The 70000-nt window shown below is 44.7% G+C and overlaps 1 protein-coding gene across 2 annotated transcripts; it reads left to right on the top strand.

Annotated features, from left to right (window-relative positions):
• Positions 1-52596: 52596 nt before the first annotated feature.
• LOC310823805 (uncharacterized protein) lies at positions 52597-56145 on the top strand. 2 transcript variants are annotated; one of them, XM_083696673.1, is made up of 6 exons: positions 52597-52903; positions 53126-53555; positions 53767-54195; positions 54448-54570; positions 54838-54987; positions 55081-56145. In XM_083696673.1, the coding sequence occupies exons 2-6, from the start codon at positions 53163-53165 to the stop codon at positions 55174-55176; spliced, it is 1191 nt and encodes a 396-aa protein (XP_083552799.1). In that variant the 5' UTR covers positions 52597-52903; positions 53126-53162; the 3' UTR covers positions 55177-56145. The 2 variants fall into 2 exon arrangements, with proteins under 2 accessions (XP_083552799.1, XP_083552798.1); XM_083696672.1 differs by having other exon boundaries at positions 54448-54759.
• The last annotated feature ends 13855 nt before the right edge of the window (positions 56146-70000 follow it).

Genomic DNA, 70000 nt, shown 5'->3' with positions numbered 1-70000 from the left:
GGTTATGAGAAACCCTCCAATCGGGTAAAACACTTATGGACCTGCACAGATACTGTCTTTTTAAGGAAACATGACATGTCCACAGGTTCCACTGAGATTTGAACTCAGATCGCAGGATTCAGAGTCCTGAGTGCTAACCATTACACCATGGAACCCTTGGCTGGAAGAATGTGATCAACTGAGCTCACCTATGAGGTCAAGGTAATCCGAAAGAATCCCTTCGGTCAGACAAGGTATTTTTTTTTCTCTTTTTAATTCTCAAAACAATATCTTTTTGAAATGTGTGGAATTTCAGGGTAAACAGCTCCTCGTTAGTATAGTGGTGAGTATCCCGCCTGTCACGCGGACACATCCCCCAGCCTGAGGCTCCATTGCGGGGGAGGGGCATCCATTAGTAGGTGGCTCGTTGGTCTAGGGGTATGATTCTCGCTTAGGGTGCGAGAGGTCCTGGGTTCAAATCCCGGACGAGCCCTCTGATTTAGCCTTTCACCAGCTCGGACGACTCCATCAAAGTGTCTTGGGTCGCCGCTTCAGCAGATGGGTCACCTTGCCAGCGTTGCGTACGCAACGATGATATGACCATCCACGACCACCACATTCATGTGCCCTCCAGGACTCACCATTTCAACATTTTGCAGGGTCTTTGTTGTCATTTTTATTTCATGGGCTGGATTACTCAGTAAAAAAGGAGGGGGGTGGGGGGGGGGGCAAAAAATGTTACAACAATGCAAACACAGTGGAAGTAAACTCCCTGCTTTTTGCCGACAGGGTGGACACATCCCCCAACCTGAGGCTCCATTGCGGGGGAGGGGCATCCATTAGCAGGTGGCTCGTTGGTCTAGGGGGCTGAATCAGAGCCCTCTGATTCAGCCTTTCACCAGCTCGGACGACTCCATCAAAGTGTCTTAGGTCGCCGCTTCAGCAGATGGGTCACCTTCCCTATGTTGCGTACGAGAATGAAATAGTCCTTTTTTTATGCAGACAGTGCGGACACTTCCCACAACCTGAGGCTCCGTTGCGGTGGAGGGGCAAGGTGTTGTCAGACGGTTCGTTGGTCTAGTGGTATGATTCTCGCTTTGAGTGTGAGAGGTCCTGGTTTGAAATCCCGGACACGCCCTTTGACGAAACCTTTCACAAGCTGGGTCCGCCAAATGAAAGTCCTTTGGCTCAAAGGTTCAACAAATGTTTCCCCAGGTAGCAGCAAAATTCCACTGTTAAAAAGCCTTTCCTCACGTCCTGACTTTAATTATCCGGTGGAAAGGGCTAGCGGGCCAACAGGAGCGTAGGACGAGGTGGCCGAGTGGTTAAGGCGATGGACTGCTAATCCATTGTGCTCTGCACGCGTGGGTTCGAATCCCATCCTCGTCGCACAGCCATGGTTCTTTGTCAGCTTGGACGACCTTGGGTTTGAGTCCCACCAGAGTCGCTTGATTCTGTTTGCTTCTTAATACAGGTGACCTCTAGCAGGGTTTATTTTGAAACAGCCTTCTCGTCTTCTTTCCTTTTGCTGCCGTTGTTCTAAAAAAATGTTTTGCCATTGAGAGGCAACTTCTGCAGGTCTCTGTGGCGCAATTGGTTAGCGCGTTTGGCTGTTAACCGGAAGGCTGGTGGTTCGAGCCCACCCAGGGACGTCCTGATTTTGATAGACTCTTCCCACTGTCAAATCGTCTCTAGTGTGCCAGGATGGGCTTCCTCCATCGAATCTCATTTGGCTTCGCAAGTTTACTGACAAATGGGTTGTGAAGAGTCTTTGCAGGCGCTGTGGCTTAGTTGGTCAAAGTGCCTGTCTAGTAAACAGGAGATCCTGGGTTCGAATCCCAGCGGTGCCTCAGATTTCTGCTTGCACTCACAGCAAAATCCATCTTCAAGCCCTGCTTTATTATTATTTTTAACAGTTTTAGACTTTTTGGTTACAGGGGAGAGATTACATTTCTACTTTCACTCAGGCTCTGTGGCGCAATGGATAGCGCATTGGAATTCTAGGCTTCTCAGTGGTAGGGATTCAAAGGTTGTGGGTTCGAGTCCCACCAGAGTCGCTTGATTCTGTTTTCTTCTTAATACAGTGGAACCTCGAGATACGAATGCCCCAATCTACGAATGTTTTGAGTTACGATTTGAAATTTCGTAAAATTTGTGCTCTGAGATACGGTTGAAAATTTGAGATACGAATCCTTTTTTTTCACGAGAAGTGGCAGCCGCGCGCGAGAACTGGCAGCCGCCTGCACACGAACCCTTTTTTATTTTTTTTATTTGAGATACGAATGTATTGACTTACGAAGGAAGTCTCGGAACGGATTAAATTCGTATCTCGAGGTTCCACTGTACAGATGACCTCTGGCAGGGTTTATTTTGAAACAGCCTTATCGTCTTCTTTCCTTTTGCTGCCGTTCTTCTAAAAAAATGTTTTGCCATTGAGAGGCAACTTCTGCAGGTCTCTGTGTCGCAATTGGTTAGCGCGTTCGGCTGTTAACCGGAAGGCTGGTGTTTCGAGCCCACCCAGGGACGTCCTGGTTTTGATAGACTCTCCCCACTGTCAAATCGTCTCTGGTTTGCCAGGATGGGCTTCCCCATCGAATCTGATTTGGATTTGCAAGTTTACTGACAAATGGGTTGTGAAGACTCTGTGCAAGCGCTGTGGCTTAGTTGGTCAAAGTGCCTGTCTAATAAACAGGAGATCCTGGGTTCGAATCCCAGCGGTGCCTTCCATTTCTTCTTGCACTCACAGCAAAATCCATCTTCAAGCTCTGCTTTATTATTATTTTTAACAGTTTTAGCGCTTATAGCACATTGGACTTCTAGGCTTCTCAGTGGTCGGGAAGCAAAGGTTGTGGGTTCAAGTCCCACCAGAGTGGAGTTGTTCTTGTGGCAATGAATACCTTGTCATGGTTATGAGAAACCCTCCAATCAGGCAAAACACTTTTGGACCTGCACAGATACTGTTCTTTTAAAGAAACATGATATGTCCACAGGTTCCACTGAGATTTGAACTCAGATCACAGGATTCAGAGTTCTGAGGGCTAACCATTAGACCATGGAACCCTTGGCTAGAAGAAAGTGATCCACTGAGCTCACCTATGAAGTCAAGGTAATCCGAAAGAATCCCTTCGGTCAGTCAAGGTATTTTTTTTTCTCTTTTTAATTCTCAAAACAATATCTTTTTGAAATGTGTGGAATTTCAGGGTAAACAGCTCCTCGTTAGTATAGTGGTGAGTATCCCCGCCTGTCACGCGGGAGACCGGGGTTCGATTCCCCGACGGGGAGGATGGCTTTTATTCCTAGCATCTCATGGCCTGAAGAAGTATTTCTCTTACCTGCACAATGTCTCTTGCATTCCTTTCACTTCAGAGCACAAAAACAACAAACGTGTCTTTGTCGGGTTGAATCTCTATGTTTTTTGGCAGTGTTTTTAAGAATCAAGCTGTTGCCAGAGGTTCCACCGAGATTTGAACTCGGATCACTGGATTCAAAGTCCAAAGTGCTAACCATTACACCATGGAACCTTGCTCAACCATTACAGAATGGAATCCTTCACTGGATGGAGTTGGTCCTGTGGCGATGGATATCTTGTCAAGGTTATGAGAAACCCTCCAATCGGGTAAAACACTTATGGACCTGCACAGATACTGTCTTTTTAAGGAAACAAGGAAACAATTTTAAAGAAACATGATGTGTCCACAGGTTCCACTGAGATTTGAACTCAGATCACAGGATTCAGAGTTCTGAGGGCTAACCATTAGACCATGGAACCCTTGGTTTGAAGAATGTGATCCACTGAGCTCACCTTTGAAGTCAAGGTAATCCGAAAGAATCCCTTCGGTCAGTCAAGGTATTTTTTTTTCTCTTTTTAATTCTCAAAACAATATCTTTTTGAAATGTGTGGAATTTCAGGGTAAACAGCTCCTCGTTAGTATAGTGGTGAGTATCCCCGCCTGTCACGCGGGAGACCGGGGTTCGATTCCCAGACGGGGAGAATGGCTTTTATTCCTAGAATCTCATGGCCTGAAGAAGTATTTCTCTTACCTGCACAATGTCTCTTGCATTCCTATCACTTCAGAGCACAAAAACAACAAACGTGTCTTTGTCGGGTTGATTCTCTATGTTTTTTGGCAGTGTTTTTAAGAAACAGGCTGTTGCCAGAGGTTCCACCAAAATTTGAACTCAGATCACTGGGTTCAAAGTCCAAAGTGCTAACCATTACACCATGGAACCTTGCTCAACCATTACAGAATGGAATCCTTCACTGGATGGAGTTGGTCCTGTGGCGATGGATATCTTGTCAAGGTTATGAGAAACCCTCCAATCGGGTAAAACACTTATGGACCTGCACAGATACTGTCTTTTTAAGGAAACATGACATGTCCACAGGTTCCACTGAGATTTGAACTCAGATCGCAGGATTCAGAGTCCTGAGTGCTAACCATTACACCATGGAACCCTTGGCTGGAAGAATGTGATCAACTGAGCTCACCTATGAAGTCAAGGTAATCCGAAAGAATCCCTTCGGTCAGACAAGGTATTTTTTTTTCTCTTTTTAATTCTCAAAACAATATCTTTTTGAAATGTGTGGAATTTCAGGGTAAACAGCTCCTCGTTAGTATAGTGGTGAGTATCCCGCCTGTCACGCGGACACATCCCCCAGCCTGAGGCTCCATTGCGGGGGAGGGGCATCCATTAGTAGGTGGCTCGTTGGTCTAGGGGTATGATTCTCGCTTAGGTTGCGAGAGGTCCTGGGTTCAAATCCCGGACGAGCCCTCTGATTTAGCCTTTCACCAGCTCGGACGACTCCATCAAAGTGTCTTGGGTCGCCGCTTCAGCAGATGGGTCACCTTGCCAGCGTTAGGTACGCGAATGAGATTGACCTTTTTTTATGCAGACAGTGCGGACACTTCCCTAACCTGAGGCTCCGTTGCGGTGGACGGGCAAGGATCGGTTCAGATCTCATTCTTGTCGCACAGCCATGCTTCTTTGCCAGCTTGGACGACCGTAGGCGTGGAAACAGAGGAGGTGGAGAAACAATGTAAAGCGTGCGGCACATGCTTCGGAGACCACATTCAGACGGACCTCGTACAACAGCTTCTTTCATTTAGCCTTTCACCAGCAGGTACATTTTGTCCGTGAAATACACCAACAAATTAAACAGATATAAGCTATGTTGAAAATGCAACGACATTGAGCATACCATTTGGTTACAGATTGAGAAATGTCCAGTGCAGATACGCGGCCAGACATTGCTGTTTGGTGGGCCAGAGCTGTGTCTGTGGATTTCACTCCCAGAAGGTAATGAAGGGACATCAGATGTAACTATTGGTCATGCTGAAAAAGGATCCCATTATCAGTAGTATTGATAATTGATACAGTTGTATCTGTATGTCTTCAGCAGCCAGCCAGTGTTCCCCTGGCACCCATATCTGCCTCAGTGCCTGCTGCTGCCATGATCCAGGGTCCAGCTCCATCTCGTGCCATGGCCCCTGCAGAGACCACAGCCTCAGTCCCTGCCAAGCCTGTGCAGAGTCTTCTGTGGCCTACATTGACTGTGTGAATGGTAAATATTTCCATAACATTTTGCCAAACGTTATCCATCTATTTTATCGAAGCACTGTTTTGTCATCATTTTATTCTGACCAATTTCACTTGCCATTCTTCTCTTCAGTTTCATCAACCCCGATTTGGAGGGGCTTCTGGTGCTGCAGCCAAACCAAACCTTGTGACTAGGAAGCCTGTTGAGGTATTACATGGATTTGTTCGTCTTAATATCTCTGTGTTATTAGTGTAACTCGTGTGTGACTAATGTGGCTTATGCCCACAATCACATAGATACATGCACAATCACAATATACTCTCCTGGTGTACTCTACCTTTCCTCTCCCTCACAGTCTCTGTCCAGCCCTGCAACTACCCCTGCTGGTAATGCCAATAGATTAGATTAGATTAGATTAGATTAGACTCAACTTTATTGTCATTGTGCAGAGTACAAGTACAGAGACAACGAAATGCAGTTAGCGTCTAACCAGAAGTGCAAAAAAGCAGAAAAGTGCAGTGTGAACAGTATATACAGGTAGTGCAGTATAATAGTGCAGTATAGTATAAGTAGTGCAGTGTAAGCAGTATATGAATTAGCAGTAGCATTATAGCAGAATAAATAGGATGCAGTATGAACAGTGTAAGCAGCATATGAGCTGTATAGGCAATGCAGTCTAGGTATACGTATTAACAGTAACATTAGAGTAAATAGCAGAATAAATATGGAATGCCGTATGAACAGTATAAATAGGTATGTACAGTATGTACAGATATGTGCAGTGTATTAATAGTAGTATTAAAGAAAAATATAAGGATATGTGCATTATGAACAGTATAGACAGATTATGAACAGTATAGACAGATATGTACAGAAGAGCAGTGGTATGGAGTAAGAGCAGTTTGTAATTGCAATTGTCCGGGGGGGGGGGGGGGGAGTGCAGTGGTTGGTAGGTTATCACCTAGGTGCAGAGTTCGAGTTCAGTAGGGTGACAGCCGCAGGGAAGAAGCTACCTCTGAACCTGCTGGTTCGGGTGCGGAGAGACCTGTAGCGCCTCCCAGAGGGGAGTGGGGTGAACAGTCTATGATTGGGGTGAGAAATGTCCTTGACGATGCTGCGTGTCTTACGCAAGCATCGTTTGCCCTGGACAGCCTCAATGGAGGGGAGTGAGGAACCGGTGATGCGTTGGGCAGTTTTCACCACCCTCTGCAGTGCTTTCCGGTCAGATGCAGAGCAGTTGCCATACCATACTGTGACACAGTTGGTGAGGATGCTCTCGATGGTGCAGCGGTAGAAGTTCACCAGGATCTGAGGAGACAGATGGACCTTCTTTAGTCTCCTCAGGAAGAAGAGACGCTGGTGAGCCTTCTTGATCAGGGTAGAGGTGTTGAGGGTCCAGGAGAGATCCTCAGAGATGTGGACACCCAGAAACTTGAAGCTGGTGACTCGCTCCACCTCAGTCCCGTTGATGAGGATGGGGGTGTGTGTGCCAGCTTTTGACTTCCTGAAGTCCACAATGAGCTCTTTGGTCTTCCTGGTGTTGAGAGCCAGGTTGTTGTCGTTGCACCACACTGTTAGGTGCTGGACCTCCTCCCTGTAGGCAGGAGTGCTACGGCCTCCATGAGGACCCCTTCCCCTGTACCCAAGTCCCTGTCCAGCCCTGCTACGGCCTCCATGAGGACCCCTTCCCCTGTACCCAAGTCCTTGTCCAGCCCTGCTACGGCCGTCTATGAGGACCCCTTCCCCTGTTGAACAAGATTCAAAGTGTTTATTATCATATGCACAGTAGAAAACACGTTTCCCTTTACAATGAAATTCTTGCTTTACTGTCCGCAGAATGCCAACCAATGTAAAATGTACAATATTAAAAAATATACAATATATACTAAACAAAATGTACAAGATAACAAAATTTAAGGCAGCATGTGATAATAAAAAAGCAACAATAATAATAATAAAACAGTGCAAATGTAAACAGTGCAATTATGCATGTGCAGACTGAAGTCGGGTTCAGTTATGAGGTAGTACAGTTATAAGAGGTAGTCAATGATTATAATCTCCTATGCGTTGTTTAGGAGTCTGATGGCAGTGGGAAAGAAGGAATTTTTTTGTCTGGTGGTCCTGCATTTAACACTTCTGTACCTCCGGCCTGAGGGTAGAAGTGTGAACAGTCCGTGTTGGGGGTGGGTGGGGTCCTTGAGGATGGATGGCTCTCCTGTGGACTCGTCGGTGGTAGATGCTCTGCAGAGAGGGCAGTGGAGTCCTGGTGATTTTCTCAGCGGTCTTCACCACTCTCTGCAGGCGTCTGCGGTCCATAGCAGTAGTGCTGCTGTACCACACAGTGATACAGCTGGTTAGGATGCTCTCAACAATGCAGCTGTACAAGTTGCTGAGGATCTTGGGCGACATGCCAAACTTCCTCAGCCTCCTCAGAAAGTAAAGCCGCTTGTTGGGCCTTCTTAACCAGCTGTGTGGTGTTAAGTGTCCAGGTGAGGTCCTCGCTGATGTGGACGCCCAGGTATTTGAAGCTGCTCACCCTCTCTACTTCGAGTTCCCGGATGTACAGTGGCCGATGAGGTCCCCTCTTCTTCCTCATGTCCACTATCATCTCCTTGGTCTTGTCCGTATTGAGGGTGAGGTTGTTGTCCTCACACCATGCTACCAGACTGGCCACCTCCCTCCTGTAAGCCGATTCGTCCCCGCCAGTGATGCATCCTATCACTGCGGTGTCGTCCGCAAACTTTAGGATGATGTTGTCCTTGTGGGAGGCGACACAGTCAAGGGGTGAACAGGGTGTAGAGGATGGGGCTGAGGACGCATCCCTGTGGAGTGCCAACATTTGTAATAATGCTGGCTGAAGTCCTATTACCAATCTGACTGGGGCCTGCCAGTCAAAAAGTCTAGGAGCCAGTCACAGAGGGTGGGGTGCAGGCCAAGTGTGGACATTTTGTGGATGAGTCTGTGGGGGATGACCGTATTAAAAGCGGAGCTGTAGTCTATAAAGAGCATCCTGATGTAGGAGTCTGTTTTCCAGGTGGGAGAGGGAATACTGGAGGACAGCAGCGATAGCGTCTGAGGTGGACCTGTTGGGCCGGTAGGCATACTGCAGGGGGTCTAGGGTGTCCGGTATGCTGCTCTTAATGTGTGCCAATACCACTCTCTCAAAACACTTCATGATGATTGGAGTGAGTGCTACTGGCCTGTAATCATTCAGGCAGGCAGGTGTTTGTGTGTCTATTTGTGTCTGTTTCTGTGTGTGTGTGTGTGTGTGTGTGTGTGTGTGTGTGTGTGTGTGTGTGTGTGTGTGTTAAATAACTCTGATATGATGATGCATGTGTAATTCACTGAGTTTGGCTTCTTTTTTTCTTTTTTAAAGATGAGTCCGATGTGGGTGTTTTCCCTACTACTGGTCCTGCTGCCCCTTCTGGTCCTCTCCTTGGTCCTGCTGCCCCTCCTGGTCCTCTCCTTGGTCCTGCTGCCCCTCCTGGTCCTCTCTATTGTCCTGCTGCCCCTGCCTTTCTCGGTCAGGCGCCCGATTCATTCTGGCTGCCGGCAGAGATGAAGAAGACCATTCCACAGCAAGACCAGCGATGATTGCATCCACCCTGTGGGAGAACCAGAGGCTGCGGCCAAACTCGAAACTCTGGTACGAGCCACTCTAACCAGGCCCCAACACCAGAGCACTTTTTCACCCACAGGCTCCTGGCGTGGATGCCCTACCATCTATGGTAGGTCAGGGTGTGCTGTCCAGTGTGTAGGAGGCAGCTCACAGGTTTTTTGTGTTTATTTCAATAAAAAAAAATCTATTTTCAAATATAAATCTTTTATCTGAGTTTTATTCAATCAATTTGACACATTGCTAATAGCGAGTGATGCAGTCCATAAGAGAAAGAAACAGAGGTCTGATCATTTCAGATGCATAAACAAAGATACACACGCAACTTGAATAGAGCAACAGACCTGTAGGCCCATAGCACAGTCATTAAACATCATTAAAACAACAGCAAGTGTGCTTAAACTTCTGTTTGTTATGTCACAAGAAGCAAGATATTGGCTCTTGAATTTACACAAAACAACACTTTGGGAGACTTTGCCTGTTTTTATTTCTGGCGCTGGTGGGATTCAAACCGGTGACCTTCCGATCCACTCTTCCCCCCCATTCAAAAAAGGCAATATTTTTTCTTTTTCTTTAATCGTTTAGAATACATACTGATAAATAAACTAGTAAATAATGGAAAAGAAGCTTCAATTTCTCTCTCTCTTTCTCTTCCCTTAGCATCAAGCTGGGGAACAATAGTCTGTTAAGGGGGGGGAAGAAGGGGGAAGAAGAAAAAGGAGAAAAAAGAAGAAAACAAAAGAGAAATTGAGTCTTCTTTTGCAACTTTCATCACACAAATACATGTGTAATAACACACTTTAAGGTGAGTAAGCAACATTGCTGGTCTTTACTTTGTTCTGTTCAAATACATAGACTCAATTTTGTAAACTGTGTGCTGTGAGAAGGGTTCGAACCTGCGCGGGGAGACCCCATTGGACTTAGAGTCCAACGCCTTAACCTCTCGGCCATCACAGCTATGCTGGCTTCTGCACTGCCTGGTCTGTAGTAAAGACAAAATCTTTTCAAGATCTAGACACGGACCAGAGTTTGCTTATTAAGGAAGCCTCATATAGAGACTTTTGAATATCAATTCACAGAAGCCATGTTACGAGGATGCAACTTACATTACACAAATACATGCGCAGCAACACTTTGAGAAAGCAAAGGAATCCCATTGGATTTCGGGTCCTTATCCTTAACCACTCCGTCACCACAGCTGCCCTTAGCCTTTCATTGTTGTTTAGATGTTTCTACGTTACTTCTTCAAATTTGAAAGGGCCATGGGCTACACAGGAAAGGAGGTCCCAAAGACATTGGGAACCACAATTGCATTTTACACCACCACTTCAACCATCACGCAATTGCGTCTCAACAACTCATTTTTCCAAAGGTGGACCAACATGTCGTCCTTTAAGAGGGACGTCGTTGTCCCAGCGCTGTGAGCAGGGTTCGAACCTGCACGGGGAAACCCCATTGGACTTCAAGTCCAACATCTTAACCACTCGGCCATCACAGCTTCCTTTTGCATGTCATTGTTCCTTACACTTTTGTAAATTTTGAAACATGAAAATGACACAGCCTTGCAGGCAAAGGGTTTGAAAGGAAATGCCAAAGGCATTGGGAAATATGTTTGGTTTTAAAGCAAACGCCTTAACCATCCTGCAATTGCAGCTCGATTTGTTTTATATCAGGTTTCCAAAAGTGGGCCGACATCTTGTACATAAATAGGGACACAGCTGTGTTTACGCAGAGAGCAGGGTTCAAAGCTGCACAGAGAAACCCCATTGGATTAGTAATCCTACACCTTAACCTCTTCGCCATCAAAGCTCCCTCGTGATTTTTAACGTTTTCTAAGTTACTTCTTCACGTGTGAAAGGGCCATGGTCGCACAAGAAGCAATCCTAAAGGCATTGGGAACCACATTTGTTTTTCTTCTGGAAGGTATTTTTCTATTTCGATCACAGCTACCCTTAGCATTTTATCGTTACTTACAGTAAGTTACTTCTTGACATGTGAAAGGGACTTACAGGAAGGGTTTGAAAGGAAATAACAAAGCATTTATGCATAAGGATTCATGAGTTTATTGACTATTAAAGTGATGTTACAGGAAAATGTGTATTATCTCAGTTTACAGTTCTAAACGTAGCGCTAATAAGCAGACACGGGTCCCTGTCACATGCCCTTAGTGTGGTGTGTATGCGTGTGGATTCCATGCAGCCCAATGCCATGGGCACACTATACAAAATGAAAGTGACACTTAACAGTAATGCTGCTTCTAAATTTGACGCTGTTAAACTAGGGATTCCGTGGCTGAATGAGATAAAACAGTGATTCGATTCATAGATTATATTTGTACGAACTACGCATTGATTCATTGATTCAATACAGACACAAAACAAGAGGTTTCAAAAATACAGAAATAGTCACGATATTCTCTTTTAATGATTCATTCGTAGATAATGACAATTAAAGTAGTTTGAAAATATGTGGCTGCGCTGTTACTAATGCTTTATAAATGCAACACATGCTTATAATGTGCAAACTGAATTATGAACCCATTATAACGGAAACCCCTTTGTGTGAAGTGTCACCAAAAGAAAAGAAAACAGAGACAGTAAATACATTTGAGCTACTCTATTACTCATTTATTTGCAAATATATATTCTAAGTATCTGTAGGATGAAAGTAAAGTGGCAAAGACACAAATCAGTGTAAGGTTTAGGTATGTTAACGGACCCAGGTGCGGTGCAGAGAAAGAGAGGCGGACAAGTAGTTAGCGGTACTAAACAAAAGGATCTTTACTTTGGATGAGTAGTGAAAACAGGACACAAAAATAGGGACTCAATGCTCGAAATCAAAGAGGAGATCACAGTCTCAAAACAGTACTTGTATACTCGTATGACTTACGCTCACAAAGCGACCAACAAAGGTGAAGACGAAGCGGGAGTGAAGGGAAGTGAGGGTACATATTGCATGAGTGACAATTACACACAGGTGCTGGTGATAAGTATGTGATTGAGGTGGCACAGTGGACAGACGGAGGGAGGCAAGTAGGGGGACGCACTGGGAAGCACAACCCCCATCCGTAACAAATCAGTGAGGCTCCTGTGGTCCTGCAGATCGGGGGGGGGGAGACATAACAAGAAGACGTGAGGTTATTTTTTAAACTTTAACTGGAATACTTATTGGATTTCACTGAAGAACTTCCCATTCTTTGGGGTGACCGATGAGGTCTAACCCTATGTAATTCCTAAGAGAGAAAGAAAGAGAGAGAGAGAGAGAGAAAGGGGGAGGGGGAAGTGAAAAAATAATGGTCAGAATACAATTACTTACAATCATTTAAACGACTTTTTCCTATTACTTAAAAGTGTGTGTGTGTGTGTGTGTGTGTGTGTGTGTGTGTGTGTGTCCTCAGGAGGACTCCATGAGGAGCTGGATGTGGTGCTCCAGGAGGCTGGAAACTCCAATGACCAGAGACTCTGGTTTGAAGTACCAGGGAACCTCCAGAAGCATCATCAGCCCGCTCTGAGTTAAAGCTCTGAGTTACTGCTAATTCACAGTATCCATTTAAACTGAACTATAGATTGGATGCTAAATGCTAGAGAGAAGGAACAGTAACAACATCAGAACTTGTCTGTACTTTCAGCTACACCAGCCATCTCTCAGCCTCTGATTCCATGTTGCTGGCAGGCAGGCAGGCAGGAGTGCAGAAGAGAGTACAGACGCTCCACAAACCCACCAGGTTGCTAACAGGAAACACAAGAGAGAGAGCAGAGAGTCATATGGACTTGTCAACAAAGTCACAGTGAAAGAACTGTACTAACCACCACCAGGGGCCTCCCCACCATCACCCCAAACTGTACCAGCTCATAGATGATGTCTAAAAAAAGACAAACACATTTAGAACAAAATAGCATATTGATATTAAAAAAAAGGTATTAATACAGGTACAGGTATTCGATGCGAGACTATTGAATTGCCTCTACAGCTCATCCAGAATGCTGCCGCCAGTCTGGTGTTCAAACTCCCCAAATTCTCCCATGTCACTCCCCTCCTCCGCACCCTTCACTGGCTCCCGGTAGCAGCTCTCATCAGATTCAAGACCCACGACTGGCCGCCTGGCACCGCCGCCCCTTCGGTCATGGCTTTTCACTGTCCTGGCGACCCGCTGGTAGAATGAGCTTCCTACTGCTGTCATGACTGCAGAGTCACTACCAATCTTCCGCTGTAGATTGAAGACCTACATCTTAACGGTCCCTCCTACAAGTTTCTCTCCTGATAATAATAAAAATGTCCTTCTTCTAGCATTGTGACTGCCTATGGCCACTGGTCCGAGCATTGATTACTTTATCTTATGATGACTGATGGATAGATGATTCACTTACTTAGACAAATGTATTTGTTGTCAGTCACTTTGGATAAAGGCATCTGCTAAATGCCATAAATGTAATGTAAATGTCCTCATGGATCAGTCCTCTCTAAGGACAATAATGACATTGCACCACTGAATATGTGTTGCTAGAATACGAAATAACATAGCGCAAGGCCAAAATGTACATTCCTTGGCAAAATGCATGGAGCTGGCTAGCAAGCTTGCTAGTTCAAGCTAAAGGCTTAAAGCGGGCGAGCTAACTCTTAGAAACTGTCAACGGGTTACTTAGCCATCTAGCAGCTAACAATGCTACCATTGCTTCTCGCAAAATAGTCATTGCAAACAATGTGTTCGATATGTGTCTACTGTAAAATGTAATTAAATGCCACATACCGTTTTCGAAGTCGCTGTCGCTTCCCTCTTCACGATCTCGAACCCTGCAAAAAAAGAAGACACGAACAACAACCTGTCATAGAGACGGCAGGCCGCAGTCCACGCACTCTCGCAGTCAAACTTGAAAAACACCAAGGCATTTTTCAGTGCCTTTCGTTGCTTATGCTAAATCTCAACTGAAGTTTGTTGTTATCTGGAGCGGATTGAACATTCCATAGAATGTTGCTGATGTTCTACATTGAAAGGTTGCATAGCAACCCACAGTTTTGAAAATAACGAGTAATAATCATACATGACACGTATCATGAACACTTTTCAAAAATGCGTTACCATGTGACCTCTAGAAATAGAACATGAGCAACATTCTATGTTTGATCCAGCGCTACGCAGCAACACACCTCTGATGATGTTGACATTGACTAGACCCAGCTGGTCTTCTGAGCGCTAGCATTACTACGCCATTAGCATTAGCAATGAAAGGTACTGAGAAACGCCTCGGTGTTTTTCAGTTTTGGCTGCGGGAGTGCGTGGACTGCGGACTGCCATTTCTACGACAGGTTGTTGTTCCTGTTTCCTTTTTGAGAGGACAGCGACCTCGAAGCAGGTATGTCTCGTTCAATTACATTTTACAGTAAACACATAGTCAACAAATGCATCTGTGTAATGGCATGACTGTTAGTCCGTCAGTAGCAACGGTGGTAGCATAGTTAGCTTTAGCTTGAACTAGCTCGTCACCTACGTGCATGTTAGATAGATAGATAGATAGATAGATAGAAACTTTATTTATCCCTAGGGGAAATTCAGGTTCCAAGTAGCTTAAAGACATAGAGACATCACACATAACATACACATACAACATACAACCTACAACATAAGCAGGATTGTAAACAGGAAGTCTATATGAACGCTATAGACAGATAAGAATAAAGATACTGAGAAAAATATACTAAATACTAAGTAGCAGACAAGTCCACATTGATGTGCTGAGGCTGTATGATAAGGGTGACAGGGCAGGGATTGACTCTGTGGTACAAGATTGTTCAAGTATGATTTGGTGAGGTGCAAAAAGGTAAGGCAAGACAGTGCAATTATAGGTCAGGAGACCAGCATTAAATACTAAAAACTAAATACTAAATATGGGCTAAATAAATATGGACTATTTTTTTTTAAAAGTGCATTTAGTCCAGGCTGGTGGAGGGAGGTCGGGGCTGTGTATAAGGCCTAGCATAGCCAGTAAACATTGTAATTAATGAGGTGAAACAGTAAGGTAAAGGACAGTAATGTGATACAGAGTAATATAATGTTCGACTTAAGCTGTATTGTTTTAGCAACACATATCGAGTGGTTGTCTAACTATCGTTCAGATATGGTCCAACTATCGTCACATACCCTCTCCGAAGTCGCTGCCGTCGCTTCCCTCTGCACGATCGCGAACCCAACAAAAAAGAAAACACGGACGTAAAAACGGCAGGCAGCAGTCCAAACCTGAATGACACTGAGGCATTTTTAAGCCCGTTTTGCTCTGAAAATCAGCTGGTTTGTGTCGATGTAAACATCAACTGAAGTTTGTTGTTATCTTGAGCGGATTGAACATTCCATAGAATGTTGCTAATGTTCTATATTGAAAGGTTGCATAGCAACACACAGTTTTGAAAATAATGAGTAACAATCGTACATGACACGTATCATAAAGACTTTTAAAAAATGCGTTACCATGTGACCTCTAGAAATAGAACATGAGCAGCATTCTATGGAATGGTTGATTCAGCGCTACACAGCAACACACTTCTGTTGATGTTTACATTGACGAGACCCCGCTGGTTTTCTGAGAGCTAGCATAACTAAGCCATGAGCATTAGCATTACTAAGCCATGAGCATTAGCAACGAAAGGTACTGAAAAATGCCATGGTGTTTTTCACTATTTGCTGCGGAATGCGTTGTCTACGGACTGCCGTTTCTGTGGTATTATGGTATAATAGAGTAAGCAGTGCCTTTATTTTGAAGTAATGGGGAGTGACGTCACGCACGTCGGTACGGGAGCTGGAGCGGGAGTTCTGTTCATGCACGCTAGCCGACTGCTGCTGTACTGAGTTGCTGAATAAATACATTCCGAATACGTCGTTGTGCGAACCTCTTATTAAGAGTAACTTGACATGGTGTCAGAACTGGGCGACTTGTAAGCGGAGAAAGAAAAAAAAGAAGAGGAAAGTTTATCGTTTTGGCAGAGGAATGGGAGATGAGCCGGCAGATATGGCGCCACCAACACCAACTGCTACGTTCACGATACAACCATTTGATTTTACCAAGCCTCAAGAATGGGAGCGTTGGATTAGGAGATTCGACCGCTTTCGGCTTGCAAGCAATTTGAACGCAACGTCGGAAGAAAACCAGGTAAACACGCTAGTGTATTGCATGGGCGATGAAGCCGAAGATGTGCTAAAGGGGCTAACGCTGACTGCAGAAGAGAGGAAGAAATACACGGATGTTAAGGCGGGCTTGGATGCATTTTTTGTGCCTAAAAAGAACGTTATCTACGAAAGAGCCAAGTTCAATCAGCGTGTGCAACTGCCGGGAGAAACGGTGGATTCCTTCATCACTGCTCTATACGGATTAGCTGAACATTGCAACTACGGACAGTTACAGAAAGAGCTGATACGTGACAGGTTAGTGGTCGGGCTGAGTAATGTCTCATTGTCAGAAAAGCTACAGCTAGACAGAGACTTAACCCTTGAAACTGCTATAACAAAGACAAGGCAGTCTGAAGAAGTTAGACGACAGCAGTCTGACTTAAGAGGAGAAACTGTCGGTGCTAGCAAGTGCTCCAATGTTGACGCTGTGCATGCTAAAAGCTACAGAAAACCCAAATTTCCCTCAAAGCCTCAGCCACAAGCACAAACACCAAGCAAATACAAACCTAATGCATGGCCACAGCAAGGTTCAAAGGCCTGCTATAGATGTGGAAAAATGCCCTCACATGGGAAATTAGAATGCCCTGCTACAGATGCTGTGTGTCACAACTGTGGCAAAAAGGGACATTATGGCAAAGTGTGCAGAAGCAGTGCAAATTCTCTGAATGCTGTCACTACAGAGGAAGAAGAGAGTTATTTCCTGGGAGCCATGGATGCTGGAAAAAGCCAGTGGACAGTGCAGCTACAAGTAAGACAAAAAAAAGTGTGCTTTAAAATAGACACTGGTGCTGATGTCACCGCCCTGCCAGCCGAGGTGTACCATGACATTACGGGGGGGCATGATGTGAAGCACCTGGCAGTGTCGACACGCCCATTGTTTGGGCCAGGTGGCAATGTACTCTCCGTCCTAGGTGTAGCCAGAGAAACGCTGCGCAGAGGCAAAAGGACAGCCACAGAGGACATTTATGTCTTAAAAGACCTGCACACTGCACTGTTGGGAAGGCCTGCCATAGAACAGCTTCAGCTTGTGCGCAGGGTTGACAGCATCACCATGGAATCTGTGAAACAACAGTATCCGAAGCTGTGTAGCGGCTTGGGTCTTGTTCGGAGGCCATACTCGATTAAATTAAAGCCAGAGGCTGTGCCCTTCTCTCTCCACGCACCACGCAGAGTCCCTCTGCCACTGATGGGAAAAGTGAAGGAGGAGATAGACCGTATGGAGAAGATGGGCGTAATCACCAAGATTGAGGAGCCGACTGATTGGTGCGCCGGGATGGTGGTGGTGCCGAAAAAAGCAGGTACTGTTCGCATTTGTGTGGATTTCACAAGGATGAATGAATCAGTATGCAGAGAAAAGTTTATCCTGCCTTCTGTCGAGCACACTCTGGGCATGCTAGCTGGTGCAACAGTATTCAGCAAATTAGATGCCAATATGGGCTTTTGGCAAGTACCATTGACAAAAGAGTCTGCCAAATACACCACCTTCATCACGCCTTTTGGGCGCTACTATTTTAACCGGCTACCTTTCGGCATAGCTTCCCCCCCCGAGCACTTTCAAAGAATGATGGTGACAGAAGTGACCGGTGGCCTGGAGGGGGTACTCTGTCACATGGATGACATCCTGGTCTGGGGACAGACGCAGGACGAGCATGATATGCGGCTACATGCGGTGCTAGAGAAGGCACATAAGGCCGGCATTACGCTCAACATGGACAAATGTGAGCTCACACGCCACACAGTCAGATTCCTGGGTCATGTGATTTCAGCAGATGGAGTGAAGTCAGATCCAGAGAAGACAAGAGCTGTGCAAGAGATGGATGCACCCAAAAATGTCAGTGGAGTCAGGAGTTTTCTCGGCATGGTCAATCAGCTGGGCCGCTTCTTGCCTAACCTGGCTGAAAAAGACAAAGTGCTAAGAGACCTGCTCTCCAAGAAGAACCACTGGTACTGGGGGACAGAGCAGCAGGCCGCCTTTGATCAGTTAAAAACAGAGCTGTCATCCACACCAGTGCTCGCACTATACAACCCAAACAGTGCACTTAAAATCTCTGCTGATGCCTCTTCCTTTGGCCTGGGGGCAGTCCTGCTGCAGAAGAGCGATGCCAGGTGGTCACCTGTGGCTTATGCGTCCAGGTCAATGACGCCAACTGAGCAGCGCTACGCTCAAGTAGAGAAGGAGGCATTGGCTGCAACGTGGGCTTGTGAAAGGTTCAGCTGTTTCATCCTGGGAAGACCATTCGAGCTGGAAATGGACCATAAGCCGTTGGTGAGTCTGCTGGGAGGGAAGGCTTTGGATGACCTCCCACCAAGAATCCAAAGATTTAGGATGCGACTCATGAGGTACAACTATACAGTCAATCATGTCCCTGGCAAAAGCCTGTGGACAGCCGACACCTTATCTCGTGCTCCTCTGAGGGCCGCAAGAGCACACACAGATACAAGCCTACTGGAGGACACCAACATCTATGTAGACTCTGTCATCAGCAACATTCCTGTCAGTGGAGATTATCTGAGCAGCCTACGTGAGCACCTGAAGGCAGACAGCACATGCTCTGCACTGATGGAGTACTGCACAGACGGCTGGCCTGAGAAAAGCCAACTGCATGGAGTGCTGAAACATTACTGGGCTGATAGAGCAGTGCTGACTGTGCATGATGGACTGCTGCTGCGGGGCACGAGGCTCGTCATCCCATCAGCATTACAAGGTAATGTGCTGCAGAGACTACATGAGGGACACCTGGGGTTGACAAAGTGCAGGGGCCGGGCCAAACAGACAGTATGGTGGCCAGGACTCAGCAGCCAGCTGAATGACATGGTGCTGAAATGTAGAACCTGCATTCAAGAGAGAAGGAACGTCAAAGAGCCGCTGATACCAACGGAGATGCCAGACAGACCTTGGCAAACCTTGGGAGCTGACCTGTTCACGCTGAAAGGCAAGACCTATCTACTAGTAGTAGATTATTTCTCAAGGTATGTGGAAATTGCATTGTTGTCACCCACAAGGTCCACAGATGTGGTGTTGCACCTAAAATCCATGTTTGCTCGTCATGGAATTTGTGATTTTTTTAAAAGTGACAATGGACCCCAGTTCTCAGGTAGCCACTTTAAAGCCTTTGCAGCAGAGTATGGCTTTGTGCACATCACGAGCAGCCCCAAGTTTCCGCAGAGCAATGGGGAGGCGGAACACGCCGTACAAACCGTGAAAAACCTGCTAACAAAGGCATCAGACCCATATCTTGCATTGCTGGCTTACAGAGCAACCCCTCTACAGAACGGCTATAGCCCGGCCGAGCTGTTGATGGGTCGCCGCCTCCGCACTACAGTTCCTGCCCTTCCAACCCTGCTGAATCCAGTTTTGCCTGACTACAACACACTGGAGGCCAAAGAAAGGGAGAAGAGGAGGAACGACGCAAAATCCTTCGACAAGAGGCACGGTACAAGAAACCTGGAGCCACTCGTACCTGGGGAGGATGTGTGGATCACCGATGCACGAGTCCAGGGCACAGTGCTATCTACACACAACAACCCTCGCTCTTATATCGTCCAGGGGCCTCAGGGCACACTGAGGAGGAACCGGCATCACTTGGTGCCACTGCGGACCAACAGTGGGGTAGTCGACGCTGATGAGCCACTGGTGGGAGAAGATTCACCTACACCAGAGCCAGCTCTACCAGTGACAACATCATCCGGCAGAGAGGGCCCCACCACAGAGACTGTGCGGACCAGGTCTGGGAGAGAGGTTAGACAGCCGCAGAGAAGTATTGATTTGCTTTAAAAAAAAAAAAAAAAGAGAGAGAGTAAATGTGATTGTGAAATTGTTCTGCTTTACTGTTTACATTTATCTGAAACCTGAGAGTTTAAGTTTTGAAGAACACAGCCTGCTAAAGTAATAGTTCACAGTATGGTAATGTGTAAGTTATTTATTTCAATTTGGCATGCTTGACACAGGGACAGATCAGGGACAGGTCTTCCAGCAAAAGGGCAGAATAAACCCCTTAAGACCTGCAGAGACAAAGGTAGTCCACCCTTTGTTCTCAAAGAAAGGGAGATGTGGTATTATGGTATAATAGAGTAAGCAGTGCCTTTATTTTGAAGTAATGGGGAGTGACGTCACGCACGTCGGTACGGGAGCGGGAGCGGGAGTTCTGTTCATGCACGCTAGCCGACTGCTGCTGTACTGAGTTGCTGAATAAATACATTCCGAATACGTCGTTGTGCGAACCTCTTATTAAGAGTAACTTGACAGTTTCTATGACAGGTTGTTGTTCATGTTTTTTTTTTTGGAACCGATTGTTGAGAGAACATCGACTTCGAAGCGGATTAGTTTAATTTTAACGTTTAATTTGAACATTTTACAGTAGACACATAGTCAACATATGTACCTGTGTGGTGGCATTAGCATTAGTCCTTTTGGTGGTAGCAGTGGTAGCATTCTTAGCTTTAGCTTGAACTAGCTAGCTTGCTAGTCACCTACATGCATTTTGGACTTGTGCTGTGTTGTTTTAGCAACAAATATTTAGTGGTTCTCTAACTATCGTTTAGAGTTAGTCCAACTATTGTTATTGCTCATACTTATTCTTATTAGTGGACTTGCTTCAGCAAGTTCAACAATTGTTATTGCTCTACTTATTATTAGGTTGGCTTGCTTCAGCAAGTCCAACTATTGTTCTTCGACATATTTATTATTATTATTACAATACTTCCACCTGCAACAATTTTTCAGCTATTCACACGAATCACGTGCTGAGAGATCAATCTCGGTTGCTATGACTTTTGGTTTTAATACCTAGTAGAAATGAATGATTAGTTAATAATGCAGTGTTACTTTCTAAGTTACTTCTTCAAATGTGAAAGGGCCATGGGCTACAGAGGAAAGGAGATCCCAAAGGCATTGGGAAACACAATTGCGTTTACACCAACACTTGAACCATCCTGCAATTGAATCTCAACAAGTCATTTTTTCTGAATGTCAGGTTTCCAAAGGTGGGCCGACATCTTGTACAGAAAGAGGGATATTGTTGTCTCTGTGCTGTGAGCAGGGTTTGAACCTACGCAGGGAGACCCAATTGGAGTTTTAGTCCAATGCCATAACCACTCACGCCAAAACTGAGGAACAATAGTTTGTTGAGGGGGTGGGAATAAGGTGCGAAAAAGGGGAAGGGGGAAGAAGAAAAAGGATTAAAAAAAAGAGAGGAAAAGGCAGAAAAAGAGGGAAAAGAAAGAGAGAGAAATTGAGGCTTTTTTTCATTATCTACTAGTTTATTTGTCAGTATGTATTCTAAACGATTCAAGAAAAATAAAAAATATCGCCTTTTCCGTTTTTCAATGGGGTCTCCCAAGTGTTGTTAATGCATGTTAGTGTGTAAATTCAAGATCCCTTGAGCCAATATTTTGCTAGCTGTGACATAACAAACACAAGTTTATGTACACTTGCTATTGTTTTAGTGATGTTTAATAATTGTGCTCTGGGCCTACAGGTCTGTTACTCTATTCAACTTGTGTGTGTGTAACTTTGTTCATGCATCTGAAATGATCAGTTCTAAAATGATCAGAACTCTGTTTGTTTCTCTTGTGGACTGCATCACTCGCTATTAGGAATGTGTTGAATTGATCGAATTAAACTCAGATAAAAGATTTATATTTGAAAATAGAACATTTTTTATTGAAATAATCACAAAAAACACACACATCCACACACTCACACACAAATAAACAAGTTAAACCCTGAGGTTGAATAAATAACTTTTTACAAAGAGAAGAAGAATAAGCTATTTCTTCATCTTCTCCAACCACTGCTCCTTTGTCAGACCCTCAAATGAGGGACAATATATATGCCCCTTGTACAGACTGTGGCCAGTCACTGCAGTCCTGTGCTGCCCACACTTGCAGGAGTTGGCCTCTCCAGTCCGTTTGCGGACCTTCGGGACAGCCAGATGAGGGGCAGGTGGAGCAAATGGGGTTGGGTAAATGACAGGAGGGACAGCAAACACAAGCCGGGTTGGTGGTGGGAGGGAAAGTAAAAAGTGAACTGGTGGTCCACATTGGGTTTCCAGGGGCTCCAAACACCTGGGACTGGGGGAGGAAACAGCTGCCCCTGGGCTTCCAGCCTGTGCCGTCAATGTAAACAACAGAAGTGAGTTGCTGTGTAGCTCTGGATCAACCATTCCATAGAATGCTGCTCATGTTCTATTTCTAGAGGTCACATGGTAACGCATTTCTGAAAAGTCTTTATGATACGTGTCATGTACGATTATTACTCATTATTTTCAAAACTGTGTGTTGCTATGCAACCTTTCAATATAGAACATTAGCAACATTCTATGGAATGTTCAATCCGCTCAAGATAACAACAAACTTCAGTTGATGTTTACATCGACACAAACCAGGTGATTTTCGGAGCAAAACGGGCTTAAAATGCCTCAGTGTTTTTCAGGTTTGGACTGCTGCCTGCCGTTTTTACGTCCGTGTTTTCTTTTTTGCTGGTTCCGCGATCGTGAAGAGGGAAGCGACGGCAGCGACTTCGGAGAGGGTATGTGACGATCGTTGGACCATATCTGAACGATAGTTAGACAACCACTCGATATGTGTTGCTAAAACAATACAGCTTGAGTCGAACATGCACGTAGGTGACGAGCAAGCGAGCTAGTTCAAGCTAAAGCTAACTATGCTACCACCGTTGCTACTGACGGACTAACAGTCATGCCATTACACATGCATTTGTTGACTGTGTCTACTGTAAAATGTAATTGAACGTGACATACCTGCTTCGAAGTCGCTGTCCTCTCAAAAAGGAAACAGGAACAACAACCTGTCTTAGAAATGGCAGTCCGCAGTCCACGCAGTCCCGCAGCAAACCTGAAAAACACCGAGGCGTTTCTCAGTACCTTTCGTTGCTAATGCTAATGGCGTAGTAATGCTAGCGCTCAGACCAGCTGGGTCTAGTCAATGTCAACATCATCAGAGGTGTGTTGCTGCGTAGCGCTGGATCAAACATAGAATGCTGCTCATGTTCTATTTCTAGATGTCACATGGTAACGCATTTTTGAAAAGTGTTCATGATACGTGTCATGTATGATTATTACTCATTATTTTCAAAACTGTGTTGCTATGCAACCTTTCAATGTAGAACATTAGCAACATTCTATGGAATGTTCAATCCGCTCCAGATAACAACAAACTTCAGTTGAGAGTTAGCATACGAAAGGCACTGAAAAATGCCTCGGTGTTTTTCAGGTTTGACTGCGAGAGTGCGTGGACTGCGGCCTGCCGTCTCTATGACAGGTTGTTGTTCGTGTCTTCTTTTTTTGCAGGGTTCGAGATCGTGAAGAGGGAAGCGACAGCGACTTCGAAAACGGTATGTGGCATTTAATTACATTTTACAGTAGACACATATCGAACACATTGTTTGTGCAATGACTTTTTTGCGAGAAGCAATGATAGCATTGTTAGCTGCTAGATGGCTAAGTAACCCGTTGACAGTTTCTAAGAGTTAGCTCGCCCGCTTTAAGCCTTTAGCTTGAACTAGCAATCTTGCTAGCCAGCTCCATGCATTTTGCCAAGGAATGTACATTTTGGCCTTGCGCTATGTTATTTCGTATTCTAGCAACACATATTCAGTGGTGCAATGTCATTATTGTCCTTAGAGAGGACTGATCCATGAGGACATTTACATTACATATATGGCATTTAGCAGACGCCTTTATCCAAAGTGACTGACAACAAATACATTTGTCTAAGTAAGTGAATCATCTATCCATCAGTCATCATAAGATAAAGTAATCAGTGCTCGGACCAGCGGCCATAGGCAGTCACAATGCTAGAAGAAGGACATTTTTTTATTATTATTATCAGGAGAGAAACTTGTAGGAGGGACCGTTAAGATGTAGCCTGAAGAGATGGGTCTTCAATCTACGGCGGAAGATTGGTAGTGACTCTGCAGTCATGACAGCAGCTCATTCTACCAGCGGGGCGCCAGGACAATGAAAAGCCGTGACCGAGTAGTGCGGCTGCTGGATCCACGAAGGGGCGGCGGTGCCAGGCGGCCAGTCGAGGGTCTTGAAACTGATGAGAGCTGCTACCGGGAGCCAGTGAATGGTGCGGAGGAGGGGAGTGACATGGGAGAATTTGGGGAGGTTGAACACCAGACTGGCGGCAGCGTTCTAGATGAGCTGTAGAGGCAATTCTCGCATCGATTACCTGTACCTGTATTAATACCTTCTTTTTAATATCATTGCTATTTTGTTCTAAATGTGTTTGTCTTTTGTTAGACATCATCTATGAGCTGGTTCTGTTTGGGGTGATGGTGGGGAGGCCCCTGGTGGTGGTAAGTACAGTTATTTCACTGTGACTTTGTTGGCAAGTCCATGTGACTCTCTGCTCTCTCTCTCTTGTGTTTCCTGTTAGCAACCGCGTGGGTTTGTGGAGCGTCTGTACTCTCTTCTGCACTCCTGCCTGCCTGCAACATGGAATCAGAGGCTGAGAGATGGCTGGTGCAGCTGAATGTACAGACAAGTTCTGATGTTGTTACTGTTCCTTCTCTCTAGCATTTAGCATCCAATCTATAGTTCAGTTTAAATGGATACTGTGAATTAGCAGTAACTCAGAGCCTTAACTCAGGGCGGGCTGATGGAGGTTCCCTGGTACTTCAAATCAGAGTCTCTGGTCATTGTAGTTTCCAGCCTCCTGGAGCACCACCTCCAACTCCTCATGGAGTCCTTCTGAGGACACACACACACACACACACACACACACACACACACACACACACACACACACACTCACACACACACACACAGTAAGTAATTGTATTCTGACCATTATTTTTTCACTTCCCCCTCCCCTCTCTCTCTCTCTCGCTCTCTCTCTCTTTCTTTCTCTCTTAGAAATTCCACAGGGTCAGACCTCATCGGTCACCGCAAAGAATGGGAAGTTCTTCAGTAAAATCCAATAAGTATTCCAGTTAAAGTTTAAAAAATAACCTCACGTCTTCTTGTTATGTCTCCTCCCCCCCCGATCTGCAGGACCACAGGAGCCTCACTGATTTGTTACGGATGGGGGTTGTGCTTACCAGTGCGTCCCCCTACTTGCCTCCGTCCGTCCGTCCACTGTGCCACCTCAAACACAAACTTATCACCAGCACCTGTGTGTAATTGTCACTCATGCAATATGTACCCTCACTTCCCTTCACTCCCGCTTCGTCTTCACCTTTCTTGGTCGCTTCGTAAGCGTAAATCATATGAGTATACAAGTACTGTTTTGAGACTGTGATCTCCTCTTTGATTTCGAGCATTGAGTCCCTATTTTTGTGTCCTGTTTTGACTACTCATCCAAAGTAAAGATCCTTTTGTTTGGTACCGCTAACTACTTGTCCGCCTCCCTTTCTCTGCACCGCACCTGGGTCTGTTAACATACCTAAACCGTACACTTATTTGTGTCTTTGCCACTTTACTTTGATCCTACAGATACTTAGAATATATATTTGCAAATAAATGAGTGATAGAGTAGCTCAAATGTATTTACTGTCTCTGTTTTCTTTTCTTTTGGTGACACTTCACACAAAGGGGTTTCCGTTATAATGGGTTCATAATTCAGTTTGCACATTATAAGCATGTGTTGCATTTATAAAGCATTAGTAACAGCGCAGCCACATATTTTCAAACTACTTTAATTGTCACTATCTATGAATTAATCATTAAAAGAGAAGCTACGCGATATCGTGACTATTTCTGTATTTTTGAAACCTCTTGTTTTGTGTCTGAATTGAATGAATGAATCAATGCGTAGTTCGTACAAATATAATCTATGAATCGAATCAGTTTTATCTCATTCAGCCACGGAATCCCTAGTTTAACAGCGTCAACTTTAGAAGCAGCATTACTGTTAAGTGTCACTTTCATTTTGTATAGTGTGCCCATGGCATTAGGCTGCATGGAATCCACACGCATACACACCACACTGAGTGCATGTGACAGGGACCCGTTTCTGCTTATTAGCGCTACGTTTAGAACTGTAAACTGAGATTATACAAATTATCCTGTAACATCACTTTAATAGTCAATAAACTCATGAATCCTCATTACTCATAAATCCTTTGTTATTTCCTTTCAAACCCTTCCTGTAAGTCCCTTTCACATGTCAAGAAGTAACTTACTGTAAGTAACGATAAATGCTAAGGGTAGCTGTGATCGAACTAGAAAAATATGTTCCAGAAGAAAAACAAATGTGCTTCCCAATGCCTTTAGGATTGCTTCCTGTGAGACCATGGCCCTTTCACATGTGAAGAATTAACTTAGAAAACAATAAGAATCACCAGGGAGCTTTGATGGCCAAGAGGTTAAAGCGTAGGATTACTAATCCAATGGGGTCTCCCTGTGCAGGTTTGAACCCTGCTCTCAGCCCAGACACAACTGTGTCCCTCTTCATGTACAAGATGTCGGCCCACCTTTGGAAACCTTATATAAATAAAAAATTGAGCTGCAATTGCAGGATGGTTAAGGCGTTTGCTGTAAAAACCAAACATTGTTCCCAATACCTTTGGCATTTCTTTTTAAACCCTTTGCCTGCAAGGCCATCTTCTTTTCATGTGTCAAGAAGTAATTTACAAAAGTGTGCGGAACATTGACATGCAAAGGGTAGCTGTGATGGCTGAGTGATTAAGGCGTTGGATTTGAAATCCAATGGGGTTTCTCTGCGCAGGTTCGAACTCTGCTCACAGCGCTGGGGCAACAACTTCCCTCTTAAAAGACGACATGTTGGTCCACCTTTGGAAACCTGAAAAAATGACTTTTTGAGATGCAATTGCATGATGGTTGAAGTGGTGGTGTAAAATGCAATTGTGGTTCCCAATGTTTTTGGGACCTCATTTCCTGTGTAGCCCATGGCCCTTTCAAATTTGAAGAAGTAACTTAGAAACATTTCAACAACAATGAAAGGCTAAGGGCATCTGTGATGACAGAGTGGTTAAGGATAAGGACCCGAAATCCAATGGGAGTCCTTTGCTTTTTCAAATCAAAGTGTTTTTGCGCATGTATTTGTGTAATGTAAGTTGCATCCTCATAACATGGCTTCTGTGAATTGATATTCAAAAGTCTCTATATGAGGCATCCTTAATAAGCAAACTCTGGTCCGTGTCTAGGTCTTGAAAAGACCCTGCTCACAGCGCACAGTTTACAAAATTGAGCCTACATATTTAAACAGAACAAAAGAAAAACAAGCAATGTTGCTTTCTCAAATCAAGGTGTGTTGTTACACATGTATTTGTGTAATGGAAGTTGCATCTTTGTAACATGGCTTCTGTGAAATCATATTCAAAAGTCTTCCTTAACAAGCAGCCTCCGGTCCGTGTCTCGAGCTTGAAAAGACTTTTGTCTTTACTATGGACCAGGTGGTGCAGAACCCTGCACAGGTTCAGACCCTTCTCACAGCGCAGAGACAACAATATTCCTCTTTCTGTACAAGATGTCAGCCCACCATTGGAAACCTGACATTCAGAAAAAATGACTTGTTGAGATGCAATTGCAGGATGGTTCAAGTGATGGTGTAAACGCAATTGTGTTTCCCAATGCCTTTGGGATCTTCTTTCCTCTGTAGCCCATGGCCCTTTCACATTTTAGAAAGTAACACTGCATTATTAACTAGTCACTAATTTTTACTAGGTATCAAAACCAAAAGTCATAGCAACGCGAGAGTGATCTCTCAGCACGTGATTGGTGTGAATAGCTGAAAAGTTGTTGGAGTAGCAGGTGGAAGTATTGTAATAATTATAATAAGTATGTCGAAGAACAATAGTTGGACTTGCTGAAGCAAGCCCACATAATAATAATAAATATGAGCAATAACAACAGTTGGACGTGCTGAAGCAAGCCCACTAATAAGAATGAGTATGAGCAACAACAATAGCAATAACAATAGTTATTCAGTGGGTTCTCAAAGGAAGTCACACAGCACTTCAAGTGGGCAAATGCTGGGCCTCTCCAGATGCAACTGATTGATCTCCAAGCAGATGTGGCCCTGAAAGAGCAGTTTGGAAGAACTGACCCCGCCACTTTCTGGCTCCAAATGGCCTCTGAGACAGCTTTCCCAGGTCTGAGGAAAGTAGCCCTGTACATCTTGACCATGTTTGGCTCCACATACAGCTGCGAGGCAGCTTTCTCCACAATGAACATAATTAAAGTATCAATGAGCACCTGCACATGTGTATGAGAATGGCCCTGACACCATTCCAGCCCAGATTTAAAATCCTGGCAGGACAAGTTAGAGCTCAATTCTCTCACTGAACAAAGAGAAACTAAAACTAAAGAGAAACTAAAACTGTTCAATTGTTAAGATGTGTTGAGATCTATCTGTTGTAATATTGGTTGAGACTGTTAAGATGTGAAACATTAACAAAGAAAAAGGGATACTCAAGCTGCTGCTACACTTTATTTTATTTTTCAAAAATTAAGTACTTTATTTTAAGATGCACAATTTTTAAAAAGCTATTTTATTTATTTTCACTATTTTATTTTTAAATGCAGCCCTTCTTTTCCTTAAAGAGAGAAGAAAATAATACATATCTACAGTATTATATATTTGTATAATTAAATGTTAAGTGTCAATAAATATTGTCTAAATGTTTTTGAATTGTTCTTTCTTTATTTGATTTGACAGTCAGTTGTTGATTACATGCATACGTTGATACAACTACTAGGCTACTTCAATATATATCACACTATATCATAACGCAAGTTAGACATTATGATGTTCTGGACCTTTGCTTGAGGAAATTTTCTCTAACTGGACCTATTTGAATTTTAGTTGAATACCCCTGCCCTAGACCAACGAGCCACCTACTAACGGATGCCCCTCCCCCACACTGGAGCCTCAGGTTGGGGGACGTGTTCGCCCTGTCGGCAAAAACAGGGAGTTTACTTCCACTGTGTGTGCATTGTTGTAAGATTTTTCTCGCCCCCCCCCTCCCTTTTTTACTGAGTAATCCAGCCCATGAAAAAAAGGTGACAACAAAGACCCTGCCAAATGTTGAAATGGTGAGTCCTGGAGGGCATATGAAAGTGGTGGTCGTGAATGGTCATATTGTTGCGGTCCTGACTGGTCTCATGAATGCATTGGTGGTATAGTGGTGAGCATAGCTGCCTTCCAAGCAGTTGTCCTGGGTTCGATTCCAGACAAATGCAAGTTAGGTGATCTTTTCCCGAGGGGCCCTTGCCTAATTATCAAAAGGCCCTGGACTGACACTGCAGTGTCGTTGAAAGCGTCGGTTCAAACCCCGCCTAATGTTGAAGCTGTCTCTGTGCTCAAAGAAGCTGTTGGACGATGTCCCGTCTGAACGTGGTCTCCAAAGTAAGTGCCGCATGCTTTGCATTGTTTCTCCACCGCGATCCTCTCTGTTTCCACGCCCGCAGTCGTCCAAGCGGAAAAAGAAGCAATGCTGCGCGACGAGGATGGAATTCGAACCCACACGTGCAGAGCACAATGGATTAGCAGTCCATCGCCAGTCCAGAGCTTAGCGATCCATTTGACCCTCTGAACAGCACAGCAGGGTCTCTAGAGTGGTTACATGTTAGAGTGGTCGTTATGCACCACAGAGTTTGATGTCTTGGTTCAGCACCGTAGTGTGATTAGGGTATAATAGTCCTGTAACATATAGGTTTCCTCAGGCACAGAGCTTCAGGAGTTGGATGACGTCACCTCTTCTTCATCATCACTTCTTTGCCTGTTCGAAGAAACTGGACTCAAAAACGTTTGTAGCTTTATAAAAGGAGCAGGGTTAGGAAATTGAGTTCAGTCCCTTTGAACACCCCTGGTAGTAACAACATTTATATATCGAAAAACAGCATTTTAGAAAGAGCTTTTTCTGGACCAAAATAGCATTTGTTAATGACCCAATTGTTTTGCAGTGAGTTGTGTTTAAACATCGATGGAAAATATGTGTATTATTGCGAGTGTCTTTTCCTTTCCTATACGCTTTTTAGAGATTTGCAGAAAATTCAGTGGACTATAACAAATGCTACATTGAAATAAACAGTTATAATTCAAAACAATATAAAAGCTCTGTTGTCATTAACTGTGTGGGGTTAACAGGTCTTTATGTTTCTGGTAATATTAAGGCACCAATTTGATTCAGCAAATAGTGCTGAGCCGAACAAATTCAGAATACTTTACAACACTTCAATATGATGTTTATTTTAGTGTGATTTTAACAATGGTTTTGAGAAAACTATAACTACAGCATGGCAATGGCAGTCGATTTTCTCAAAGAAATGTGAATATTGTTGTTGAACAACGTGATTTCAAAACTGGAAAGGAGTTTAAATGTTGAACACTGTGGGTTGTAATGCAAGTCAACATTGTGTTTGATAGTGTAATAAAGTAAATATGTTTGGGAGAGAGGGGTGAAGGGTTTGTAGTTTTCATTACTGCATGTATTTAGTGTTAAAACTGGAATGGGAGACTGTACACTGTACTCTCCCCACGTGTTATTTGACTCTTACAGACCTAAATGAAATAAAGTAGAAAGCAAATAAACAGTTATTATTCAAAACAATAATAACTGACGTCACCTCTTCTTCATCATCACTTCCTTGCCTGTTGTAAGAAATTTAAAACTTCTGTAGCTTTATAAAAGGAGCAGGCTTAGGAAAGTCTTCTTGAACACTCCTGGTAGTAATACAATTTTTATATGCAAACCGAGTAGGACATGGCATTTTGGAAAGAGCTTTTTCCGGATCAAAATTGCATTCGTTAATGACTAACTGTAAATAATACACACGGTCATTGGATGTTCAAATTGAATAAAGACCATTCCCCTTGACGCAAATTGCCCATGAAAAGCATTTTAATACAATGTTGCATGTAAAGTTATACAGTACACATTTTTTCTGATATGGGAGTACTGGTTCTAGTTTTCACCTGAGTGTATCTATTAGACAGGATGGATTCTTCAGTGCTGCAGCGAGCTGGTTGACTCCTGAGTCTGTTAGGTGATTCCCGCTCAGATCTAGCTCTCTCAGGCATTCCGAGATAGAGAGGTTTGCATTTAGTGTAGAAGCCAGAGCAGCACAGCCTTCCTCAGTGATTCCACAGTTTGCAAGACTAGAATAAAAGGGGAGACATTATTTGTTTTCCTCTTATGTTTACACATTACAGAGCAGAAACCAAATCCATGCAACATGAATATATTACTGAGAATTTGAATATGTACATATATAGCGGCATAATGTGCATATCCTTGTAAACAAACAACGCCAGTACTCAACCTTCACACCAGATTTTATAAAGCTCTTTGTGTGAACCAAAACAGTGCTCTTCACTGAATGTTTTTTATCGCGTGATATCATTCCTTGATTGCTACCGATATATCATGGCCATTGGGCACTATTTTAAAGCTCAAATATCCAAACTGGAAGCTTTAACTTCATTTTATATGTGAAACACTCAATTACAGGGTGAATTTAATACTCACGCCACACTTGCTCGGTCAACTTGCATCAGTGTACCAATGAGTTGATTGACACCTTGGTCTCGTTGGTTATTAATGCTTAAATCCAGTTCAGTGCACAAGTCACAACTGCTAAACTTTATCAGAGATCTAGCCAGAGTAGCACAGGACTCGTCCCCGACCTTGAATCTCAGTGGTTAGCATAAGTGATTACTTTCCGATGAAAGGTTGACTTATTTTAGAGTATTTAGTCTTTCCTGGAGATATCCCAGTCCATGAGCAATTAAGCACACTCCATTTAAGGAATCTTCTAGTTCATTCGAGCTTAGATCCAGCTCTTTCAGATGGAGGTTTTTGTTAAGAGCTTGAGCAAGATATTCACAGCCTGTCTTTGTCACTCCACAACCTGTCAGGGTCAATCTCTCCAGTCTGCACTGTTTGGTCCCTAGTCTTAAAGAGAGCTCCTTCATCCCTGCATCCCAGAGGCCCGAGTTGAACAAATTGAAGATATCTGACACGTGATGTACAGACTACCACATGACTTCACATGGGCGATGACTCTGTCGGCTAGGTGGCTAGAACTCCTCTTTCTGTGAGTCACTAAACCCTCTGAGTTCCGTCACCATGTGAATACAGTCATCAGGGAAGTAATCAGAAGTTGGTCTGCAGGTTAACCAGATGTGGGCAGAGGGAAGAGGGAAGGAGACTCTCGTGAAGAAATGCCTACTTTTCGCCACTAGATGGTGATGCATAACCATCACCGTCAGAGAATCAAAACAAACTGTCAAAACACTTTTGTAAAAGAAAAAAAGAAAAAGGAAAGAAAAAAAACTATTTTTGAACTGAATGTACACATGTGGCGACTCATACAACCGTTTTTGGGTACTACTCCTTTCATCTTTCAATCTTGACAATCCAACTTTCACCTGTATCCACAAACTCTATCTATCTATCTGTCTGTCTGTCTGTCTGTCTGTCTGTCTGTCTGTCTGTCTGTCTGTCTGTCTGTCTGTCTGTCTGTCTGTCTGTCTGTCTATCTACCCATCCATCCATCCATCCATCCACCCATCCATCCATCCATCCATCTATTTAATTTAGGGTTTTCCAGAGACTTCCATCCGGCAAAAGGTTCCGGTCAATCAAGACTAAAACCTCACGCCACCTGAACAGTCCCCCCCCTACCCTTTCACACAAACAATGCACTGACAGTGTAATTTATAATTATTTAAAATTATTTTAATTTATAGTGTACATGCCCCGCAACCATTTCACAGCCTCTAGCCTCATTGACATTTAGTCTCATGCAGCCTACGAGATATATTGTTCTGCTGCTCTTTTTTGTAAATTTGTAAATGTGTTACTGCTATTTTGTTAATACTTTGCTATTTTGTACATTTCTTGTCAATATTTGCTATTTCTTGTCAATATTTTTATGTCCATGCACCAACCTCACCAAGTCAATTTCCTGTATGTGCAAATATACTTGGCCAAATAAAATAATTCTGATTCTGATTCTGATTCTGATTTTGTGTGTGCATTGTAAGACTTTTCTCGCCCCCCCCCTCCCTTTTTTATTAATCCAGCCCATGAAATAAAAGTGACAACATAGACCTTGCAAAATGTTCAAATGGTGAGTCCAGGAGGGCATGTGAATGTGGTGGTTGTGAATGGTCATATCATTGTTGCGGTCCCGCCTGGTCTCACAAGTGCATTGGTGGTATAGTGGTGAGCATAGCTGCCTTCTAAGCAGTTGACCTGGGTTTGATTCCTGGCCAATGCAAATTAGGTGTCCTTTTCCCGAGGGGCCCATGCCTGCGTATCCAAAGGCGCTGGACGAACACTGCAGTCTCAATAAAAGCGTTTGTTCGAACCTCGCCTCTGCCTTCGATGTTGAAGCAATCTCTGTGCTCAAAGAAGCTGTTGGACGATGTCCCGTCTGAATGTGGTCCTCGAAGGAAGTTCCGCATGCTTTGCATTGTTTCTCCACCTCCGCTGTTTCCATGCCCACGGTCGTCCAAGCAGAAGAAGAAGCAAGGCTGTGCGACAAGGATGGGATTCGACCCCACGCGTGCAGAACACAATGGATTAGCAGTCTATCGCCTTAACCGCTCATGTTGGCCAGGTAGCCCTTCCCACCGGATCCTTAAAGCCAGGACGTAAAGAAAGGGTTTTGGACCATTTTGCTGCTACCTGGTGCAACATCTGTTGAACCATTGAGCCAAAGCGCTTCCATGTGGTGGACCCAGCTGGTGAAAGGTTTTGTCAAACGGCTCGTCCAGGATTTTAACCCAGGTCCTCTCACACCCAAAGCGAGAATCATACCACTAGAGCAACGAGCCGTCTGACAACTCCCTGCCCCTCCACCGCAATGGAGCATCAGGTTGTGGGAAGTGTCCGCATAAAGAGAGGACTACTTCATTCGCGTATGCAACGCCAGTAAGGCGACCAATCCACTGATGCGGTGAGGCAAGGCGCTTGGATGGAGTGGTCCCCCCTCTCACACCCAAAGCGAGAATAATACCCCTAGACCAACGAGGTACCTACTAATGGATGCCTCTCCCCCGCAATGGAGCCTCAGATTGGGGGACGTGTCCACCCTGTCTGCAAAAAGCAGGGAGTTTACTTCCACTTCTCATCCTGGTCACAACCTCTTCCAGAGACTTCCATCCGGCAAAAGGTTCCGGTCAATCAAGACTAAAACCTCACGCCACGTGAACAGTCTCGTCCCAATGGCAGTGGGGCTCGCAACCAAGCCCCCTGCCTCTCACTGACCCCCCCCCCACCCTGTCACGCAAACAATGCACTGACAGAGTAATTCATAATTATTTAAAATTATTTTAATTTATAGTGTACATGCCCCACAACCATTTCACAGCCTCTAGCCTCATTGACATTTAGTCTCACACAGCCTACGAGATGTATTGTTCTGCTGCTCTTTTTTGTAAATTTGTAAATTAGTTATTACTATTTTGTTAATACTTGCTAATGCTATTTTGTAAATTTCTTGTCAATATTTGTGTTTTCTATGTCCATGCACCAACCTCACCAAGTCAATTTCCTGTATGTGCAAATATACTTGGCCAAATAAAATAAATCAGATTCTGATTATGGTTCTGATTCTGATTTTGTGTGTTCATTGTTGTAAGACTTTTCTTGCCCCCCCTCTCTTTTTTACTGAGTAATCCAGCCCATAGAATAAAAGTGACAACAAAGACCCCGTAAAATGTTGAAATGGTGAGTCCTGGAGGGCATGTGAATGTGGTGGTTGTGAGTGGTCATATCATTGTTGCGGTCCCATCTGGTCTCATGAATGCATTGGTGGTATAGTGGTGAGCATAGCTGCCTACCAAGCAGTTGATCTGGGTTCGATTCCCGGCCAATACAAATTATGTGTCCTTTTCCCCAGGGGCCCATGCCTGCGTATCCAAAGGCACTGGACCGACACTGCAGTCTCGCTGAAAGCCTCGGTTCGAACCCCGCCTCTGCCTTCTATGTTGAAGCTGTCTCTGTGCTCAAAGAAGCTGTTGGACGATGTCCCGTCTGAATGTGGTCTCCGAAGGATGTGCTGCATGCTTTGCATTGTTTCTCCACCTCCTCTGTTTCCACGCCCACGGTCGTCCAAGTGGAAAAAGAAGCAAGGCTGTGTATCAAGGATGGGAATCGCACCAACACGTGCAGAGGACAATGGATTAGCAGTCCATCGCCTTAACCACTCAGCCACCTCATCCTATGCTCATGTTGGCCAGGTAGCCCTTCCCACCGGATCCTTAAAGCCAGGACGTGAAGAAAGGCTTTTCGACCATGGAATTTTGCTGCTACCTGCGGCAACATCTGTTGAACCATTGAGCCAAAGCACTTTGTAACCCGCGTGACTCTGAATGAACTGGGGAACAAATTAAACTGATCCTGGACCAGAGCTTTTCAAACTATTTGACCCTCTGAGCAGCACAGCAGGGTCTCTACAGGGGCTCCATGTCAGAGTGGTCGTTATGCACCACAGAGTTAGAGTTTATTCTCTTGGTTCAGCACTGTAGTGTGATTAGTGTATAATTGTGCTGTAACATATTTCCTTACATGTATATCATTTTCTCTACACAGAGGTCTTCAGGCACAGAGCTTCAGGAGTTGGAGTCTCCTGTTCTTCATCATCACTTCCTTGACTGTTCTCAGAAATTCAAAACTTTTGTAGCTTTATAAAAGGAGCAGGATTAGGAAATTGAGTCCAGTCCCCTAGAACACCCCTGGAATTAACAACATTTCTATATGCAAACCGAGTAGGACACAGCATTTTAGAAGCACTTTTTCCGGACCAAAATTGCATTTATTAATGACCTAATTGTGTTGCAATGAGTTGTGTTTAAACATTGATGGAAAATATGTGTATTATTGCAAGTGTATTTTCCGTTCCGATACACTTTTTAGAGATTTGCAGGAAATTCAGCGGACTGTAACAAATGCTGCATTGAAATGAAATGGTATGATTGAAAATAAAATAAAAACTCCTTCCTCATTCGGCATATTGTGCAACATTTGTTTTCACACACACACACACACACACACACACACACACACACACACACACACACACACACACACACACACACACACACACACACACACACACACACACACACACACACACACACACACACACACACACACACACACACACACACACACACTCCATGAATAACCATTGGTTGGATTTGGTTTTGAATAACCAAATAAGTTCAAGTTCAAATGCTTCATTGTACATTTTTCAGTGTAAAAAAAATAAATACATATTCAGCTTCTATGGCTTCCAATACAACACAACAACACACACAAAATAACAAAATAATTAAATGTACATTGTAAAGTGCAGAGTTGATTAAAACTACTAATTGTGATAATTTAGCATTTCTAGGTCGTGAAGATACCGGTTTTGTCAAAACTAAAATCAATTAGAAACCAAATCACCAGCTGGTCTCATATACATACATAATTCACAACTGAGCAGTAGCTTATACTGTGATTTCCCAGTTCATAAAAAATAAGAATTTCATCACGTTCGATTCTAAATCCGTCAACATGTAGAGGTCTAATAGAGGGGCTTGGTGTGCTTCTACTGTTATCACCCTCTCATGTCATTATGGCATAACCACAGAGCAGATGAGATGAGCACATCAAGGAAGTGGCATTTCAGTAAGACTAGTACCCAACAGAGGGGCATTTTAGTCCTGACAAAACACTCTGGTACAAACTACACAACACACTTAGAGCAGGAGGAAATTGCTACAGAACAGAGGCCAGAGTGACAGAGTGACAGGACAATGACTGGGGTCCTTCAGACTTCCCTCGTAGGACTGCTGGTGATGCTAAACTTTATCAACACAGGTGAGACTGACTATGACAGGATAAGAGAGCAGCTAGTCATGAAGCAGGAGACAACCAACACTGTGTTTAGGTTTCATCATGACAACCTGTGAACTGTCGCCTTTACATCTTACTGCACCTTGCACACTTGTGTACATAATGGTGTGTTGTACTGTATTGTATTGTATTGTACTTTATTGTATTGTATTGTATTGTATTGTATTGTACTTTATTGTATTGCCTGGCTTGTCTTCATTGCTGTATATGTCAGTGGATGCAGAGCTTAGTGTAAGGTGGGGAGGTCTTCTGATGGAGATACCGATCACCACTGCTCTTCTCTTGTCTGGAACTGTATCTTATTTAGAACTGGAGCTTGGAGCATACTTTCAACTCATTCTCAAATACTGACTGACATGTTTGTGTGTTAAAGAGAGACAACTTCATTGTACACTAGTACCTGTGTTGTTAGAGATCACTGTGAGTTCACAATCTTGAACATATGAGCATATAATGTTATGGTTGACAGGCTGTGGCCAAATAATATGTTGTCTAAGACACCTAATTCTGTTTATCCAGGTGTCAGTAGGGTTTCTCCCTCTCTGTACCACAGAATGGGTGATGATGTCAGTGTGACGTGTGACAAAACATTTATAAATATATTTACCACTTTACTTGTATTTCCTTTTCACAGGGGTCAAAGGACAGTACACTGTTCAGTTCTCTAGAATGGGTAAAGATGTCAGAGTGCTGTGTAAGAACGTGGTTCGTGAAGGAGACTGCTCCTTAACTACATGGACCTATTACAGAGATGAATTCAGGAGTGGTATTGAAGAGGTCACCAGGGTGATTATCGGAGGTGACAACTCAGACAGAGCAGAGAGACTGAGTGTGGGCTCTGACTGCTCTCTGCATGTTGATCATGTCAGAGCTGAGGATGTTGGACGCTACATCTGTCGACAATACCCAGAGGATGACCCAAGACATTCAAGAGCAGACGTTGATCTGTCTGTTCTAAACAGTGAGTCTCTCTATTTCAACCTAGTGATCTCGAATACACCTAGCTATTCATTGCATTGATTGTTAATGCTAAATCTATCACTAGGGAGGACAACAACTGGAAGTGGAGGTGTCAGCTGACCGATAACGGAGAAGTGAACCCTAACCCTTAACTATCAAGTTCAAAAATTCACACTCTTAGATTGGAAAGGTAAATATCTCCCTGTTCACTGATAAGTAGATACATCTGTCACCTCAACACATACACTGTACAGGACAAGTGTACCGTTTCTGAAATAAATGTACATTTTGGATATGTTTTTCATATAGGACAACTGTAATGCCATATACTACTCCTGCAGGTACAGTAACTCCAGGTAAGAGTTTGTTGGATGTTTTTCTCAGCTAATGCTTTAAGTGTTTGACAGAAACATATTGATCTTCAGTGCACTCTAGTGGCTGTTTGATGGTACAACATTGAGATCAATCTGAAGGATGTTAACCATTTCACTATGAGAGTAGATTGTGTTTAATCACTGTTTGTCTCATTGCCCAGGTCCTTGTGCTGTTGCTCAGTGGTTGTCCAGCAGTCGCATAGTGTTCTTTACGACAATGACCTTTCTGGTTGTCATTGTAGCTGTTTACACAACAAGGAGGAACTGCCCCAAACCAGGTGAGTGTCATGTATTGGTCCAGTTCTATTTCGGTCCCTTCACCTAGCTCCTATGTCTTCAGTGTTCACCAGTGCTCATATTCGCAAAGCGTCTTAAAGTAGGGAAGCTGATCTAAGATCAGTTCAACCTTTTAGATCAGATTGAAGAAGATTATATGGAAAGGTGGGGGACCTGATCCTAGATCAGCACTCTTACTCTGAGACACTTTGTGGATACAGGCTTCAAGGTGCTTTCACATACTGTACTCAGTCACTGAAGGTGTAGGAATCAGTGGAAGGGGCAAGGGAATGGATTGGAATCAGGCCATAGATGAGCCCATGCTGTTCTTTGGAGACATCTCCCCCACCTACCATACAGATCAAGGATCAGCTCGTCAGTTCTCTGAGCCTCAAGCCTAACTGAACTGGGAAACAAATGAAACTGATCGTGGATCAGAATTTACCAATCCATTTGACCCTCTGAGCAGCACAGCAGGGTCTCTACAGTGGCTATATGTCAGAGTCGTCGTTATGCACCACAGAGTTTGAGTTTGATGTCTTGGTTCAGCACTGTACTCTGATTAGGGTATAATAGTCCTGTGACATATTTATTTTATTCTTTTCTCCACACAGAGGTCTCTTTGGGCACGGAGCTTCAGGACATGGAGTGACGTCACCTCTTGTTCATCATCACTTCCTTGCCTGTTCCAAGGAATTAAAGACTTCTGAAGTTTTATAAAAAGGACCAGGGTTAGGAAATTGAGTCCACCACTGACACAGGCTAGGTGGAAGTGGAAGGCGTGACAGGTACCCTTTCAAGCATAGTGTCCCATGTTTCGCAGCAAAAGCACTGACATACAAATCTTTCCTTCCTATATACATATTATATGTATATAAAAGTATTAACATGTGTATTAGTATGGTATATAGTTTTGTTAAGATTTCTACCAGAGGTTCGTATTACTCAAGTTCAGACTTCATGAAATGATTTTGTGACAATTTGAGGTTAAAGTTCATGACCCCATGCCAGCATAAATGGGGAAAGGGAGGTTTTATATTCTACACACGTAGGTCCATAGACAAACCTCTGTTATCTCCTTGAAAGTTACTTTCTATGGGTGTGGATTAAACTTGTGTTAAAAAGGCAAATGTCATCCTCTGCTTGGAATACAAGCAAACTAACAATCATGGCTGAAACTGTAGACTTGACACACACACACACACATATGCACACACACACACACACACACACACACACACACACTATACAGTATACTAACCCCTCACTATACAGTATGGTCTTTTGGATACTGCCTTAATCTTCCTCACCTAATGTTCAGTGTTGACCTCTGCATCTCCCTCTGTGATGTAGAGCTCTGTGCAGATCTTGTTGAAAAGTATGGGGTGTCCTTGTTTAGCGATTCCCTGAAATACACATTCGCACTTTGGCACACAACAAACTCTGAACCTAAAAATGCAGATATTGCTCATTTTAACATGCTAGTATGAAACTACATATCCAGGGCTTCAATAAAAAGATACTGTATATAGCTTTTACATTTCTCCAATATGTCAACAACAATTCGCTCTGAAAGCATTCTGGGAGAGCTGGACTCAACAGTCTCTTGAAGCTCTTCAAATAATTTTTTACAAAAGTGATAACGTTGTCTTCAACACACTGAAATGTATGCTCTTTTAAGAAGGTGCTTTTGTGTTGTCTTTAACATTTTTATTTTGTCATGAAAGTTCATCCAAAGATTGACCTCTGACCATACATGCAACATCTCACCTTACTTACGGATTGAGCCAATGGTTTCTCCATGGGAGTCATCCGTTGACAGACAACAGAGATGACAAGTGTTGTTTGGCTCAGAGTGTTTAGTTTTTAAATATGACGGCCGAATCAAATCAGACCGAGACTTCATCCTTATACGACTAGTGTGGCTGGGGCCTAAGATTTCATGATGTTGGTTGGTTTGCAACACATGTTGTCACATGATTATAGCTGATGCATATTCCACTGTTACTGTCACAACTGAACCATATAGGTTATGGTAAACATTGACATATTAAAACAAACCTGGGCTTTATGTCTCCACCAAATCTTTCCTCTGTAGTTCAATTACCTAACAATGAACTATAAAGCCACACAGTGTTTTTTTTACCCTCTATTGTTTGGTAAGAGATTTTATCTATGTATATTAATAGAGTTACAACAGTCTGTTTCTCACAGAGGACGCTGCCTCTTAGTGCGTTTGTTGTCGCCGTCATCATCGTCGTCCCTGCTCCTCTTCCTCGACACTCCTGAGGTGCCAGGCCTTGAGCTGGGGGACCACTCCTCCTCAGAGTCAGTGTCATCTGACCGTCTCTGGCGCTTAGAAGCACCGCCATCCTCGCTCTCGCTCTCGCTAATATAGATGAAGTCCCTGCTTCTTTTACAGGCCCTCTCCAATGGCCTGCGGAACAAGGGGGGCCTCGATGACCTCTTCAGCACCATCCTCCTCATCGTCATCATCATCATCACCATCATCATCATTATCATCATTATCATTATCATTATCATTATCAGAGTCCTCTGACTCCTCTGATTCTTCTGCCATGGGTTCCATTTCCCTGGGAGGGTTCACAACGACCATAGGATCGACCGGGTACAGGCAACCCTGCTGGTACCACAGCATCTGTGGGTAGAGGTAGGGTAGCTCGCCCTGGTGTACCCGCCACTCTGGGATTACTATGAGGCCCAGCTCTGGGTCGATAAACTCCTCAGGGTCCGCGATCCAAAAGGACCCGTCCTGGAACCACATCAGTCTAGAATCTAGACTCTAGATGGTGGGTAGGGTATATCAGGTCCCTGCATCCACTCAATCTGCACCTGTTGACGGATCACCTGGTGGCCCTCCACCTGGTCATGGCCCACATGGGGACTTTGCATCTGGGTATAGTGCGCCTGGTAATTTAACGCTGGGAGACGGCCACCCAGGTGACGTTGATCCGGGCATTGGCAGTCTGGTCCATGATAGTGGATAATCTGCCCATTAGGCAGGAGGTCACGTGAATGTTGGAGCCAATCGCAGAAAAGCTCATAGGCCGCAATGTCCAACCCAATGTTCGACCCGTCCTGAACGGTTTCCAAGGACACATCTGACAGGACAGAATTAAACATTGAAAATCACTTACTTAACATGAGTATCAGAGTCCAATCCTTCAGGTCACAAAAAATGTAATGAAATGTTTTTTCACCCAGAATGAATCTATTTAACACAAATTCTTCGTGTCGTAAAAGTTCTCAGTACTCACCAGAGTGAGTACCCCCATCTTCTGTTATTGGGATTTTGACCATGTTTATGGAAATTAAATCCAGTCTTCTCTGAAGGTGGAGTCAATACTGAAGGTTCTGGTGAATCTGTCTTTACTTTGTCTTCATTTTGTATGTGATGTCATCATGTTGGTTTGTGACATTATCACACATTCTGTGACAATGCATTGTCCATTGTCACCATGACAACTGCATGGAGCAAATGGAAAAGTCCTACACATAACAGACAGTGTCAATTACCTGAATAATAACATTTTAAAAGAAAAAAGAAATGTGTCCAGCATCTCTGCTGTACCTCCCCCCTCTAGTTTCTTGTTCTATTTGGAACAGTACAGCAAATCTCCATAGAAGTACTACACAGATAACACATAGTGGTTAAATTAATTCAATGTTCCATTAAGATACAAAGGTAGTAAGAATACCTCAGTTGTTAAAGTTGCCCAAATCTTGTGCAAATGCCTATTATGTTAAACATACATTTCTTAACTCTTACCACTATCAATGTTTCATATGTCATGACTAATGCATTGATAAGTATTGATGTTATGTCGGCTATCGTTTAGAGACACATTGTCTCACCTCAGGGATTAAGCTTCAAATATACCTTTATTTTGAAAGGCTAATAAATACTTTTGGTATTTGGAAGGTGGCACCCAAACAAGGAGGTCGGGGTTTGGAGAAGTATGCGTACAAGCTTATACCGCTACCACATCGATGGCGCCTCGGTGAAAGACAGGACAGTCCGAGACCGCTTGAGTCGTCCAGTTTTTCATTTCATAGAAATAAAGTGGAAACCACACACATTAAAGGTAACGGAAGTGTGGACACCGCACAAGCTACACTGCACAAATCTCTGGCTGCGGATTTTATATTATTATTTGGGAAACGACACTCGCACGATGGGACTTTCAGACTGCTCACTAAAACGCAAGTTCAAAAGGAAACGGCGCAGATCCAAAAGAAAAGGTAGGTGGACACTTATTTATATATATCCATTTGATATATATGTTACAACCATTTAATTCGGAATAGTTTTAAAAAGCCATGTCAACACAGTGTACAGTTGACTAACTTTCTCCAACTTCTATTAGAAGCAAAAGAAAATCATACAGAGGTTGGTAAGACGATAGACTATTTCTCACATGATGCACTTTGTTTGATACAGTTTTTCATGGTGTTAAACTGTAGTTACCGTTGGCCCAGGCAGGACTGATCAATACGGAAGGAAAAGTATCAAAATAACTCCAATCAACTGAATGTGTTGACCAGTAATTCAAATGGCTTTGATAAGTCAGCTCCGGTTATTTAAACGCGTTCTCTCATCACCATGACAGCCCTGACAATCATCTGTATAATATTTGGCTGCTAAATGTACTCCTACAGTAATATATTTGAATGTATCCCCATTATCCCAGAAATGGAGACAGTGTGTAAAACTGCACAAGTTAGAAGATATATTTTTAAAAATCGGTGTTCAGCTCATGTCTTGAACATCAAATAAAATATTTTCACGCACAACAATGTTGCTTAAATAGCTTTATTTTCATTCTCCTTTTGAGATTTCTATACAGGTTTAGCACGTTTGTCTTCAGATATTGTGATGGTATTCTTTGACGTGATGCAATCACTTCACCAGCGTAATAGCGATGAACTCTTTGGTAAGTGTTGTCAGAACAGTGGCATGATTGACATCATAATTGCAATATCATTCATAAGGATTACCAATCTAAGGACAATGGTATGTTATTGACAGGGATTAAAAACCTGATATTGATGAAATGGGAGTGGTGGGATTATGCAGAATAGGCACAAGAAGTTTGTGGGCTGTGCAGGATCAGACTCAAAGCACTGGAAATGCTAAGTGGGAATATGTGGGACAGCCTGACGGATGTCACCCCACTCAAGTAGAGATTTTAAAACACTTCAAGTAAGGGTTAGGTAAGGGTCAATCCAAGGATCCCATTTGAGCATCTACCCCACAATCATGCATAGACTGAAGTAGTCTTCTGCATTGACAGGTTGTCGCTCAAAACAGCTGGTAAAAGCAGGTGGCATGTGAGGTTCAGCCATTAGAACTTACATTTGGCAAAATCGGATATGACAATTCCATTGACATTGCATAGGTATACCAGTTGTAACTAGTTACCACACTACTTCCGCAACATGCAGAAGACGCAGTCAAAAGGTATGCTGGTTTCGAAGAACAGCAGCTAAGACTAATGACTGTTTATACCATATGGGGGTTGGACCTAAACCTCCCATTGTAAGGTGAAAGTCAGCCAATAATATTTAAAACAACTGAACCATGAGTTGCATTTTCTCGTGGCCCATAGACATTCAAGGTAAGGGACCATCTGACTAAATCCCTTTAACCCCAGCCATAAAGAACAGTCCAGATACTGAACAGAGTTCCTAGTGTAAACTGCCTGAGTGGAGGCACCTTCAAAAATCCAAAGGCTCAATGAGTTGAGTAAAATATTTTATTCACAGTGAATAAACACCAGATGCACTTTTGAGATCTCACTTCCAAGTGGCAACATTTGAATCTAAAAGAGAAAGATATCAGTGGTCAGTAGTCAAGACAAATGCAAATTAATTCTGTAAAATGTTCACTAGGAATAAGACTTCAAATTCACTTAAGTAGATGTTAAAAACAGGCCTTACCCACGACAGCCGTTTCAGTAGAGGTGGCCTCACCCTCAAAGACACCTTCAGGCACGCCGTACATTGTCAGGTCGCTCGCGGACACGACCTGCGCTGTCACGTTGTCGTCCGCTGTCAGGTCGCTCCCGGACACGACCTGCGCTGTCACGTTGTCGTCCGCTGTCAGGTTGCTCCCGGGCACGACGTCCGCTGTCAGGTTGCCGTCCGCTGTCAGGTTGCCGTCCGCTGTCAGGTTGCCGTCCGCTGTCAGGTTGCCGTCCGCTGTCAGGTTGCCGTCCGCTGTCAGGTTGCTCCCGGGCACAACATCCGCTGTGAGGTTGCCATCCGCTGTCAGGTTGCCGTCCGCTGTCAGGTTGCCGTCCGCTGTCAGGTTGCCGTCCGCTGTCAGGTTGCCGTCCGCTGTCAGGTTGTTCCCGGGCACGACGTCCGCTGTGAGGTTGCCGTCCGCTGTCAGGTTGCCGTCCGCTGTCAGGTTGCCGTCCGCTGTCAGGTTGCTCCCGGGCACGACGTCCGCTGTCAGGTTGCCGTCCGCTGTCAGGTTGCCGTCCGCTGTCAGGTTGCCGTCCGCTGTCAGGTTGCCGTCCGCTGTCAGGTTGCCGTCCGCTGTCAGGTTGCCGTCCGCTGTCAGGTTGCCGTCCGCTGTCAGGTTGCCGTCCGCTGTCAGGTTGCCGTCCGCTGTCAGGTTGCTCCCGGGCACGACGTCCGCTGTCAGGTTGCCGTCCGCTGTCAGGTTGTTCCCGGGCACGACGTCCGCTGTCAGGTTGCCGTCCGCTGTCAGGTTGCCGTCCGCTGTCAGGTTGCCGTCCGCTGTCAGGTTGCCGTCCGCTGTCAGGTTGCTCCCGGGCACGACGTCCGCTGTCAGGTTGCTCCCGGGCACGACGTCCGCTGTCAGGTTGCTCCCGGGCACGACGTCCGCTGTCAGGTTGCCGTCCGCTGTCAGGTTGTTCCCGGGCACGACGTCCGCTGTCAGGTTGCCGTCCGCTGTCAGGTTGCTCCCGGGCACAACATCCGCTGTGAGGTTGCCGTCCGCTGTCAGGTTGCCGTCCGCTGTCAGGTTGCCGTCCGCTGTCAGGTTGTTCCCGGGCACGATGTCCGCTGTCAGGTTGCCGTCCGCTGTCAGGTTGCTCCCGGGCACGACGTCCGCTGTCAGGTTGTTCCCGGGCACGACGTCCGCTGTCAGGTTGTTCCCGGGCACGACGTCCGCTGTCAGGTTGCCGTCCGCTGTCAGGTTGTTCCCGGGCACGCCGTCCGCTGTCAGGTTGCCGTCCGCTGTCAGGTTGCCGTCCGCTGTCAGGTTGCCGTCCGCTGTCAGGTTGCCGTCCGCTGTCAGGTTGCCGTCCGCTGTCAGGTTGCCGTCCGCTGTCAGGTTGCCGTCCGCTGTCAGGTTGCCGTCCGCTGTCAGGTTGCCGTCCGCTGTCAGGTTGCTCCCGGGCACAACATCCGCTGTGAGGTTGCCGTCCGCTGTCAGGTTGCCGTCCGCTGTCAGGTTGCCGTCCGCTGTCAGGTTGCCGTCCGCTGTCAGGTTGCCGTCCGCTGTCAGGTTGTTCCCGGGCACGACGTCCGCTGTCAGGTTGCCGTCCGCTGTCAGGTTGCCGTCCGCTGTCAGGTTGCCGTCCGCTGTCAGGTTGCCGTCCGCTGTCAGGTTGCCGTCCGCTGTCAGGTTGCCGTCCGCTGTCAGGTTGCCGTCCGCTGTCAGGTTGCCGTCCGCTGTCAGGTTGCCGTCCGCTGTCAGGTTGCCGTCCGCTGTCAGGTTGCCGTCCGCTGTCAGGTTGCCGTCCGCTGTCAGGTTGCTCCCGGGCACGACGTCCGCTGTCAGGTTGCCGTCCGCTGTCAGGTTGTTCCCGGGCACGACGTCCGCTGTCAGGTTGCCGTCCGCTGTCAGGTTGCCGTCCGCTGTCAGGTTGCCGTCCGCTGTCAGGTTGCTCCCGGGCACGACGTCCGCTGTCAGGTTGCCGTCCGCTGTCAGGTTGCTCCCGGGCACGACGTCCGCTGTCAGGTTGCCGTCCGCTGTCAGGTTGCCGTCCGCTGTCAGGTTGCCGTCCGCTGTCAGGTTGCCGTCCGCTGTCAGGTTGCCGTCCGCTGTCAGGTTGCCGTCCGCTGTCAGGTTGCTCCCGGGCACGACGTCCGCTGTCAGGTTGCCGTCCGCTGTCAGGTTGCCGTCCGCTGTCAGGTTGCTCCCGGGCACGACGTCCGCTGTCAGGTTGCCGTCCGCTGTCAGGTTGCTCCCGGGCACGACGTCCGCTGTCAGGTTGCCGTCCGCTGTCAGGTTGCCGTCCGCTGTCAGGTTGCCGTCCGCTGTCAGGTTGCCGTCCGCTGTCAGGTTGCCGTCCGCTGTCAGGTTGCCGTCCGCTGTCAGGTTGCCGTCCGCTGTCAGGTTGTTCCCGGGCACGACGTCCGCTGTCAGGTTGCCGTCCGCTGTCAGGTTGCCGTCCGCTGTCAGGTTGCCGTCCGCTGTCAGGTTGCCGTCCGCTGTCAGGTTGCCGTCCGCTGTCAGGTTGCCGTCCGCTGTCAGGTTGCCGTCCGCTGTCAGGTTGCCGTCCGCTGTCAGGTTGTTCCCGGGCACGACGTCCGCTGTCAGGTTGTTCCCGGGCACGACGTCCGCTGTCAGGTTGCCGTCCGCTGTCAGGTTGCCGTCCGCTGTCAGGTTGCCGTCCGCTGTCAGGTTGCCGTCCGCTGTCAGGTTGCCGTCCGCTGTCAGGTTGCCGTCCGCTGTCAGGTTGCCGTCCGCTGTCAGGTTGCCGTCCGCTGTCAGGTTGCTCCCGGGCACGACGTCCGCTGTCAGGTTGCCGTCCGCTGTCAGGTTGCTCCCGGGCACGACGTCCGCTGTCAGGTTGCCGTCCGCTGTCAGGTTGCCGTCCGCTGTCAGGTTGCCGTCCGCTGTCAGGTTGCCGTCCGCTGTCAGGTTGCCGTCCGCTGTCAGGTTGCCGTCCGCTGTCAGGTTGTTCCCGGGCACGACGTCCGCTGTCAGGTTGCCGTCCGCTGTCAGGTTGCCGTCCGCTGTCAGGTTGCCGTCCGCTGTCAGGTTGCCGTCCGCTGTCAGGTTGCCGTCCGCTGTCAGGTTGCCGTCCGCTGTCAGGTTGTTCCCGGGCACGACGTCCGCTGTCAGGTTGTTCCCGGGCACGACGTCCGCTGTCAGGTTGCCGTCCGCTGTCAGGTTGCCGTCCGCTGTCAGGTTGCCGTCCGCTGTCAGGTTGCCGTCCGCTGTCAGGTTGCCGTCCGCTGTCAGGTTGCCGTCCGCTGTCAGGTTGCCGTCCGCTGTCAGGTTGCCGTCCGCTGTCAGGTTGCCGTCCGCTGTCAGGTTGGTCCCGGGCACGACGTCCGCTGTGAGGTTGCCGTCCGCTGTCAGGTTGCCGTCCGCTGTCAGGTTGTTCCCGGGCACGACGTCCGCTGTCAGGTTGCTCCCGGGCACGACGTCCGCTGTCAGGTTGCCGTCCGCTGTCAGGTTGCCGTCCGCTGTCAGGTTGCTCCCGGGCACGACGTCCGCTGTCAGGTTGCTCCCGGGCACGACGTCCGCTGTCAGGTTGCTCCCGGGCACGACGTCCGCTGTCAGGTTGCCGTCCGCTGTCAGGTTGCCGTCCGCTGTCAGGTTGTTCCCGGGCACGACGTCCGCTGTGAGGTTGCCGTCCGCTGTCAGGTTGCCGTCCGCTGTCAGGTTGCCGTCCGCTGTCAGGTTGCCGTCCGCTGTCAGGTTGCCGTCCGCTGTCAGGTTGCCCCCGGGCACGACGTCCGCTGTGAGATTGCCGTCCGCTGTCAGGTTGTTCCCGGGCACGACATCCGCTGACAGGTTGCCAGACAAGGAAGCAGCAGCAGAGTGTAGAGAGGCTCCAATATCCAGTTCGTTAGTCTCCAAATACACTTGAATATCAGAGAAGAATGTCAGTAGTCAAGACCTGGCATAGTGAAGTGCAAGTTAGTCCTAGAAAATGTTTAGTAAACGCTTGAACAAGTATCAAACTAACAGACGTTAAATGACAGGCTTCACCTTCTTTCACATTGTTTTTGGCAACAGATCCCATGGACAGAAGCACCTTCAGGGAAGTCCCTTGGGAGTCACCTAGAAAATATGCAGGAAATGTGGGTTAAGTAACAGTTGCAATTCAAACACACCGCTCAGAGTGTCATCCAACAGAGTTGTGGAATCTGACGGCCATGTAACAGGTTGCAATTAACTGAGTTACTGAATACCATTGAAACCAATCAAATCCTGCAGTCCTGAAAAGCAAGTGTTTCACTAATTATTATCTCTGGAAGAAAGTAAATTAAAGCCACAATCCATCATCAAAATGTCATGCCTGGACAGACTGTCGATCATGCTAGTCAATGTTGTTTGAAGCTACAGTGTTTTCACATTTCGATTGTTTGAACATTGCGAGTTAAAGTCCCACACATTATGGGTTATGCTGGGGTAAAACCGCTCATGGCGCATATTCTTAATCAATGGGTATAACAAATCTATATATGCAAAAAAAGCTTCACGAATTGTGGGTTGCGGCTTTAAGAACGCAAACTTCAACTACAGCAAGAGGATGACTACAAAGACGTTCCTTACCTCCGAATGGTCTCTCCACAGGGATTTCATTTTGGGAAAAAGTGTTTCCAACAGGAGAACAAGAAACTATGGGGAAATAGTGCAAGCAGACGTTGATTTCACACACCGTAGCAATCTCATCAAATAATGGCTTTGACATGAAAATGTGTCAATGATTAAGTAACAAGACAGAAGGCCCATTTCACCCAACTGTAGCATGGAAACAATCCATTCTAATTATAACACTCAGTTTTCAAACCTTTGAGGATCCAACAATTGAGGGCAAAGCTCAGCAATACCCTCACAGCGTTCATGATGTGACTTTTGTTCCTCAAGAGTGAATATCTTACTTGTGCCTGTGAGCGGTTTATGAAGGCTACATCCTGTCTCCCACACCTGAAGCCAATCATGTCCTAATTAACATGTAGCAGCTTGATTGTCTTGTTAGCGCTTCAGCCCATTACAACGGACCCAGGGTTATCAGGTCTAGTTTGACCTTGACTTTACAATAGAAGTGAATTTGGAGAAATAGCAGAGTTGCAGATCGCAGCTGTCTATATGCAAGCCATGCATAACCTACATGTGATATACTTTTCATCACCAATGCTACTCGTCACTTTTTGGCTTCAAGTGGTAGTGATATGTTGCGATGTGGTCAATGAGCAAGGAAGGTCCATCTCATGTCTATCCTACCTAGAAAGTGATGGATTGTATAGATTATGAAATGTTTACTACACATGTATGTATGTTTGAATGTATGCACAGTATTCATGCACGACAGCTTGGGATTGTTTTATAGCGCGCCGCGCGCATTTGGACAGAGCTGTGGTGCACGCAGCAGTGTTTTAATCCAAAATACAGTAACTCAGCGCGTGATAAGGTTCTCATCGAGTCGAGATGAAGTGATGTCACACTATGACATTCTGCACAGCAAGGTGGCACCCAAACAAGGAGGTAGGGGTTTGGAGAATTATGCGTACAAGCTTATACCGCTACCACATCGATGGCGCCTCGGTGAAAGACAGAGACCGCTTGAGTCGTGCAGTTTTTCATTTCATAGAAATGAAGTGGAAACCGGAAGTGTGGACACCGCACAAGCTAATCTCTGGCTGCGGATTTTATATTATTATTTGGGAAACGACACTCGCACGATGGGACTTTCAGACTGCTCACTAAAACGCAAGTTCAAAAAGAAACGGCGCAGATGCAAAAGAAAAGGTAGGTGGACATTGATTTATATATATATCCATTTGATATATATGTTACAACCATTTAATTCGGAATAGTTTTAAAAAGCCATGTCAACACAGTGTACAGTTGACTAACTTTCTCCACTTTCTTTTAGAAGCAATAGAAAATCATACAGAGGTTGGTAAGAAGATAGACTATTTCTCACATGATGCACTTTGTTTGATACTGTTATTTAAACGCGTTCTCTCATCACCATGACAGCCCTGACAATCATATGTATAATATTTGGCTGCTAAATGTACTCCTACAGTAATATATTTGAATATGTCCTAATTATCCCAGACATTGAGACAGTGTGTAAAACTGCACAAGTTAGAAGATATATTTTTAAAAATCGGTGTTCAGCCACATGACCACTTGTATGTCTTGAATATCAAATAAAATATTTTCACGCACAACAATGTTGCTTAAATAGCTTTATTTTCATTCTCCTTTTGAGATTTCTATACAGGTTTAGCACGTTTGTCTTCAGATATTGTGATGGTATTCTTTGATGTGATGCAATCACTTTACAGTAGAGAAAATGGCTTTTGCCGTGCACTGCGCAACAATGTGCGCGTCACAGTGCTCAAGATGACATGCATTCAAGCATCTAGATAGAAACGTTCTGCATCAATCTCAATTTATTTGACACCAATCTATACTCCGCCGTAACCTCTTTTAATAGCACTTTCTGTTTTTAAGTAGCATTCATTGTTCTTTGTCAGGTACGTATCTCTCACATTACTAAAGCGGACTTTTTTTTTTTTTACTCCTGTGTAAAATTATGTTCGAGCTAAACATAACATATGTTCTTATTCTGTAGGATTGCAATGGATGGCGACCTGCCCAATAAAGCCTTATACTCAGTGGGAAAGGCACAGTTTCTGGCCGAGGTAAGTTTGTTTTGTTGAATCATTCAATGAAACATATTTTTGCCAAAATCAACAATATTTACTGTTTTATTACTATACTAATGGAGAACTCTATATTGCAGAAAAAGCTCATGAGACACTTCCTTCTCATGAAGGACCAGGACAAAGTCCCGTCCAACATCACCCTAAACGACATGAAGGACTGGCTGATGGCTGGAAGGGTCTTCCTGGAGGAGTAAGTTAAGCTTTGGTGCTCAGAAATAGATACTACTCAGGAATAGATACTTACCAGAAATAGTCAACTGCTTGCTACACTGTAACCTATTCTTCAATTATAGATAGTACAATTCACTCTAAAAGTTAGAAACTAGATGTCCAGTTAATAATATGATGTATATTGTGATTCATTGATAGATAGAGAGAGAGATCTTACATATACATTTTTTTATAGGTTTCCTGACTTCCCTTTGAAAGCTGAGTTAAGGGAGCTCTATATGGCTGAAGTGGTAAGGATGAAAGCATAGTAGGCCTACATACATATTCACAGAAAATCACTGAGATGAGTTTAATGTTGTAGAGTAAGCAGTAACATTTACAATAGTATGTCGGTCTATATTCAACTTAATTAAATGATGGACCAGTGTCACATTTCCCTTACTATTTAAATGTTGAAACTGACATAATGATGTTTTTCCAGGCCTGGAATGGACAGAGGCTCCTCTGTCTGGAGAAGATGGAGAAGGAGCTCTGCAGAGAGCAGCACCTCTCTAGGCAGTTCTACAGAATAGTATGTATCACCACATCCTGTTGTCTGCTCCTGGAACACCAGACAAACCTTGGTTGAGTTAACTCACTCTTTCTCTCTCATAAAGATAACCACAGAGGGGCTGCAGATGTTCTTAGAGAAGCTCCGCCCGGCAGCAGAAATGGGTGCGAGTAAGATCCTCCTCTCTGTCTTCTCCGGGTTGCAAAACTCCATCGTGGCTGGGCCCAAGAGGGACAAGAGACACGGGAAGAGAGGCCAGGTTTTCACTCTGCAGGCCATCCTCAGGTCTACCAAAAAGGACCTCATCCCAGAGGTGGTGAGGTTATCATTAAAGCATCTCCTAGAGGACGGGCCAGTGGGGAACAGTTTTCAGCAGTCTGATAGGGCCATGATGAAGGCCAGAAAGGGTGCTGCCGTCCAGGAGATCTGTGGGCTGGTCGCCCGAGCCGCAACAAAGTACTTGCGGCAGTATGGCGACGACCCACCGCCTTAAGCAAGGACATGTCACAGGACATGGTGAGGGTGGTCTTCAGAAAATTCCCCTGGGCCCAGGGGGTGAACTCAACAGAAGTGAGTTGGACAAGATCCTCTGCTCTTTCCCCTGGATTGAGGCAGTAGAGGGGATTGGGCAAGGCCTTCTCCACCACTCCCAAGTCTCCGGTCTTGTCCAGAGCATTTTGTCTGAGCTGTACCGCATTACAGGCTCTGGTCACGGCCAAGTGTCTGGTGGTGCTTCAGCTCACACAAGCATGTGTGGGCTTTACCAGTAACCCTGGACCACGCCTGGCCACTGTGGTAAGAAATACGAGCCATCTGAAATGCTCTTTTTGATTTTGTTTAATGCTGGTCCATTATATTGTATCTGTGATATGTTATATTTAATCAATTGTAAATACAGGTACAATACAGGCACATGATAATCATAATTTATGTTGTATAGGTTTAGTGTGCTCTGAGATTGCTACGGGGTGTGTGCTTTTAATTATGCTTAGACCTAATCACTCTGTCTGTTTACAGTCCATAGAGGAGACCAGTGCCATTTCCACATCAGTGAATGCAGTTAGTGAAGCCTCCACCATCCATCAGAGAGATTGAGGCAGAGATGGCGCCCATTATTGACCAGGCCTCAATAGACACCAAGATGGAGGACTCCACCACCATTAGAGAGATTGAGGCAGAGATGGCTAGTCTCAATGACAAGGCCTCTATGGACACCATGGTGGAGGGCTCCACCACCAAGATTTTCGAACAAGAGCTTCTGCTGACTGCTCAGGCACATACTGAGAAGGTTCTCAGACTGTCGATCCACCAGATCATCCAGGAGGACAGGATGGCTGTTCAGCAGAATTCTTTGGAGGAGCTGGTCCAGGTCAGTCTGGAGACCCAGGCTGACCTCAACACCATGGACCTCCCTGAAGATGAGAGAGAACCATGCCTGGCCACTGTGGTAAGAAATAAGAGCCATCTGACAGGTTCTGTTTGATTTTATTTATTGCTGGTCCATTATATTTGATCTGTGATATGTTGTTATTATTAATTAATTGTAAATCAACAGAGCTATTGTTATTTACCCATAGCTTTCAGTGTGCTCTATGAGATAGCTAGGGGACATGTGTTTTTTTATTATGCTTACACCTAATCACTATGTCTGTTTACAGTCCATAAAGGAAACCAGAGTTAATTCCATGTCAGTGGACACAGTTTGTGAAGCTTCCACCACCATCAGAGAGATTAAGCCACAGATGGCTCCCATTAATGACCAGGCCTCAATAGACACCAAGGTGGAGGACTCCACCACCATCAGAGAGATAGAGGCAGAGATGGCCAGTCTCAATGACCAGGCCTCTATGGACACCAAGGTGGAGGACTCCACCACCAAGATTAACGAGCAAGAGCTTCTGCTGACTGCTCAGGCACATACTGAGAAGGTTCTCAGGCTGTCCATCCAGCAGATTGTCCAGGAGGACAGGATGGCAGTTCAGCAGAATGCTTTGGAGGAGCTGGTCCAGGTCAGTCTGAAGACCCAGGCTGACCTCAACACCATGGACCTCCCTGAAGAGGAGCTAGAACCACGCCTGGCCACTGTGGTAAGAAATAAGAGCCATCTGAAATGCTCTATTTAATTGTTTAGTGCTGGTCCATTATATTGACTTTTTAAATCTTAAACTTGTTTTCTTTTGTAGTTGAAATGTATTATGATACTGGATGTATATTTATATAATTGTGGACAGTACAGCATATACATCATAATCATCATTCATGTTATATATGTTTGGTGTACTCCATGAACCAACTACAGAATGAGTTTTAAAGTGATGCTTTACTCTGTCTGTTTACAGTCCATTGAGGAGAGCAGTGACAATGCCATGTCAGTGGACTCGGTTGCTGAGGACTCCTCTACCATCAGCGAGACTGAGCCACATATGGCTTGCCTGGGTGACCAGTCCTCTGACAACACCAAGGTGGAGCTGGAACAGCTCCTTCAGAAGACTGCCCAGGTAGAGGTGAGCAGGTCTATCCAGCTGGCTATAGACCAGATCAAAAGGGAAAGTAAGCAGTTGGACCCAAAGATGGAGATTCAACTCACAGAGGAGGAATCACACATTACCCTGGAATGTGTCCTCCCAGCGATGACTCCACAGCTCCCTAAGGTAATGAATGAATGAATAAATTAATTAATAGATGGAGTTTTTCCTACTCTTATACTGTTCTATTATCTTTGTTTACAGCCTTCTGGGTTTATGACGATGGTGTGCAGCATTGGAGAGGAAGCTGAAAGCTGCAGTGAGTTGGCTGAATGCAGTGGAGTTGCAGCTGAATGCAGTGGAGTTGCAGCTAAATGCAGTGGAGTTGCAGCTGAACTCAGTGGAGTGGTTCTGGTAAGCAATAAATATCACATTGAATTACATCATGAAGATGAAATACAATACAGTTTTTCCTACTCTTATACTGTTCATTGTCTTTGTTTACAGCCTGCTGGGCTCATGACACTGGCGAGCAGCACTGAGGCAGCTGAATGCTGCGTTGAAGCAGTAGAACACTGCGGTGGTGAGTACTTGACAACTTGACAATTTACTTAGTAGGCGGCCTAATATATCATGACGAGAAATTAGTCTTATTCAACAGACACACTTTTGACATGTTTAACCTCTGTGTCAAGAGTGATTTTAAAGGATGGACACCTGAAAAAATACACTCCAAAAGCGTTGTAATTTCTGAATGGTGAAACCAATATCCATGCAATCAGCCATCAAATAAAAGCTGAGAATCTCGTTCTATAACCTCAAAGTAATTGTTTCATTGTCGAGGGTAGAGCCAAAAGAAGAGAAAATGCTTCACTGTCCCACTGTCAGTATGTCCACAGACATAAAAAATAATACATGGCAGCACAGTGGTTGAATTTGGCTTCCACTTTTTATTGTTTGTAGGTTTTCCTAAAAGCTGTACCTCATAGCACATATTCAAAAACAAAGCACACATCAAGATTTCAAATTCATGATTGTAACAGCAGCCAGGAATCTCTGGCTTCATCATATTCCATAGTCTTACACATTGACACAAATCAGCATGATGCTGATATCACACTCTACTGTACAGTGTGTCCAGCTTAAGGAAAACTAAAACAGCAATGACAAGTATAAGAAATGGTTGTACTTCACATGAATTGGCTGGCTCACGTTGACCTAAAAGGACACTGAGACCTGAATTTAATGGCTCTGCCATATTTCTTTACCACTTAAGAATGCTGAGAATCCATTTCGAATGCTGTCCAGTTTTTACCTTTACTGAAATAGTGCCACTGTAGAATTACATTCAGAATTGATCACGTTTCATAATCCAACTCTCCTCTCCACCCACTCTCACACATTGTATGTTAGTTGTTTGTATTTAACCACACAGTCAACAGCATTTGCCTCACTATTTCAGTCCTCATAGATCAAAGAATAGATTAAAAGTTGTAAAAGGCCTTTGGGCTGCTAGAGTTTCATAATGTAGATCAACAAAACACTAATCAATATATCAATACTCACACACACTTTTTCTACAACATTGGAAAAAAACACTTTAGCTACAACCTTTGTATGCAGTATCAAAACAGATTGACAATTAAAAGAATCATCTTAATCTTTTGGCACAATTTTGTCTCTTTTTTTTTTCTCTTGTCTTTGAAACACTCATACAAGACACATATAAAACTCTCCCTCTGACTTGCCTCTGCTACACTCTTTGAAGAAGAAAAAAAAAAAGGTTCTTACGTTTACTAGAACCAAAAAGGGTTCTTCGACTTGACCCTGTGGGAAAACTCTTTGAAGATCCCTTTTTGGTTCCATGTAGTACCCTCTGTGGAAAAGGGTTCTACCACAGGGACAGCCAAAGCATCCTTTTGGGATCTTTTTTTTCGAAGAGTGTATGTTTAGGAGCTACAGAGTGCCAGAGGATATCCGAAGGTACTATAACCTCAGCATGAAGGTATGATGCGAGTATCACTTATGATATATAGACAGGGATGGGATGGAGAACTCATACTGTATTTCTTTTTTTCTTTCTTTGTGAGTTTGTATGGGTTTGTCTATGATTGCCCTTTGATTTGAAAAATAATTGCATTTTAGTAAAGAGCCCTGTGCTTTTGAGAGACATTCAAGGCTACAAGTGCCCCAGTCTAAACACCCTCACTTGCTCTACCTTTTCTTCTGCAGTGTTGAGGTCAGGGGGGGGGTGACCTATCAGAACAGAGCAATTCTGACCTATCAGAACAGAGCAATTCTTGTACTTTCTCTATGTACTGTAATATGACATACTGTATATTGCACATTTTGTCTGGAGGGGGGACGACTGTAAGGGACGTAATAATGGTCCTCTGTGGCTCAGTTGGTAGACATAGTGCTAACAATGCTTAGTTTGGGGGTTCGATGCAGTCGCTTTGGATAAAAGCGTGTGCTAAATGGCATATGTTAAGTAATAACAAACCAACCATATGAAGTAAACTATTGGGCCAATCTCTATAGCTACCACCCTTCCTTTCATCATCCAAAAGGGAATTCAATATGTTTCTGTAATAATCGCTCAGGACTTCTCTACTTTTCTAAATCATTCAATTAAGGTAAGACATGTTTGGCAGCAAGTTTCCTCATCTTTAAAAGGCAAAGAGACATTCCTATGAGCCCAAAATGCAACCTTAGTACCCATACAGTGGGCCTACACCCACTCTCACTCAGCATAACCTACTCTTGTGTACCTATACACATCTTAACACAACACACCAACCATCTGCCTATCCCCGCTCCTCCCAAAACAGCTGTCTGTGGGAGTCTACAACAGGTAGGTTAGAGTGACTGCTGTGAGTGTGTTTGATTGGCTCCTGTGAAATGTGTTGGGATAAAATGTATATGACGTAAATACTGTATATATTTTTAATAAAATTACTACTTTCTTTGAGGTACCTTCTGCACTAACATTGTTTTCCTATTCTAGCTCATCTTTGTTAATCTGGAGTTGATCACCTCAGAAATACAGTATATGATGATTTAATCTGGAGGCTCCCCCTTTTATTTTGATTCCAGGTCATTCCTTTATTATTTAAACCTCTGGTTTAACAGGTTATGTATGACCTGAGCAAATGAAAAAAAAACATGGTACAATTGAAACATTCTGCTTCTCATCAGTACTCATTCAGTCCAAATTAATATAAACATTTGCTACAGAACCAATCAACATCTTCCATAATCTCAAATAGATAATGCAAATGCTTTGATCAAAACTGTGAATATGGAATAAACCTACATTATATTAGAGATAGATTAGGAACTCTATTTGGCTTTCTCTCTTCAATAGCTTTTAAACCCAGCATGACATTTGAAATGATATATTCTGAGTCAGGATGGAGAACAATCAACACCTTTTCTTTTCTAACATCACAAGAATTTGAATGACACTACTCTTCATTTAGGCCTACACAGCTCTGGTAATGACTAACAGCCAGAGCCATCATTTCCTATCGTCCTGATCGTGCACCATAACCGTAGAAGTGTGTGTGTGTGTGTGTGTGTGTGTGTGTGATAGAGAACACGTATTCCCCAGTTATTGTCTTTGGGGACTTTAACAATCACGCAGTTCCCTGCGCGGCTCTGGGACTGTCTGACCACGCTCTTATTCATCTGAGCATATTAATATTGTTAAACTCCATGAAATGTTTTTCTGAATCAGTGATATAATGGTAGATTAACAGTGCCTCAATGCTTATCTATGGTTAGTTGGCTACACATGCATCGTGCCAGGTCTGTAAAAATAAAACAAACACCACAGTTTTGTATAAATGGCACTATGACGTCACACAAAGGGCACCGTGACGTCACAACATTTTACACTATAAATATGGCTGAAAGTGACACATTTCTATACCACTCCCTGAACTCAATGTCTGCTCTGGAGATCCTAGTCCTAGTCGACCAAACCTGGCCGTTTGCTGTCTATCCTCTTGGTGAGAATGACCTTCTGCCATCTGAGGCTCAGTCCCCTGAGCTATGTATGCCTGGGTCTGTTCCTAAATCTAAACTGTCCTTCTGGACAATAGTTAAACGTTGCTTTAAAAACAAGAAGGCAACGGTACGTCCTGTGAACGAAGATGAGGAGATGCCCAAGGGCTGCTGCTTCCCATACTGGGGACTTTTGAAATTGCAGCTCCTCAGAAAATAAAAAAATAATAATCTGAAAATGTTCTTGTTTATGTATTTCTTTCATAGTAGGTTTAGACAGATAGGAGGAGGATAATAATAATAATAATAATAATAATAATAACAATAACAATGATAATAACAATAATAAAAAATATAATAAACTTCATTTAAAAAGCACCTTTAGCAAAAAATGTAACTAGTAAAAAGTAAAACACAACACATTCATTTTTCAGTTAAAGGCTAGTCTATAAACATGAGTTTTAAGAAGAGATTTAAAAGAGAATACTGATCTTGCTAGCCTAATATCCTCATACATAGATGGGCTAAGTGTCTGACTGGTCATTTTCCATAACCAATAAGTGTTGCCCACAACACCTGTCCTGAGCCCAACACACACACACACACACACACACACACACACACACACACACACACACACATATACACACACCCACACCCACCCCACCCCTGGCCCTTTTCCACCACGTCCCCCTCTTGCTCTATTAAAGCCAGGTCAGCCAAGGCAGCAGCAGCAACAGACAGGCCAGGAGGTCTCTCTATCTGACCAGTGTAAACACACTCAATCAAGCATGTACGTTGGAGATGACACACACACACACACACTGTGTCTCTCACTTCAACCTTTGAACATGACAGCTCCTGGTCAATGTGGATATACTCTTGTTTACCTTTAATTCATCACAGACAAACTGTTGGCTTTCACTTTCTCATGGTCCTCATACTGCATCATATCTCCTCAGAAGACACCTATCCTTCAGTGGGAGGCTGGTGGAGGTAGAAATCAGAGGACGGGGTCATTGAATGGAATGAGGAATGGTATAGGTGTGTTTGATACCATTCCTTATTCCATTCTATGCATTACAATGAGCCTGTCCTCCAATTTCTACCTCCACCAGCCTCCCCTGGTGTGTATGTTGTAGGAATGTCTACAGTATTCTGCAGTTTTCTGACTGAGTTTTATCCAGGACAATAATTATACGACTTGTGAGACACCTCAGGCCTTTAGGACCGCTACTCTGAGCTTCATGAGACATGAGAGGTATAACATCCTCTAGGGATTGTAGTTCTTAAAGTTGTAGTCCCTTTCAAACACAGGGAGTAGTTGCAGACAAGCACGCACGCACGTACGTACGCACGCACACACACACCCACCCACCCCCCCAGCCCCCTCACCCCACACACACACACACATGCACACATACACACATATACGCACACATACACACACATTCACATATCTCCTGTGGAGCAGTGGTGGTATCTGGAGCAACAGCTTGCCCTTTCAGGATGTGTCCCAGCAGACAGAGGCAGACAGGCAGGGTGTGTTGGTGTCCTCAACTGACAACATGAAGAGGCCTCTGGTATAATTGGGAACCCTGTCCACCTTGATGCTTTTATCACTGTTTCATCTATCACTCTGCATACCAGGATAGCATATACAGGTACTGTATACAACAGGTGAGGTTGGTGGAGGTAGACATTGGAGGACAGGCTCATTGTCATGCATGGAACGGAATGAGGAATGGTATGGTAACATCATTCCTGATTCCATTCCATGCGTGACAATGATCCCGTCCTCCGATTTCTACCTCCACCAGCCTCCCCCACCCTGGTATGTGGTGGGTGTCTACGAGAAGGTAGCCTGTTGGTTGTTGTTGGTCGTCACAGAGATCACATCAACTGTATACAACCTTTTCACCGCCGGGTCCATCAGCAGCATCAGCATTGTCTCTTCAACAGGATGGACAAAGGGTCTATTCACCAGACATCCACAGTAGGACAGTGAAACGGTCATCTGTCATTCATTAGGAGTGTGTTTGATACCATTGCTCATTCCATCCTCCGATTTCTACCTCCACTAGCCTCCCCTGGTACAGTATACACTCTTACAGAAAGAGGGTTCCGAAAGGGTTATTTTCTTCACAGTCAATGCTACTCAAGAGCTTAGGATAAAATTCCCCGCAACAACTTTGCCAAGCAAGGCTCTGAGAAGGAAAATTTCGAACAGATGTTGCTAAACATAAGCACTGAATTTAATCTCACACAGATATGTGAAGACAAACAGCTTTCCTCTATCACCCCGTAGACCTCGCATGTAAATGGTGTCAGGAAAAAAGTGGTCGATTGGTTGATAGTTTCTACGTATTTACTGCTGGTCCACAAACACCTTACATGGTAGCATAAACATCTAAAAGTGAGACTTCTTCCTTGGATTGAATGTGTGAATAATTACTCACATCTTATTTCCTGTGTTTGTGCTTTTCTCATCTTATCTTGCTGAATTTGTCTCGTATGTCAAAACAAGATTCGTTTTGAACATCAGAGGGGAACTTTATTTTATCAAGAGCCAACATGTACGCAAACACACACATACACGCATGCAGGCACCCGAGCACACGAACACTTACAAAAAAGAAAACGCTAAATGGCTCTGTTGTAGCAGACTGAACGTCTGGGCATGGATGTCTCGCTAATACTTCTGACGACCAAATAAATGTTTGTGCTCTTGAGATCATCTCAAACTCTATTAGATCATTGTTTTTTACTCTTTCAGTCCTTCAGTTCTTTTAACTCATCTACAGGCCTCACTTGTTCTCTGCTTTGACTGTCTTAAACTCCCAGGACTGTTTTACTTGTTATCCTCTTATGATTTGTCTCGTTGTCTTTGAATTGTTTTTATTCATATTCCTGTAAAGTGCATCGTGCTGCATCCGTGCGTGAAATGTGTTCTAAAAATAAAGTTGGATTTGATTCTATTTGATCTGATTGAATAGACTCAACAACTATGAACTATGAACAGTGACGCACGTTCTCTGTATCAGTGGAGGAAGTTGGCCTGTGACCAGGCCTGATAGCACGACGATATAAAAGAGTACAAATGATCCTCAAGTCAAACGGATAAGACAATGTTTGGATATTGTAAGGCTATCTAAAGTGGTTTCCGTTGAGCCTCGTGGACCTCCGCATTTCATGTGAACTGGACACACACACACCCATCCCACACACGCACACACCCATCCCACACACACACCACACACTCCACCACGCTGGCCCTTTCCCACCGGCATCTCCCCGGATTCTCTGCCAGCTTGGCCTGTCTTTGTCTGGGGGTGTGAAGCGGTGAAGGCTCCCTGGCCCTGGTCCATTTCCATCACCATGCTCTTATCATGGCTAACATGACCTCATGTTCTGTTGAAATGTATTTTCAGCGGTAAAGTGAAGGCCCTGCTGAAGATAGTATGTTGTGTGTGTATGTGTGTGGGATGGGAGTGTGTGTGTGTGGGGGGGGAAGTGAAGAGTTCAAGGAATGTTAGAATTTGCTGGAAATTATATTTGATATGTGCTACTTTAGGTTTAATCTTAGATCAAAGGTGCCTCTCTTAAAAAGCAAATGCACGGCCCCTCCCAAGCTCTGTTTTGTGGGGGAATATTGTAATGCATTCCTCCGTGTGTGTGTGTGTGTGCGTGTGTGTGTGTACAGTATGAGCTGTACCTTTAAAGTGGTGGTTCATGGGACATTGAGTAATGAACATTGAAATATGACTACTGGGACTCAGGCTGTCTTGTTTGGTTCCCATCCACACTGTGTAGGAGATCCCTGGTGTGAAACGCACATGCATATGCACACCTCTTGTTCTGCCTTTGACTGACTCTCTCTGTCTCTCTGTGTTTGTCTCTCTCTCACACACACGCACACAGTCGACACTGGGCCACCAGAGGTTACAAATTACAGCAAACCATAATCCACTCAGATGGCTGCTGCTATGTGTGTGTGTGTGTGTGTGTGTGTGTGTGTGTGTGTGTGTGTGTGTGTGTGTGCGTGTGTGAGACGGATCCATTGAAGTCATCCTAGTCACAAGTTTGTTGGATTTCAAACCATACTGAGACACAGGTCAACAGGTGGCAAATATTTATTATATTTCAAATGCCTGAAATACCATATCCTATCTCCTGCTCCTTGTTTAAGTGTGTAAACACACAGACACACACACACACACACACCCACACACAAACACACACTGTAGTACTGTAGGAGATCATATGAGATGTGTTAGACAGCGTAATGATTTCTGAAAAGCCATCCAGTCATTCTCTCCCCTGTGGAAGTGGACCAACACAGATACAATGGGTCGAACGTATCCTTTCCTCCGCACTGGAGACAAGAGTCATTCCACTGCTCTGTCCATCCTTAAACACTGATGACCATCCTCTTCACACACACACACCACTGCCTGACTGCCTCATATACACACACACACACACACACACACAACACACACATGCACAGACACCCGCGCACACACACACACACTCACGCATGCACACGCACACACACACTGCCAGCCTGTGCCCACTCATCCCAGGTTAAGCTGTAACTCTGAAAGCAATGAAGCTTGGCCCAGTTTCCCGTCAGTAATGAAGTGAAGGGCCTCTGCACCGCTTGCAGAAGTAGAGGTGTTAGTTGTGAGTGTTATGTAAGTGACAATGCCATGTTCGTTCAGTATGATGATATTGATGAGAATGACTAAATGATATGGGAAATATATAACTGTAAATTGATTTTTTTTACTTTTTTTTTCGTTTCGTCTTTTGTTGTTGTATGCTTGTTGTGACTTTGCTTGTTGTGGTAGCTTTCCAATTCACCTCAGGGTTCCAATTCACACCATTCTCTCTCTCGCGGGAGGGCAGGGTGCACCAGTTGTTACTCGGCGAGAGAAACAGGACTTGCGGAGGAGAGAGGAGCCCGTATGTGAACAACACAGGATGCTGGCGACCTGTAGCTTTTCCTTTTCAGACGAATTACTCCTACTTTGAGACATTTGTTATTTCGCTGTCCAACCGATATAACCGGGAGGAAACCTATAGGGGATTTTTATTATTTTATTTACAGATGTTTGTCATTTCCAGCTCAATGATGCATTGTGGATTTCTATTATTCTATTATTATTTTTAACCGAAATCGTCTTTGTTGCTTCATTAAGTGTGAATTTGTAATATCCTTGAATTAGATGAAGTAACCTTAGCCCATAATTGCTATCTGTTGTGTTACGCTACCACTCACCTGTTAAGGCTCCGGACTGGCGCATCTGTGTGATGTGTTTTTTTGCGTGCCTTTTTTCTTCTTTCTTCTTTCTTCTTATTTTGGTGTGCGTGTCTCGGTGTTGTAGAAACACCCAAATGAACCAACTGACGTTTAACAACGCAAGTTGTTTTTGTTATTGGTGTGTTTTGTCATTGTTTGTGTGGCGGTGCGTTATGTTAATTGTGAGTTAACACGACATGGAAAAGCACGATGAACAATCTCTTTCCACTGTTGCAAGGATGTCGTCGATCTAGCAGCAAAATGGACTTCATTCCAAAGAAGGACTTGAATCCTATCCCCTCTCATTAAAAGCCTGATGCTTTACCAACTGAGTTATCCAGACACTTGCAGTAAAAGCGATCACATGGTGTTCTGTTTCCAGCTTTTGTAATCATCTCATCAACTTCCCAAACTTGGTTTTGGGATTCACATTGTCTGAAATGACAGTTACATTGCAAGGACCTTGTGGTGCAATGGTAGTGTGTCTGACTCATGATTTGAAGGCTGCGTGTTCAAATCATGTCAGGGTCAGGGAGTTTTAGTTGTGAGCATGTAAGACTTCGTCCCCAAACGGAAAGCAAAAACGCATTGTTAATGGAGAGATGCCCAATCTCCTACGATTGTTGGAGTAGATCCTGAAGTGAAATGCAGCTTTGCCTGAACATGTACTTGAATCTGAACCCTCAGATTAAAAGTCTAATGCTCTTCCGACTGTGCCAAAGGGGGGGAAGAAGGTGTGAAAAAGGAGAAAAAAGAGAGAAAAGAGGGAAAAGAAAGAGAGAGAGCGAAATTGAGGCTTCTCTTCCATTATCTACTAGTTTTTTTGTCAGTATGTATTCGAAACGATTAAAGAAAAATTAAAAATATCGCCTTTTCCGTTTTTGAATGGGGGGGAAGAGTGGATCCGAAGGTCACCGGTTCGAGTCTCACCAGCGGCAGAAATAAAAATAGGCAAAGTCTCCCAAAGTGTTGTTTTGTGTAAATTCAAGATCGCTTTAGCCAACAGCTTTATGTGACATAACAACCAGAAGTTTATTTACACTTGCTGTTGTTTTAATGATGTTTAATGACTGTGCTATAGGCCTACAGGTCTGTACTCTATTCAAGTTGCGTGTGTATCTTTGTTTATGCATCTGAAATGATCAGACCTCTGTTTCTTTCTCTTATGGACTGCATCACTCGCTATTAGCAATGTGTCAAATTGATTGATTAGAACAGGGGAAGGGGTCCTCATAGAGGCTCCAGCAGGGCTGGACAGGGACTTGTGTACAGGATAAGGGGTCCTGATGGAGGCCGTAGCAGGGCTGTAGGGGGACTTGGGTACAGAGGAGGGGGTCTTCATGGAGGATGTAGCACTGCTGGCAGTACCAGCAGAGGTAGTAGTAGGGCTGGACAGAGACTGTGAGGGAGAGGAAAGGTAGAGTACACCAGGAGAGTATATTGTGATTGTTCGGTTGATTGATATTGTGATTGTGCATGTATCTATGTGATTGTAGGCATAAGCCACATTAGTCACACACGAGTTACACTAATAACACAGAGATATTAAGACGAACAAATTCATGTAATACCTCAACAGCCTTCCTAGCCACAAGGTTTGGTTTGGCTGCAGCACCAGATGCCCCTCCAAACCGGGGTTTATAAAACTGAAGAGTAGAATGGCAAGTGAAATTGGTCAGGATAATAATGATGACAAAACAGTGCTTCGATAAAATAGATGGATAACGTTTGGCAAAATGTTATGGAAATATTTACCATTGACACAGTCAATGTAGGCCGGAGAGGACTCTACCAGGCTTGGCAGGGACTGAGGCTGTGGTCTCTGCAGGGGCCGTGGCACGAGGTGGAGCTGGACCCTGGACCGTGGCAGCAGCAGGCACGGAGGTAGATGTGGGTGCCGGTAGAACACTTGCTGTCTGCTGAAGACATACAGATACAACAAGTATCAATACTACTGATAATGGGATCCTTTTTCAGCATGACAAATAGTTACATCTGATGTCCCTTCATTACCTTCTGGGAGTGAAATCCACAGACACAACTCTGGCCCACCAAACAGTGATGTCTGGCCGCGGGTCTGCACTGGACATTTCTCAAATGGTATGCTCAATGTCATGGCATATACAATCTAGCCTATATCTGTTTAATCTGTTGGTGTATTTCACAGACAATATTTACCTTCTGGTAGAGAGTATACCACCTCTTCTGACTGGGGGCTGGCCTGTCCCCTACATCAGAGGGCCAAACCCCAGTGGTGGCAGAGGTCTTGAGGCGAGACAGCCACTCACTGTCCTGTCTCCCATGGCCCTGTGCTTCTTGGTCACCATCTGAGGCCAACAAGAGGAAGAATGTCAATCTAACTGTCAAAGTCTGTCATGGGACTAGGAGCGATACATCTATCTGTGAAATTCTGTCATGGGACTAGGAGCAATATTTTATAATCAATCAAATCTGTCTACCTGTCATCAATCATAAGCTTTTATCTACATACACTTCATTGTCAATAAAAATGGTTATGAATCAAATCAATCTATCTAGAATGGATCACTCTCTGCACTAAACCGTATAATGGCACCACACAGCCGACAGTTTAAACATTTCGCCATCAAACAATTGACAAGCACATATATAGGCCTCCACTATCGCCCCCCAGTGGCAGGGTGAGGGTTAGTCTTTTGGTCCATTCCACAGAGATTCTCTGAACAGCATTGATCAAAACCTGATCAGGTGGAGGTGGAAATCAGAGGATGGGCTTATTGTAATGCATGGAATAAGTAATGGTATAAAACATACATGAAACACATACATTGATACCATTTCTGACTCCATTCCATGCATTTCAATGAGCGTGTCCTCCGATTTCCACCTCCACCAGCCTCCACTGATCTACATTACTATGCAACATACTGTATCTGAAATAACTTGGTGTGTTATGAAGATGATGCAGTGGATCTGTACCAGATTAGTATCATTGATAATAGAAAATCCTCTCTTATCAAGTGTAATCAAGTGCAAAATTGCAATTAGCATGTTCTGTAAAAATTTACAAATTCAAAATGTTGATCATCAAAATCCATATTAGTTTATTTTTATCTCCGCGGCATTCCGCTGCCTCTCTCCTGCATTCTGCAGGTTCTCCGCGGCATTCCGCTGCCTCGCTCCTGCATTCTGCAGGTTCTCCGCGGCATTCCGCTGCCTCTCTGCTGCAATCTGCCGGTTTTCCGCAGCATTCCTGTGCCTGTCTCTCTCCCTCTCCATCCGTCAATACAGTCTGAAAGCATATAACAAAATATATTGGACTAGAATTAAACAAAATCAAGCAGAGCATTTCAGATGTATATCTTACCACAGTGGCCAGGAGTGGTCCAGTAGTATGTGAGCTGAAGCCCCAGCAGACACTTGAGGTAGGTCTCCACACCTCCATGAGCAATTGCTACCCGGAGGCCAGAGCCTGTAATCTGCTCCATCTCGGTCAGGATGCTCTGGACGAGCATGGAGACTTGAGAATGATGGATAAGTCCATGACTGACCTCCTCTACTGCCTCAATCCAGGGGAAGGAGCAGAGAATGTTGGTTACCTCGACCCTTGGACCTCGGCGGACAATTGTCTCCTTGACAGTCTGTACTACCACACTGTACAGACCCTCAAGGTGGTCAGGGACGAGGTGGGAGGAGGCCATCTTCTTTTTAAACGCCATCTCACTGACTGCGTTCCGGACCACCGCCCTGGCATCGAAAGGGGTGCCATCAAAGTCGAGGAGGCTGAAGTTGTTTGATGCCTCCTCAAACTTCATAAATACGGCCCGCACCATGTCCCGTGACACATCCTTACTTAATGCGGTGAGACGTGCCACGGGGACATCACCAAACTGCCTCAGGTACTTTGATGCAGCTTGGGCTACCAGGCCATAGATGTCTTCGACGGCAGCACGTTTTCTGGCCTCCGCCTTGGCCCTATCCGACTGCCTGATTGGCATTGGCCCTGGTCCGTCCTCTACTAGGTGCTTGAGTGATATCCTCACCACCTCTGGGATGAGGTCATCTCTGGCAGAGCCGAGGAACGCCTGCAGAGGGATGGACAACTCCTCCCTCTTCGCAGAGTGAACAGGGCCTCTCCTCCCGCGCCTGTTGCCCCTCTTGGGCCCAGCTGTGATGGAGGCTGGGAATCCAGAAAAGACGGGGAGGAGGATTTTGTGAGCAGTTGTCTCTGCTGCCGGGCAGAACTTTTCTAAAAAAAGCTGCAGTCCCTCAGTGGTTATCTTCATAGGAGAGAGGAGAGAGAGAGAGAGAGAGAGAGAGAGAGAGAGAGAGAGAGAGAGAGAGAGAGAGGGAGAGAGAGAGGAGAGAGAGAGAGAGAGAGAGAGAGAGAGAGAGAGAGAGAGGGAGAGTGAAAGAGAGTTAAATCAACTTAACCAAGGCCTTTCTGGTGTTCCTATAGAACACAACAGGATGTTGTCATACATACTGTTCTGTAGAACTGCCTTGAGAGGCGCTGTTCTCTCTGGAGCTCCTTCTCCATCTTGTCCAGACGGAGGAGCCTCTGTGCAGTCCAGGCCTGTAAAACAAATGATGTCAGTTTCAACAGTGCTTACTGGTCAAGAATAAACTCACCACCATGTTTGTGATTCTCAGTGAATATAAACAGTATGTTGGCCTACTATGCTATAATCCTTACCACTTCAGCCAGATAAAGCTCCCTTAGCTCTGTGCCCTGACTGAAGTCATGACACCTCCTATGAAAAAAGGAAAACATTTGTCAGTTCTCTCTCTCTCAACAAATTGTGCATATATAATTCTAACACATCTAGTTTCTAACTTTAAAGTAAATCTAAAACTGAAGAGTACAACCTAGCAAGCAGTTGATAATTATCTATTTATGAGCACCAAAGCTTAACTTACTCTTCCAGGAAGAGACTCCCAGCCATCAGCCAATCCTTCATGTGGCCGAGGGTGATGTTGGAGGGCACTTTCCTTTGGTCCTTCATGGCCAGGAACAGTCTCATGAGCTTTTTCTGCAAGATAGAGTTCTCCATTAGTACCTAAAGCAGCAAATATGAGGCAAAACATATTTTCTTTGGAAAATAAGTATAACTTACGTCGGCTAGAAACTGTGCCTTATCCATCGAGGACAAGGCCTCATTGGATAGATCAGAGTCCATTGCTAGAGAATAAGACAATAAGTAATTTAGCTTAAACTCTGTCAACAACACTGCATAATAGTTGTCATCAATTTCACACACAAAAAAAAGCTTAGAGTAATGTAAGAAGATACACACCTGACTAAGAACAAGTAATGTAAATATTATAATTAAACGCAGAAAGTCCTATTAAAAGACGTTTAGGCGGTAGGTCACTTGGTGTCCAATAAATTCTGATTGATGCAAACCTGTCTTTCTAGAATGTTTATGCATGGGATCTTGAGCACTGTGACGCGCTCATTATTGCACAGTGCGCGGTACGGGCTATGTAGGTCTAATATTCTGTATTCAGGGCAAAATGATGTAATATGAATTGATTCAAAATACCATTGTAAGTTATCATTGTAAACTATTTCCACCCAGCAGTGCTAGCTAAGTGCTAACAGGATTTACAATCAGGTTTTACACTTGGCAACATGATGCACCGTAATTGAGTGGCGACATTGTGCACCAAGTACGCTAGACCGAGTATGGTGCGTAAATGTTGCCATATGTCTAGTTAAAAGGCGAAACACCGATCCCTATTCCAAAAGCCCCCAGCCTATTTGAGAAATGTTGGGAGCAAGGCGCACGATACAGGCTACAATATATTTATGGATAAAATAATGATTCTGATTGGCCATTACCGTTGTAGCCTGGATTCAGTCTAATCAAATCCAATCGATAGAAAACAGACGATTGTATCACTGAAACAATCTCCACCGAGCAGTGCCAACAGGCATTTTGAATCTAATTTTATGCACCACAACTTAGTGGCACAGGCAACGTTGCGTGGATAGCCGATGGTTCTGAATTGCCATGCGTCCATGAACAGCCCTAAAGCCTAATCTAAATCTAAAGGCATTTAGCCAGTTGCATAGAATTTGTGTGACATTAATATCTCAGACTATAGACTGGTACCCAGGCCAGCTGTAGT

Source organism: Argentina silus (genome assembly GCF_951799395.1).
Source record: "Argentina silus genome assembly, chromosome: Y".
Taxonomy (NCBI): domain Eukaryota; kingdom Metazoa; phylum Chordata; class Actinopteri; order Argentiniformes; family Argentinidae; genus Argentina; species Argentina silus.
Note: the sequence above shows the minus strand (reverse complement) of the source record. Positions and strands in the feature narration are given on the sequence as shown.

Coding starts and splice junctions, on each gene's coding strand:
- LOC310823805 (XM_083696672.1), top strand. CDS start 53,163: ATGCAGTTAGTGAAGCCTCCACCATCCATCAGAGAGATTGAGGCAGAG. Junction 53,556..53,766: donor AACCATGCCTGGCCACTGTG/GTAAGAAATAAG, acceptor GTCTGTTTACAG/TCCATAAAGGAAACCAGAGT. Junction 54,760..54,837: donor TGACTCCACAGCTCCCTAAG/GTAATGAATGAA, acceptor CTTTGTTTACAG/CCTTCTGGGTTTATGACGAT.